This window comes from Anabas testudineus, chromosome 13, assembly GCF_900324465.2.
Source record: "Anabas testudineus chromosome 13, fAnaTes1.2, whole genome shotgun sequence".
Taxonomy (NCBI): Eukaryota; Metazoa; Chordata; class Actinopteri; order Anabantiformes; family Anabantidae; genus Anabas; species Anabas testudineus.
In genome coordinates this window covers 22,538,076-22,599,023 of record NC_046622.1, presented here as the reverse complement: position 1 = coordinate 22,599,023, position 60,948 = coordinate 22,538,076, and the positions used below count along the sequence as shown (strand labels likewise).

The following is a 60,948-nucleotide window of genomic DNA, read 5'->3' as shown; positions in this document are numbered from 1 at the left end:
GTTTCACTTAAATTTTAGGAAGTCTACTTAGTTACTTTCCACATCTGTGCACGCACGCACACGCACACATACATTCAAAGCCCCCGCCCATGAAGACTGCACCACCGCTGCCAAGCATGAGCTCATCCCTTTTAAGGACATACACCGAGAGAGTTACAGAGCAGCACCTGCTCTTTGAAAAGACGTCAGACACTAAAGCAGATAGATATTGATCCCACTAATAATTTATGTTGAAGAGTATCAATTATCTCAGGGCACAATACTTTTACAGATGCAGCACTGAGGCGTACTTTGATATCCAATCGAAGGCTCTTAACAGACAGACTGTAAAGTTTGTAGAGATGCTGGAGATGTTTTTTATGTGGAGTCATAATAATCAGGCCTGATAGTCTAAAATCTTCTACACTGCCTACAGGAAGAGCTCCATATCTCTTTTATATTTCTGAGAACTCCTTCACGCCTGCTTGAGTCTGACAAGGTGTGGGTGGGGGATGGTGCTGCGACTCTCTTCCCTATCCCAGCAGCAAATGTGCAATATGCTTGCAACAACAGAAACTTCACAAATAGAGTAGAACACTGCCTGTGTCCTCCGTTGTCACGACAACCCAAACCTCAGAGTCACACCAAGTGAACTAAGAGGAAGTGGGGGATGGGCGGTGTACTCAAACTGACAAAAGATGTGCTTATGAGAAAAAAAAAGACAGACTGTAGTGCTGTAGACAGGAAAGTAGCAGATCAAACTAATCGGGTTGCAAATGCAGGGATTGAGAAAAACCCTCATTTGCTACAAGGATCCAGACATAAAAACCTTGTTTCTGTCAAATCTCACATGCACGTTCACACTGAGGGTTCTGTAAATGTGTGTTTTAGGTCTTTTTGAAGAAAACAAGGACTGAACCTCTGCAGCAGGCAATCATGACTGTGCATCTTGCAGACTAGCTCAGCACTGTTGCGCTAGAGGCTGTGCATGCATCACACATCTATTCCTGTGCATCATGGGATTATATCCAGAGTGATCTCCTCGAGTACTTAGGGTGATATAGATAGCGTCAGGGTGATAACAACACACAGGCATCTACTGACACCAGTAGGTATTATCCTGCCAGGTTGCTGAATGATAAAGTTTAACCTACGATTATTGAAGTGACAGGAAACTCTTCTTCTTCTGCTGCTGCTGCATGATGAGAGCTCTGGAGCCACAATTACATTGCAATTGTTCAGTTAGAAATAAGCATTAATATGAACCATGTTCGACAGCAGCTGAAGACTCACATATATATGGTGCACCGCAAAAAGGCCCCATTCCTGTTTTTGGACACTCTAAACACATGTCTAGCTTTCTTATTACATCACGACTGTGGCTTTGTTAGGAAGTCAAAATAAGAGCTGAAACTTCCCCTGGACTCCTAAAGATAGAAATAAAAGCTCTAAGGATATCTATACAAAACTACTGTACAGTATTAACAGTTTGCAACTACCTGAACAGTCACTCACCAACTTGTCGGTGCTGCCACGTTGTGGATGTCAGTGGAGGTGACACAGACAAAATCCAGCTATAGCCGGTACGTCAGACGTGGAGAATATTTTCAAAAGCAGTTTGAGCAGAAATACTCTTTTATTTGGATCAACACCAGTTTTCATTAATAATTGTTAATTGTTGTGTGTGGGTTTAAATTTGAATTAAATTTAAAAAACAAATAAAAGCAACATTGATCAATTAACATTCATCAATTTAGTTTGAATCAATCTAATGTTGTAACAATAGTCTTTAGTTCATCACTTACTAGACTATAAGTAGTTATTTTTACAGTGCAGATGGAGACAGTAGATCCAACTCTGACTGATACAGTTAGACCAGTTAGGAAAAGACATCTTTGCAAGTAAAAAACAGGAGGCTGAACAGCTTAAATAGAGAATCTACAGCTTGAATGGAGAATTCATACTCAATACACAGTAAAGACACAAGTTTTCATGTGAAATCACACTGTGCATACAGCAGATTTATACACACACACACACACACACACACACACACACACACACACACACACACACACACACACACACACACACACGTATTTCTTGCACTTAACAATCATCAGTGGACACAGACAGCTGTATTTATTTCTTGTGTAAATAAGACAGAGCTTTCATCCTGTCGTGTGCAGGGTCAATGCACTGGATAGCAGAGTAGACAGGATGAATAACACAGTGCTGACCAGGGCAACATGGCCCCCGGAGTGGTACACCTGCCTTTCATTCACAGGCTGCACTGGTCTGTTCGTTTTGACCATTGGACTTCCATTAGCAAACTGAAGCTGGGAGAACGCAGTTAGCTGTAACAAGAAGATGAAATCACAATGATCAGGTGAAAATGTAGCCGTCACAGGGATAAGATGAAATATTAAAAAAAAAGCATGAATAAATTGCTTTAATTGCATTATATATTATGACAAGGATGAATCAGCAATGTAGCAACTTGCTTCATATGCATTTATGGATTCTGTTGTACGCTGCAGGTTTGGCTGCACCCTTCAACCGGCCTCTCTCAAAGAGAGTCCATGATTCAACACATCATTGTGTCCCTAAACTCAATAGCAGTTTTGTGTTTTATCTCTGCTGAGGATGTGCTTCTTCCTCTCTGTCTCCCTCTCTCTGTACCTTTTAAGCAAGTATCCCCAGCCTGTGAGCTGTATTTCTAATTTCCAGAGTGCAGTTAATGGCTCTTCCCACCTGCCCAGTGTTTTTCCTGCTTGTCGTTGTTGTTGTTTTTTTTGTTACCTGCTGTTCTTTTCTCTCTCCTGGAGGCTGCAGGCTGGAGATTGGAGGTTTCATCCTATAAGGGGAGTTTTCCTCCCCACTGTCTCTGAGTGCTGCTTAAGTGGGGTTGTCGGGATTTCTGTTTAATTCTATATAGTTTTATTCTGTGAGGTGCTGTGAGATGACTTTTGTTGTGATTTGGTTCTTAATTAACTGAATTGAATTCTGTTCTGATGACATTTTAACTGTTTTGAAGTATGTTACCATTTGAAAAATGTGCTGTAAAAGTATAGTGTTTTGCAGGCAATGGTCTCTGACAGGAGACATCTCCCAAATCTACAGACCAAAGAAAAGCCTGTTCATGAGGGCTTGTTTGACTTGACAAAAGGTGAACTTATCCTTTAAAGCTTCTGTAATCTATATATATCTATATGTTTCTAAATTAATGCTAACTTACTCACTGTCTGCTGGGTGTATCTACCGTTTGGTAACACAAAAAACTTTAGAATGTGATAATGTGTCTATGTTGTGTTAACAACATGTAATCTGCCCCTTGATGGTCAAACAGTCAGTAACTATTTCTGCATCTTACATCTAATGTCTTGTTTTTTTCCACTTGGGGGCAGCAGACACAAGTTGTAAATACCTACAACATTGGCATGCCATCACATCTGAGTCTGAAATAGTGAACTATTAGCTATGTGAATGAATATAATGTATTCCCTCTCTTTTTGCTCTGTTTTTGGTCTCTATCTCTTGAGGGGCATTCTGAGCTAGATGCCTCACTGTGTTCTCCAACTAGTCTCTGTGTCTGTTTGCTCTTTGATTCTGATGATCTGGATTATTTTCTATTAATTAATGATAAATAATTTATCATTAAATATTAAACATTTATTAAATAAATAAATTACTAACTTATTCCGCATATGACCTACCACTTCAGGTAGTCTTAATTGTAAACTTAAAATAAATGAGAGCGCCAACATTTACTAATCAAGTTTAATAATCTTCAAGTGTAGCACTGCAGTTGATGTAGGTCTAATTTCCTCCTGTGGCTGTGTGATGGGATATGGTGAAAATAAGTACCTGTTCCCTGCTGAGATGAATACGGTCTTCAAACAGACTCCAGACGACAGCTTCATCACAGTCAGGTGTAGTGAGGGAGCCATCATAGCGATAGTACTTGGTCATATTCTCTTGAGGAAGAATGAACATGTCCAGCGATACACCGCTCACTGTCGTGTTGACGGCTGGTTAAATAAGATATTAATCAGACAATTAAGTATGAAAGACTATTGTTGGACAACAAATAGGTCAAAGGTGACCTGATCATTTATTAATGGTGTGTAGGTGTTTTATGATGCTGTGTTATCTCAGAACAATGAACTTTAACCTATTACTGAACAATAAGCAGCACATTTAGGACTGAACACACAATGTGGCAGAAAGATTAGAAAGATTATCATTATAATTTCCTCTCTCCATGTACCAACAGATATTACTTACGGGCTAGTGTGATATTTTTCAGAGCATTTATGAGGGGATCAAATTTCTTATTTGCAGAATCTGATTCCTGGAATGAAAGAATAAAATGTTATTTATCAAGCTGAAATAACATTTGTGAATAATGTACTTTGAATGGTTTGCCTCATACTGCTGCTGGATGTTCAGACACGGGGGCTGTTTTTCACTGCACTGCTAGGTGAGGAAGAGCGCAGTCCCTGAAACCATTATAACCTACTGAGGCGTCTGAATGATGCATTGTGTGTCGTGACAATGGGACATTGCTTTGAAAAAACTTTCAAACAATAAAGTTTAGTGAAGGGTTTATGTCACTGTCCTAAACCTTCAGTACTTTTATGCAATAAAATACACTGGAATATAGACTTGGTTTCCAACACTAACCTATAAAGGTTTTATTTCTGTAATGCTGGATCTACAAAGATTTTAAGAGGGTTCTTGCCAAATAAAAACATTGTTTTATCAGTTATGACAACATCACAAATGTCTTTTCATAAGGTTACTTATAAACTGATGATTCCAGTAAATGCTTTTATTTTACACTCTTTGTGTTGTTGAACTATTTTTAGTCCAAAAAAATCTATGAATTTACTGAACCAAGTCCAAAACAGCAATTTTCTTATATGTTCTTAACAAGACATTCAAATATATTTTACCTCAAAGAAAAATCCAAGAACAGCCACACCTGCCTGGTCTGTTACAGCCTGAGATAAAGAGCTGTATTCTTCTTTTATGTGAACAATATGCATCTGCAGATGGCATAAAAAGTTGTGTTAGTTTTTGTAACTGTTAATGAATTTACTAAAGGTTTTCACTGAACACACGTCCCTCTCCGTGTTTCATACCTCCATTGGAAACTGTTCTCCATCGATCGTGTGTTCAGAGCCCGGCCCTCCTTCTTTGCCCCAGTGCAGGTGAAGCTGCATCGCCTTGTATGGTCCGGCCAGATTTCCTCCTTCGATCTTTATACTGGAGGGCAAATCCAGTTGAACTAGAAAAGTATATTGAAAAAATATGGTTTAAACAGTGTAGCATGGGACAATTGTATCTGGAGACAGCTCAAACCTGGAAGGTGGGCCCCTGGGCAGAGACATGTAAAAGCACCCCACCACACACACATACTCATTTTTTTGACAGGTCTGAAAGCCATAATTGGCTGTCACTCACAGCCAGCTCCAGGTGTGGTACTGTAAATGTTCCCAGGTTGTAAATATTTCTGAGATCCTTTTACAGGTCAGACGTTTTATCACAGACAGTTCATAAAGTGTGACTCCACCAACAGTGATAAATGCTAGATTGCTTTTGTTCAAGAATTCCGGGGGACCAATATGTACATAATTGATATACTGTACTGTGCTGTTTAACAAAATCTAGTGGCTGCAGTGAACATTTCAGCATTTTACTAATATTTAGTGCCTAAACCTGACCTCTTTGTGCCTAATCCCAACCAAATGGCTTTGTTTAAACAGTTGTCCTGCATTTTTGGACAGTTTAGGGTAAAAATAAATGTTACATTGCTATTTTGATGCCATTGTATGAGATGGCAGCTAACGTTTTGTTGTCTGATGTCAAAAAGGCTGCAGTTTCAAGAGATGTCTGGCTCCGTTCATGGGGGTGCTCTTACAGCAGATGCTCATATAGTTTGTATGAGTGGGTTGGGACAAATGACCTATATGGAGGACTTCTCAAGGTGCTTCTGGTTTGAACCGCTATCATTGCTCCTGTGAGGAGGCCTTCCAGGAGTTAATGACAACACAAAATGCTTGGTATAGACTAAATTCAATGGTCCCATGTGGGACTACTACTGATTTCTTTCTTTCTCAAAGGAGGCTGCATATGTCAAACTGGAATAATGGCCACTTAATGGAAAAGGGGGGCCTAAAGTTCCTCCTCTCAGCCATCTATGATACAATACTGGCATCCCTCCCCAGGCAGTTTAACTGCTGTTCACACTTTGACACATGTGACCCTAACCTAAGCTAACATACTATGGTGATTGTGTGAGACGATGACCTGACATATAACATCAGAGACCCTGAAGACATCAGTGATTTAACAACTCCACAGTGTTAAACAACCAGTAAACTGTCAAAAAGAACTGAAGAACTATTTCAGGTGAACAACATCTGGCAAATCCAGGTAAAGTAAAACATCTGGATTTTGCTGAGTTAAAGGCCTTACAGCCACTTAATGTTAGTCCAGCTCATTTCTGTCACTCAGACACTAGCACATGGACTCATTGTCTTCTTTTGCATTAAAAACACCAGTTATCACAAAGACTCACCAGTGTGCCCGTTGTTTATGAGAGTACCATGAAAAGTCTCTTGATATCCAATGAATTGAAAAGGAGTAAGATGTTCATCTGGCAGGACTTTCTTCGTAACAATATTGATAGGAGACTGAGCTTGGGCATTGCAGTGATGAGAAACATCTCCCCATGCCTCTGGACCTTTGAAGGCAAGAGTATGAAAAAGTAACTGTGATAGTACATGTTGCCTTTTTTTAACTAAATGGTAAATGGCTTGTCTTTAGGTTTACCTTTGCAGGTGTGATTGCACGTAACTTGGGACTGGTAGCACCATTCTACAACAGGTTTAACAATTACATACAATTTAGTAGAAAGTAAAACACAGCTTAAACAAATGCAAGCATGCAGCTGAGAATTATTTCTCTCCAGGGCGAATTATGAGAAACAACCATTTGAAAAGTCTTCTTTTTAAGCCCAAACACTTTTTCCATCAATCAAATCATACTCAAAATTATGCAACTTAATCAGAAACAAAAAAACTTCAGTCTATATGGTTTTCAGAATATATTTTTCAATTTTTAGTTGTTTTTAGTTTTTACCCCTTAGAGATCATACCTGCCCCTGAGGCAATCTTCATGGAGGATGCGAACAAAATCAAAGCAGGTCCCAGTAGCATTGTGATTGTGCCGTATCTATTCAACTCTGCAGCACTGAACGCTTTGGAAGATGATTCCAGTCACAGAGTTTAACCAGGTTCGATGTCCCTGATATAAGACAGGTAGGTCCTCCTTGCAATGCCGCCCACATTGCATGCTTTGGTTTTATGACTTGTGATTTCTGCAACAAAGCAAACATTCATATCTGAAGGAAGATAATGAATGGACCCTTACTCACAATGTTTGTCAGCATCATCCGGTAACTCTAAGCAGAGTTATCTGAAAATGGCAATAATTGAACAGCTAATACTCCTATAACATTCTGCACTCAGGACTGTAGTGGAGTAGTTTTATAGGGTGGTATTGCTGCTTTGACCTTTTAACACATCACTTTAATTTAAAGTCTAAATAATGTATAAACCGTGTAGGAATTATAATCCAACCTTAAAAGTAATTCAACAGTTGGCTGCTCAGCTGTTTCGTGGCCAAGTGTGTTATTCCCTCTTCAGTTCATTTAGAAGTAAGCAGATAAAAGGTCTGGAGTTGATGTCAAGTGGATAATTTGCATTTGGAATCTGTTGTTGTCAGTTCAAAGTCCAAAGAGATGTCTGTGGCCACAAGTGAAGCAAGTCATCATTAGACTGAAAAACTAAATCAAGTCCATTCAGAGACATAGTAAAAACTTTAGGTGTGGCCAAATCCACAAGGAGCTGAGGAATATTTAACAGCACTGGAGCAAAAAAAAAAAAAAAAAAAAAAAAAAAATACTGTGGTGGATGTCATGATCTCATTCTGTCTATTCTCAGTTTTATTGTTTCCTGTCATTTATTACATTCAGTATTTACCCAGCCTCATTTGTCTGCCATGCACTAACAATCTTGTCATTCCAGACTCTGTCCTGTCTTTCTCACGCATCACTGTAACCTTTCCACTAGCTAACCTGACCACTTCTCTCACCTGTGCCCTAAATGTCTTCCTTTGCACACATCTTATACCAGCATATAACTCCTACTGTGCTGCGTGTCCTTGCCATCGCCCTGCAGACGTCCTTATCTGCCTGTTCCACTGTGTATTGATCCTCTGCATACCTTTTTGGATTCTGCTCTTCATCTATTCAGACTTTATTACTGTGTTTGACTGATGTTGACTACTATGCCTATGCTTTCCCACAACTGTTTATTTCACCAAATCGACAGAAAAAGGTAAACCTTAACTATGAATTCCTGGTTAATTAAAAAAACAAAACATTTACAACCATTGTTTAGATTGAGAATGATCTCCAGACGGTGGCTACATCCTGTACATTTGTGTAAAAATCACCAATCAAGAGTAGTACATACAAAACATTAACCACCATTCAGCCTAAAAACAGGAAGGCCAGTATGTCGAAGGTTATAAAAACTTGTACACTTCTGGACAAAGCAATTAGGACAGATGAGACAAAAATGATAATAAGAGTAAAGACTGGAGAACACTATCTGAGCCGGTAATCATGGTGGAAGTGGGTTCCTCAGGGACTATTATCACACGTGTTTTGGATGTTATCAGCCCATTTAAAGGCTATCAGTTAGGGCCCTACTCCACCTACTAATCAGCTCTATAGGTCATGGTTACAGTAACAAACACTGAGCAAAAACATATGCAGTGGAGGGAAAAAGTAAGTGAATTATTTCTGATATTCACCATTCACCAACCATTAAGCATGCAAAGTGATGACGGTGAAAAACTAAGTGGAACAAGGCTGGTTGAACCGCATTTGGCGGCAAGTAAGCACTTCCTGTAGCTGCGGCTTAGACCTGCACAATGTTCAGGAGAGGTTTTGAACCTCACAGCTTCAGCTCTGACAACATTCTCAGTACGTGTGGTGTGAATGTCTCTCTTCGTGTCATTCTACAGCATCTCTGTTGGGTGGAGGTCTGGGCTCTGACTGGGCCATTGCAAAAAGTGGCAAATTTACTTAACTGCTGTTCATGGTCATTATAATACATCGATATACTTGGGATTTCATTTTTCCTTACACCATGACAAACTGTCCAGGTCCACAGGTTTAAGTAGCCCAAAATCAGGATGCTCCCTCCACCATACATGACTGCTGGAATGATGTTTTCATATTGGTTCCCAGTACTCGTTTTAAAATTTGAAAACCTGTGGTTCAAAAACAAGCAAATGATTAAAGTTTGTGTAAAGGATTTGTTAGGGCTGAACTATTTTTATATTTTCAGAATTATGTGGATTTTTTTTAGAATGTTTAACTTCACTTTTTTTTCTGTACAGTGCTTCTGTGATAATGTGAATCCAGAAAGTTGTAATACTGTCCAATTCCTCCAATCATAAATTCACTAGACCCACAAAACTCATTCTTTACTCTTCTGTAAATATGACCTCTTCCTATCAAGCTATTATCACAAATATATTTATGGAGTATGAAGGTAATTTATGATCACAGTTCATATACTGTCCTGATTGAATGAAATGAGCAGATATTATATCACTTTGAATATTGTTTTGTTGACATTTTTAAATGACTTTATGTCAAAGTTATCGTGTTAAGCTGTTGACTGGTGGGAGCAAAGACAGTTTCAACATGTACTTATTATAGTCATATAAAAGCCAATACATCAGCAAAAAAGAACATTACCTAGGGAGGCAATAAGTCATTTTTCTTTGGTGTGTTATAAAACAGTCAAAATACTTCATCTCGTGGTTCAAACATCACTCTCTGGTACACTCATGGTAGCACCTTCTCTACAGTATAATATATATTTTAATATAACAATTTAAAATAATATATATTATTTTAAAAATAGTTTTTTAGGTCAGAGGAAATTGCACATTTTTATCAGTTTCTTCATCTGCATTGTTTGTCTTGAGAGTTATGAACAATACATTCAACCAATACATTCAAGAAGCATGTCTGCAGGCCATGCTGTGGTCTACTTAGTCATATTAATGACTAAGTAGACCACAGCACTTTGCAACTTTACTGTAAATGCAAATGAAGTGAAATGAAATAAAGTTTTTAGGACTGTTTCCTTTTTGGGAATCTGAAAAATATAATATTGTAGTTTTGTGTTCATGACAAAATGCTAACGAAATTCCACTAAGAGTCAGAATCCTGTCCAGCACTGAAGCATTTGAACATTAACTGTAGTGAAAGTATGTGAACCTTTTGGAAATTCATGGTTTTCCACATTCATTTGTCATAAAACGTGATCTGATCTTCATCTAAGTCAAGAGTATTAACAGATATGATGTGTCTAAAGTAATAACACAAAAACATCTGGTCTTTCACGACTTTATTGAGAACAACCATAAAACTTTCACAGTGCGAGTGAAAAAAACATTAAAACTTTTTGAGTTTGCTCCACACAGAAGAATATACTTATGTGAGCTTTTATAAGATCTAAGATCAATAATTAAATCACAATAAAGCTGGAAAAGGTTACAAAGTGATTTCAAAGACTTTCACCAGTCTACAGTGGAGACACTTTAAACCAGTCAGAGGCTGGTCACATTTACTTTAATATCATCATACTGGTACCTGCAGAGCTGGGTGGAGTGTAGACGGGTGTAGTGATGCAGGAAGCAGCAGCTTTATGGCCAAAAGTAGCATATTGTAGTTTTAATTGATACCATTTATATAGATGTTCCTGGGGAGTGTTGCAGCTGTTCCCAAGTATGAGGACTTAATCATAAGGAGGCAAATTTTAATTTTTAAAAAGGCAGACAGATATGGGTTTAGTAGCCCAAAGACTGCTAAAACTGTGCTTCAGGATTTCTTTAAGAACTTAGCCTGTCTCTATTTTACTGCATTCATCCCTCAGCGTGCCTCATCATAAAATGTTACTGAGGAGATCTGCAGAGAGTTGTCTGGACGTCATGTTTTGGTTTCCGTCAGGACAGGGAATGAAAATTGTGAAAATGTTATGCACATGTGTGTGTCTGTCCAATATGTCCAACAGGTCCCCTTTGCCACAGGTGGACACCAGACAAGCAGAATGAGCAGCAGGACCTACCTGTGTGTGTACATTCACACACCAGTATAATTCATGTCCAATCCATTTCATCTAACTTGTCCCAATTTGTACTATCACTGTGAAGTGTGCATTTCCCCGTTGCCGTGAATGCAGCACGACGTAAACGGAAGAGAACCATTCCCATTCTGCTACGTTCACGAGTGTCCGACTTCAGGGCTCCGGCTCGGCTCTGGTGCCAGTGTCGGTGCTGATCTCCCGAAACAGGAACTTCTCGGAGTATTGCCAGATGTAATGGAAACCTGGAGGGACAGAGTGGTGGACTGAGCCAGGGACAGCGACAAATTACAGGTTTGATCTGAAGTTCAAAGGCGGCGTTAGCCAGCGTTTGCTAGTTTCTGTACTTTGGGGAATAAAAACTATAGTTAGCCAAAGCAAAACCAGTTCTAACGGAGAGCTATTCACATTTTAAATATCAGTAGAAGTTTGAGTAGAGATAAATAAGATAAGATAATACAAATCAAATAATTTGGGTGCATTCTGAACAATATTTCAACGCCAGCTGTCAATGGTGGGGGCGACATTTAGTACTTATTTAATCACTAATGTGAAGTAACGTTACAATTACTTCACCTCGAAGTATTTTCTATCCTTGATGTCTCCTTACGTTACTTGTAAATTGCCGTTACTTCGCTAACGTTACTGTTTCGACAGAGCTTTAGTTACATTTGCTCATCAAGAAGCATGAGCAGGTGGACAGGTGGTGGATATTCCCTGTGAAGCTGTCTTTGAACTCATCATCCTGACAGTGATGAGAATAAACCTGCTGCTGAGTGGTTTACAGCTGAAAACCAACCCGTTTATAAATAAAGGAAACATTAACCTTTACGAGAAAAGAAGAAGTGCTATTCCACTGCAAAGATATTTATTTTCACTGTTCCTTGTTTGTTTGTCATAAACCTGTGAAAAATCTCCATCATGTGTTCACACATTAAAAACAAACACACACACACACACATACTGTAGTGGTTTTACCATCACAAGGACAAAGAGAAGAATTAAATCTTTACACAGAAGAAGTTGAAACCAGAACAAAGGCTCAATAATAGTTAATAATTGCCTTAGTGAAAAATACGAATAATAAGATTCTGTTCATGTTCTCTGGCATCAAAGAGCAACACAAAGTGGATGTGTGCATCACAACGCTGGCTTCACTCATCCAGATCAAGAAGTGGCAAAACCAGTGGCTGGAAGAACATGCTGGATGTACATTTACATATAGTCATTTGGCAGACGCTTTTATCCAAAGTGACTTACAAGGGTAGGCGTAAGGAGGTCTTACCTAAGGACCCCTACTGGAGGTGGGCCACAGCTGGGATTCAAACATGAGACTGTGGTTCTTACCCCTACACTAACCAGCCGAGCGTAGAGCTCAGGAGCGTAGTGTTTCTATTGTAGGAATTGTGTTGCATTGAATTGTGCTGTTCATGATCACTGTACATGTCATTTAGCAAATGCTTGAGCAGACTAGAATTTCCTGATCCAGAACAGTCTGCCAATCACTGATCCGTTTTTCTGCACATCCCTGAGATCACAGCGTGTTGGTATTTGTGTGTTTTTATGTGTATGATAACAGAATATCTTGTGTGTTAATGCAGTACTTTTTCATCCAAGATGCAGAGTCCAGGACCATCAAGTCCATTTTTATTACATGGACTTTGTATAGTGTAACAAGCAAATAGTTCCTAATCATACAATCAAAGTGTATATTATACTGTACACTCATTCATGTTGATAAATCAGGCCAACACATTTAAGATTAACTGATGATGAAACAGAGCTAATTAAACAGTTTGAAGTGTTACATATTAGACACAGTAGTAGTAACATAGTTAATATGTGCTGACAATTATGTTCTTGATAGAATAAGAATCTCCCGAAGCTCAAAATAAGGTGTTCAAATGAACCTGTTTCTCATGACAATCTGAAACCTAAAGTCGTTCTGTTAACTAAATAATAATAATAATAAAATAATTGACTAAATATAATTGACAATACTCCCAACCCACATACTTGAACTTGGACTGTTTCAGTCCCTGCATGGGTTTTGTCCAGGTACTCTGGTTTCTCCCCACAATCCAAAGACAGAAGAAATATTTGACAAAAAATAATGTTCCAAGAATAACCTGACAAAAAATGTCAATGTTTTGATTCAATTAACCAAAATAATTAGCAAATGTGGAAATGATTTGTGAAATAGTAAACTTTACAGAAACAAGTCATAAAAACTACTTTTACGATTGATTATTTGATAAATAGAAGTATTGGAGTATTAGACCTAATTGCGTTTTTAATGGGTCCCTGATTGGTCTAATGTGTCTTTCAGTGTACAGACAATTTATTTTGGGGATTTTTCAGACTTCACTTTTTCAGACTTGTAGATTTTACTACTTGGTTATTGTTTGATTGGTGAATGCTGGAGTTGACTTGTTAACAGTTCCTACAACTCCAACTGTTCATCTTTTGTTACAGCATGTCAGGACCTTGTATTGTTCCGTTTCCACTAAGTATGCTGTGACGGAGACAAGAACTGTGTGAAGACTCATGTCAGAGCCACTGTAGGGTTCACTGTTTGTCTGATGCCCTAAAAGCACAGTTTGAACAGTCTTGTTTTTTTGTTTTTTTCCTGAATTTTTTGCTCAATTCCAAAATTAAGCTTCATTTTAGGTCCAGATCAGATTAATTTAATTACTTACATCATTACAGAAGTATAGTTATTGATAATTGGCTACTGTGTTATAATTCTTTAGGCAGTATAAGGTAAACCGTGTGTGGTGAGGCTGCAGAATAATACAAAAAAGAATTACTAAAAGGCAGTGGCTCTATAACATACAGTCTCCAAAACACACTAAATAAACATACAGAGTACCTTTACCTTTGGCAGCAATAACCTCAAACAGGCTGCATTAGACCTGCACAATGTCTAGAAGAGGTTTTGGACCATTTTTCCTCACAGATCTGCTTTAGCTCAGATTTATTCTTAGGACGTGTGGTGTGAACGTCTCTCTTCATGTCATTCCACAGCATCTCTGTTGGGTTGAGATCTGGACTCTCCAAAAGTGTCTCTGTGATAGATTTACTTCATTCAGCTTCTTCTGAGCTTCAGCTTGCAGGCAGACACCCTGACATTATTCTATAGGATGCCTACATCTACATAAACTCAGGACAGCAAAGCAGACCCAAATCATGGTGCCTCCTCCACCATATTTCACTGTCAGGATGATGTTTTCATGTTGGTTTGTGGTTCTTTTTTTACCATCAGTACAGTTTTCTGTGCTGTTTTGTTTGACTAGATTCATCTTTACTTGAGGCAATGGGGTCATTCACATTTGTATTCTTAGCACTATGGTTTTTAATTTCATATGATCCGTTCTTTTTCAGTTCTTTTCCATTTGCCCTTTGTATTTCACATGGCCCAGCTGCTTTACAGGTATGATCCTGAAAAAGCTGCTGCTATAGTCTCTGACATCAAGGTGCATACAGCAAATTATTCGTACATTCATCAGTAGTATTGCTGATGTGATTGCTAGTATACAAATGTAGCTGAACCATAAAAATTCTTCCAGCCTTTGCAAGCAATAGATGTTGCAAATGCAGTTACATACGTCCTGAGTGCAGGTATTTATTTATTTTTTTTACATTCTTATCTGTACTGACTTATCACATGTGTCTTTGACCTTGGCTCGTTCAGCATTGAAATGAGGTGACCTCTTTTTTTTTTCAGATTGGAGACTTTCAAAAGCGACCTGTGGCTCAAGTGTCGTAATACTGCGCCATGTGATGACTGATAATAGAATACTGACACGTGCTTCGTCAGTATCTAATTGATTTATTACATTTGTGAAACCCATTACTTTATGTGATGATGGAATAACTTCCAGCTCAGGAAGTTTGTATTGTAATTTTTCACTATCAGCATGAAATGTCTGTCACATTTGTTCCACATTATTATTTTATTACTATTCTGAAGACAAGTAGCACTATAAATGACAAAATGCACAATTATTAATGGCAAACACCAGGTAATAAATATTTGATTTTACAGGAGGTATATTTATTAATCAGCAAATAGAACAATATCTTTATTGAGTGCAAAGAGTAATTATGTATGCAGAAAACAATACAACATCAAACGCATACAACGTATACAAGAAAGAAAAAATCTAAACATGCAAGTAGTAAAAAGAGTTTATTATTGATATGTCAATAGTTCACATGAAAAAATGCTGATGTGATTTTATCACTTGAAACACACCACCACCTGGCCAGACACATAACATTTATTTTCCAGTTGAGGTGGAATCTGAAACCACATTGAAAAGAAGATTATTTACCACTTAGTGGAGTGACAGGACCTGAAGAGGGAGAGGGGTTACTATGGAATGAAAGCTGAGGAACAACTTAAAGACTGGTCGATAATTATTAAAAGACTGGGTCATCACATGGTTTCTTATTAACAAACCTCTATGTAGGAAATTTTTAAGTAAAGGTTTAGCCATAGTTATTTTAAAGCTTGTCATATTTAAGTAATATATTACCAATATTCAGTTGGTAATATATGTTCATCTCAAGATGATAACTAAAGAATCAGTGATGCTCACAGTAGGTTTAATCACCAACACCATCATAGGTAATGATTCAACTCATATAATCTTCCATTTTAAGACAGGTAAGACTGGTTCCAGTCAGCTGGTCACGCAGAAGAAACAGGAACTGAGGTGATTTTGTTCCCACTATCTATTTTGATGCAAATCCTGCACCATAAAGGTCAAAGAGCAAAGAGATGGTTGCTTTTGAGTGTGTTTTGGCTACAGTGTCAAAAATAAATCTAGGATTACATTAAGTTATGTTATATAGGATTATGTAAGAGTTTCTGTTTCGTTTTGTTTGTTTTTTTGTGAGAGGTTCTAGGTAATTTGGGGGAAACACGGTATTTATAGTTGTAGACAATATCTGCATTAGGATGAAGGCAGTCTGTTTGCAGCAGACATGATGCCCTCTGCACAGCAGTATTACTGCTGCTGCCATGCTTGTACATCATATCTACAAATGTTTACCGCTGCACACAGACAGTTACGTTCTGTGGTTATAAGATTATCTCTCCCGTGGAAAAGGAACTTCCTTCCATGGTGGTACTGTGCAAATGTCAGGTCACACACTGGGTCAAGTGTACTGATTGTTTTTGATTTAGTGCTGTATCTTCTCAGTGCTCTATCTTATCGACATGACAAACTCTTTCTACCAGACCATGCCCATTTTTATGTTTACTGATGTTGATGATACTGGGGGTGCGTCTTGGGCGGGGCCCTCACCTGCTGCCATTCAGGTACTTTATGATTTAGGTTAGGTGAGGTGTGGTCTCTTTTACACTGCACAGCACACTGTCTCCTCATTTGTCCACCTGTCTTTTTTATAGCTTTTGTTTTGAGTATTTTGTCATAAAAATTCCCGAACAAGAAACACGGAATTGAAGCTGGTGGTCTGACAAAACAAGCACAAGCACCGTTGAAAACAGTGATGTGAAGATACATGTCAGAGATTTTATTCATATGTAAAAAGAGTCCTCGGAGAAGGTAATCTCCACACCGTCCCTGTGCCTTTCATCTGGGACATGCAACACAATATTTAGTGACTCTTAGTTGACTCTAGGTGTGAATGTGATCATATATGACTGTCTGTCTCTGCATGTCAGCCCTGTGATAGACCATAATATGTCCAGGGTGTACCTGGCAGTATAGGTAATGGATAGATGGTAATAGTAATTATTTCACATGTAGAGACACGTTGCATATGCAGTGACAAGATAAAAATGGTAGGTATACTTTCAGCTTATTCTTATATTATAAAAGTCTGTTTTCATTTCATGTTGCCATTTATTTCCCAGTGACCTTTTCATAAAGTTGTGTTTGTGATTGTGACGTAAATATTTTAAGCTGGTTACGATATAAATAATCAGATCACATCAACTGGCTCGTTGGTCTAGGGGTATGATTCTCGCTTCGGGTGTGAGAGGTCCCGGGTTCAAATCCCGGACGAGCCCTCGTTTGGTAGCAGCAGCTCAGGTGGTAGAGCAGTCACCTACAAACCCTGAGGTTTGATTCCTGGCTACTTGTTGAAGTGTTCCCTGGACAAGACTCTAAAACCCCATAGTAGCACCACAATTTCTCCAAGTGGGTCAATAATTAAAATATTTTCATTGTCTACATTTATCTAATATTGAACATTTTTAAAGTGCTTCATAGTTGCTTGCTAACAAGCTCATATCTTTAAACACCACTTTGCAATTCAAATTTAAATGGACTTGGAGAAATAGAACTTTAAAACAGAGCAGTGATTAAAAGTAAGTCATGTCGTAAATACATACAGCAGCATATTTCAGGAGCAAACGTTCTCCATATGTTTGTATGCAAAAGTTACCAATTAACAACTGTATCTGACATTGTCATTCTGAAATGCTGTGGAGTAGAAATATTCAGGACATAGCTATTTGCCCAGCTATTTGCATGCAGACGTGGATTAACGCTGGGCACAACAACCTGAGCAGGATTAAATTATGAGGTGGTGGACGCTCATGACAGAGTGTTCAGATGCAGTACTGATGTACAAGGTACTGTAAAAAAGATCCTGCTGTGTAAGTATCACCAGCTTAATGCAGTTTAGGCAAGAAAGTAAAACAACAACAAAAAGCCTCGACTTCAAATGTAGTATGGCCTTAATAGAAAAGTAGAATTGTACTGTTATTTGTCCCTCATGTTTTACTCTGTGGAGACCTTCAGGTTGGAACGTCAGTCTCCCAAACACAAACATGATTTCTAAATTTCTGCTGAACCTATGGGTTCTGTCTGGTTCTGCTGGAGTCAGTTCAGGTATCCACTCTCTGTGCTTATGTGGCCCCTAATCATGTTTCAGGTGTTTTGAGCTGTTATCACTCTCAACACAAAGATATTTTAAAGTACCTATCTGAATATAAAGCCATTAAAATAACAGTTATGCTGCATACACATCAATACATCGGAAGTAACCATCTGTTAATGTTGATAAAACTTATATAGCAACAGCAGTTACAGGAGAGGAAGCCTTATTGCTGAGGCCACACTGTGCTGACAGTAGGTACAGCCTCATGCAGCTGCCAGCATAGATGTAAGCTCCTCTAACCCAAACCCTTTCTAATATTAAAAACAATGGGAATGATATACTAAATTAACAACATGGTTCATTTTCAGTAGCATGGACACAATGATAAATAGGTATATGTTAAATGTAAAATATTATCTAGTCATACTGTATCTAAGCCTACTAGTAGATAAAGCTCAGCAGGGTTAATACAAACAGAAGAACTGGCAGCTGCTATTTTAGTGAGTAACAGAAAACGGATGAGGTCCCACTGAACTGCTTTCGTCTCTTTCTGTCTTTCTGCCTGAAGTTCCTGTTCCATTTCCAGTCCAGAGGAAACCCAACACTGCCAACCACCACCCACCATCCCTCTGATGTTAATGAGCATGATTTTACACAGGCCCTACATTTGCATACCAGAAAGTTGGTAGCACTGTGAAATGAGAAATGCCAGCCTGCAGATCTGTACATCGAAAAAGAACATGCCATAGAAATATAGGTGGATAGATAGAGAAACTTCAGCCTTGTTGTTCTAATAAATACCATATACAAATTTGAATACTTCATCACTCTGTGGAAAGGCTTTAGGATTTAGCTACTGTTGCAGTAATTTACTCCTACTCAGTAAGTTAAAGCACTAGTGAACTTATTACAGTTCTCCTTTGTGCAGGCCACTCAGGATCTTCCACATTAAAGTAGAAAAAACACTACTCTTTATGAATTCACAAACAGTAACAGGCATAAGTAACTGTGTGATACGTGACTACTAATATTTGCAGACTACAGATGTGAAATCATTTAGTCGTTCTCAGGAAGAACAGAAAGAGTAGAAGAAAACAGAAGGCTATACTGTGCAGCAAAGAATATGTCTTTTCTTCTTTCTGATCCTATTCATTATCTCACAACCTTTTCAATTCATCTCACGACCCCGTGGGGAAGTCCCAAAACTACATAAGTGGGTTCACTGGGAAAGTCAAGCCTTTGCTTGTGTGAACCTAAGAAAAGGATATTGTACTTTTTCAATTTTAAGAAGAAATATTAAGCAGCTAGCAGTCGTGATGGTTGCTCCTCATTGTGTTAAATGTACATTGACTATGCATGACAATGTGTATTTACTCAATTTAAAATGTAACTTCTCATGATGAATGTGCACATGGTTCTCCACATGGAGGAACACTGTCTTTCTTTTTATGCTTTTATAAAATCTGATTTGGACAGAATAAAGTAACAAACATGAACTACCAACAAAGACACACTGTTAGTCTTTAATTTCCTACTTCATTGAAAGTTTGTACAGTATGTGGAAGCACCCAACCAATAATAGTAGGTACAATTAGTTGGCATATTCTCACGTCACAAACTTGCAGATGATATGGAAAATTCCTGCCGATTTTCCTTCCTTCGCTGTGAGAAATTGCTCTATCACACATCCAACTGCATTAGCTGCTCTGAGATTTCGGCTTATCATTGTGTCTTAATGCCAAGCTCCTTAGAATGCTTGGGTGTCTTCCAAAAAACCTGGGAACTGGAACTGTAGCGCGAAAGTCGACGTTGTTACATTGTTCCCACCATTCGTCCGACTTAAGGCAATAATCTGATGATGTAAAGTATTAATCTGTCCTGAGCATGCCAGAGTGTGTTTGACATAATCTTAGGTGTGATGGACACTAGGATGTCTCCCTCTTATCAACTGAATTCCTCGTACGTAACAGGCAGTTAACTTGCAGGATTTCAGCCGACGTGAAAGCAGACTGTTATGTGCAGAGTAAGCACCTACAGTAGCTTGTGTGCAGAATGTGACCTTGCTGCAAAACACAGAGGGGGCAACTATAAGACCCTGGTCTTGATATTAGCTTAAGCAGGTTAAGTGTTAAGCCTCTGAGTTTTAGTTTTCCAGTGCTGATTAAATATTTCCAGCTGAGATAAGAAAATGTGCTCACAAAATAATTTAAAAATGAACAATTTCCACCTATCAACAAGGGCGTGTCTAGAAATTTGGTGGCTCGGGGGGGGTGCGGGGTCAAATGCCTTACACTAAAATGGGGGTTTCAAAAAGTTAGAGAGGGTGGTGATAAGAATGGTGGCATTTAGAGTCACGTCTTGGTAGAATTTCAATGCGTTTACTGACGCTGACTGACATGAAAACCAACATGAAGCCGCAGAGCGTCTCTTAAACTCATCTCACAGACTAAATTCATCTTATGCGAGCTTGTGAGAGTCAGCTGACCTGGAGGATTTCAGCCTCTCCTCTGGGTGTTCCAGCCTTCACTGTGTGGGGAATGTGACCCTGCCTTAAACAAGGGCAACACAAAGGGTGGCAAAGTCCCCAGACCACTTAAAATAAAGAACATAGTAGCCCACATAAGCTCAGAGCAGGTTGATGGTCTAGGCATGGTTTCTGTGACAGGTTTGCAAAAAACAGAAATAGTGTTAAGCTGGTTATGTGCGGCCCCTGAGTTTAAGACAACCAGTGTTGACAGCTGAGATAAAGTGCACACATATAGGAGTGGAAATGATAACTTAGTTTGACCTACCTACTGATGTTAGATGTTAATTAATCCCCCACAAACGTCAGTAATGCTAAATATGCTGCCTCAGCTTATCTTATAGTGACTGGAATCAGGCCAAACGGCTATCTTGGGTATGTGGCACCTCTAAAGCTCACTAATGTAATATTTCACATAAGGTTTGTTTCATTTGTGGAAAACCTAAAGCATAAAAAAACGACATATTGTGGCTTTAAGCTGCTGCTGCTGGCTTCATATTGACTGTGCAGCTATGAAAACACTAAATCGACTTCTCTTTGTACAATGGCAAAATGTTACAGTTGTGTATTTTAACAACAGATATAATAAACTGAAGCTCATTATCATTTGGAAATTTTATTGCAGACATGCTGAATCATATATTACAAAACATGATTCTCACATTACAGTATATGATTACTGTCCATATCATACGCAAATGTTGTACCAAAAAAGATCGTCCTTTCTTTATGTTTCTGTTTTTAATTGAGTGTGCAGCTAGTATTGTGCTTTTATGTTTTTAAAGCTACGTTTGAACCACGTAGCTCATTGTTTGATAGTCTCTGCTGCTTTCTTCTTCTTCTTCCTGGTGAATTGCGCCTTTGCTCTTTCAATAGATGGCTGAATTGGGCTCATGCCGGGAGTTGCTGTGGTGCTCATGTCCAGCTTTCCACATCTGTGAAGACTGAGTTGCTCAGCAGTGGCGACCTCAGATGGAATAGTTGCAGATGTTATATGTGAACGTTCAGTGTTTGAAGGACGGGAAACTCCATAGCCATAGCCGAGTGCGGCGGAGTTGACTTTTTGCCTTGGTTTTCTCTTCCGCCTGATTGTGTTTCGCTGATGTTTTGCATTGATAGAAGGGGCTGCTGTGGTGAAAAGTTTCCATTCACTGTGAATTGCTGGCTGTTCTGTAAGCCTGCTCATCACGGCAGCGTTTGCCGGACTGTTCGCTGCACTGCTTGTGGGAATGAGGGGCGGATGTTCAGTGCTGTTGCGAAAATGTGGGACTTCACCTGAAAGAGGCCAAACTGTTTTCCTCCTTCTGTTTCTCAGTCTTCTCTCGTTTGACCTCTGCCTTTTCAAAACACTGAAGGAAGAGTTCAGAGCTGTATGGACGGTCACCTTCCCTCCATAAACTGCTCTAGGCACTGCTGGTACGGTGGGAGCCCCTGTGGGAGGGATCGTGTTCAAATTGTCTGCAGAGGAATTGTCGTGGTCAGCAGCCACAATGGGAGAAACTGAGATGACTTTCCTCCTTTTTTTCCTCTGCTCTCTGTCTTCTCTCTCCTTCGACCTGTGCTTTTTGACTTCGGGGAGCACAATGGGGCCATTCACGGCACTGAGCACAGGTTGCGTCTCAGTGTTGCTCCCTAAGCTTTGTTGCTCGGCCTGTGCTGTCGGGGTTGTAGTAATGATGGCGGGGACAGAAATGACACTTGAGTTATCTGTTGTGTCTGTGTCTTGTGCCTTGCTCTTCTTTCTCCTCAACTTTCTTAGCCTTCTGCTTTTATCTCTATGTGGATTCTCAATTCCTATACTTGTTAACGTTGGCAATGCTTCGCTGTGCGACTCTGCTGGCTTCTTCTGGACTGTCGGTGATGACGTAACAGCGACACTCTCCTTATCCGCCGCCGGTTCATCTTTCATGACTTCATTGGAGGGATCTTCTTGTCTTCCAAGCTCATATTCACTGTCATGGACCTTGTATCTGCTTTTACTCGACTGGTCGTGTTTGTGTGACTCATTAATGAGGTTGCTTAGAGCAATGACTTCTTCTGCTCTGCTGCCAGAGGGTGAAACCGCCCCTCCTTCCTCTCTTCTAACACTCGCCTCTACTTTCTGCTTTCTATTCCTCCTCTTTCCTTTTCCCTTTTGCTTTTTGGTTTTCTTCTTCTTGCCTGTGTTCTTCCTCTTCTTCTTCTCTGAGCTTTGCGTCTCACCTTTGTCAGAGTCTGCTGTGGTGGAGCTTTGAGAGGTGGAGACAGTAGCGAGGAACTTGATGAAGTCCTCCGCGGCTGTAACCACGTTTGTGAGTGAGGGCTCTTCGGGGCCTGACACGGTAGACTGGGTTGTGCTCTCCGGTTTCTCCTCCTCTTTGCTCTTCTTGGAATCTTTCCTTTTGGGAGGAGCCACGGTCAGCTCATCGATGACATCAATACCACCAAAGTCATATGGAACCGCCTCTTTCAGCACAGCAACAGGCAGCTGCTCATATTGCTTACACCTTTGGGAGAGAGGGAGAAAGTGGGAGTGAGAGCAAAGGGGAGGTTTGGTGTGGTGTTTCAGAGAGTAATACAGCTCAGTCTGCTGCAAAGCTGCTTATAAGTTTACCACCAGAGTACGCTGATACTTACAGGCCATACCAGTGCCGCTCTGCACACTGTTCTTCATAGACAAACTCAAAGCAAGGCACACCGATAACATTGAAGAACGCTTGACCAACGACCCTGGAAGATGTGTCATTGACTTTCCTCAGACAATCTTTCAACCTGCAGAGAGTGACAGAGAGAAACCAAATGTCACAGTCAGAAAGACAGATGTTCAGGCATAAACTCTACCTTCACTCCATACAAAACACATGGCACCTCGGGTTCCTGCTGCCCGTTGTGGCCAGGGTTAGGACTAGAAGTGTGGTTGAGATAGTATTTACATTATCACTGTTGATCTGCCTCTAGTTACAACTCATAAGGGTCACTGCGTCCTTTGACGTCAAGCTATGCGACCGTGCAGATTGTAGCAGTGTCTGAAGATAGGACAAATGTAAACTGTTCCTACTGGAATTTGTGTTTTAAAGAAACAAGAGCAGCTATGACCTTGTCCCCAGCAGTACTGGTGTGATTTAAAGACACATCACACACAAGATGAAACTACTAGTACTGCAGCAGCACACAGAAAAAAAAAAACTACTACAACAAGTTCACTACATGTGGTATAATTTCCAAACATCACTGTGCACGTACTGTATGTAAAACATTAATGATGCCAGTTCTGAAGTTCATCAATGCTGAAGGTGAATTTTATGAATTTATTTCAAGCTTTGCAGAAGTTGTTTCCCAAGTTCTGATCTCTGCATTAGTTTTTCTGACGTGTGTGTGCGTCTGGTTTTACTCACGCATTGTCACAGTCGCAATGACAGATGGAGTGCCATTTGAAGTTAGTGTGGCCATAATTTGAGGAGAAGGCGTGGATGACGTGAGGGCAGTGGTCGTGGGTACGGCAGCAGCTGTCGGTCTCTGCAAAGTCTCCTGCAAACAGCAGGTCACCACCAATTAAACTGCGTTATTTAGCACATTCACATGACGCACGCACGAAATGAAATACAAGATACAGAAATATAACCTACCCAACTGGTCATAGTTATCTGCCATGTTACCGGCCCCACACCACAGGGTCCCAGGATAAGTGAAGCCTCTCTTAGCTCTTTTCAAAGGCTTGTGCTGCAGCGCAGATTCATCAGTGCCATCCTCTTTGACCACGCCGCTGCGCTGCGACCTCTTTTTAAACTCGCTGCACATCAGCTTGGCTTCATCCATGCGCGCAAAACGCGTCTCCAGCTGCCGCCCGGCTCTCTTACCTTTCAGCCCTAACCTGCACTCGTGCACAAACGATTTCACTTGCATCTGGTTCACTGTGACAGAGCAGTCCACCAGCCTCCCGGCAGGACTGACCACGGAGCGCACCACCTCGGTACCGTCGGACACCTGGTAAAGGAAATTCTCCCCGACTGTTGACATTTTTGCGCAAAAGGTGCCGTTGATCATGGAGAGCATCTCTTTGTCCTGCCTCTCTGCATCCAAAGCGCGGCTAAGGAAGTCTGCTTTCACGAAGTTTCTGTCCAGATAAGACAGAAAGACAAAGAAGACCGACCACATGATGCGGCGAGCGGCACTTTCAGCACCACGCGTAACGGAGACAGCTCCTCGCGGTTTCCTGGAGCTCTTCGAGTAGCCCTCCCACTTTTAAGGCGAAACTCAGATGGTGTGAAAATTAATACGATAAATGGCAACGCTGGGAGGAGTCAGTCGAATTAACCTCTTTAGATTTCCAGCCGGTGTAGAGTATCTTCATCTATAACACATAGCGCCGCTGCACACACTGAGGCCACACCAGTAGCCTCCATTGCTAAATTATAGAGGAGAGGGTTAATGTGTGGGTGTGAAGCGTGAACCTGCACCGCCGACAGAGATGACCGCAAGTTACCTCCCAGCCCCCTCAGCTCAACGCCCCAGAAAGTGGAGATTTACTTTGGGAACACGCATGGAGGAGGTTCTAGCTTTCCCCGCTTTCCATGGTAACAGGCGTGGGGTGATTGTGCCAACCCAGGAGATTGGACATCTTTCAAATGCCACAAAACAGGCACTGAATTGGTGATGACCTAAATCACAATGTAGGGACAAAAGTCTTTGTCACGGAGGAATGTGGAGAAAAGGTTGGCGCTGTCGCACGCACAGCGCCCTGACTGACTGACTGACTGACTGGGTGACTGACTGACTGACTGACTGGGTGACTGACTGACTGAATAACTGACTGACTGACTGAATAACTGACTGACTGACTGACTGACTGAGTTTCCTCTCAGCAGCTCATTAAGTTGAAAGTGATCCATTAAAATAATGGAGATCAATTATGACACCCTGGGCAGTTAACAGGAGCTGCTTATCAGGAGGCCTCCCAGTTTCTTTTATGTGATGCTGCTATCATGCTCACCCGTGTATAAGCTGTTTTATTTTTGTTTATTGTTCATTATTTAAAATCGTATTTGTCATTGATGGATGTCGTCATGCTGAAGTCTAATCAACTAGCTCAAATGTGTAGTCATTTTGTGTAAATTACTCCAGATGTGATTGTTTCTTCATCACAGAGTACTTAATATTCTGGGAAGCCAGTCATTCTTTTGCATCGTGCTGCCCACACTGTCATATTTAACAGAGTTACATTTGTATTAAAAGTCTCCAAAACTGTGAAACATTCTGGTGCACAGATGGTCAAAGATTGGAAAGTCTGCCATGCTTCAGGCTTTTGACTTCTACCTCAAAAGCCTAGAAAAAGAGAAGGGTAGAGGATAGACAATTTCATCCTTAGGGTTTTTAATCAGTGGATGTTTCTCTAAATGTGAAAATCTCAAAGTGTTCTTTATCTGTGTCATTCTGTTTGACAGTGTACAGTATATGCACCTTGAATATCTGCAGTTTGTTATGAGCACATGAACACTGGGTATAGTGTGTATAATTGCTGTCTAATGTCACATCAGCTGAACTATCACAAAAATCAGATGTGAGCTTAGAAAGTAATGCACAGCAAAGTCGTCTCTATCTGGTTGTTTCTGGAGAATGGAACAGAACAAAGGGGAAAAAAGTCTTGTCAGGTTGGGTTTCTAATAAGCCCATTGTTTTGTCACATGGCTGGTCTTACAGCTCCAGAGGCGGAGATCTGGCATACTCAAGGCACCAAAATCGGATTGTGGGAAGGCGGAGAGAAATGATGTAAAATCAGCAGAGGCAACATTCGACCAGCTCTCGAGGAAGGGGGGAGAAAAAGTTACTCATGAATAAAGTGCCCACTGTGAGGGAGCTGAGTAAAGAGGAAGTTGGAGATGGGAAGCTAACAATCCTGCTGTTCACCAGTGAAGGTGATATATATTATAATATAAAACATAATGATAAAAAATGGATCTTTATAAGATAAATATAGCCTAGTTGTTGAAAAGAAATCCATTAGTAATAATTTCAAAATCCTCTTTTAGCTACAAACAACTATATTATACACTATAATATAGTGGGTTGTGAATTATTAATTAAATGTTTATATATATTAGTTATGCAAGCTGATAGGACTATTGTACATGTATGGAGTGCACATGAATACTGCTGTATATTATAGGAATGGTGGTTATTTTAATCTGGCCTAAATTCAGCATTAAACATTCAGTCCATCCCGATCAGGAAAAAATAAGCAACTAACAGCACAACATATTTCCCTCTCACACTATATCCAGTGGCTTCATTGCCCACTGGACGAAGTTTTCACACCTCTAATTCAGTAAGTTGCCAATCCAGTTTGCAAATGTGGGTCATTCATCTGTCATTCATTCATTTCCTCTTTTAACTGTCACCTTCAGGTCTCTCTGCAGATGTAGAGACTTTCTCTTGGCCACTCAAGGGGAAAGCAAAATGCTTAGAAATGTCCTTTTATTGATTTCTAGATAAATCTAAACACAAGACAATGAGAAAAAAGTTACAGCCCATGAATTTTCACTGTATAAAATAGAACTTGTGGTTTTAACTTAAATTAGCAGTAAAATAATGATCAGTTGTGTAAACTTTTGTTTTAGTTTGGTTTATTGAGATTTGTTAGTGTATAGAATAAGTTAGTAGTTGTAGTAGTTGTGTAAACTTAAAAATATATGTCAACTCCATTAGAGTGACCTTCACTGTAAATCTCAGTCTTCAGTTTCCTCTTTATTTGATTCACTTTGTTTATTTAACATTTTTTGCAGTGCAGTAAATTTAAACATCTTCAAGCTGACATGAAGAAACATTGAACAGAAACACAGATAAAATTGCTCCATTACACCAAGCTGCTCCCAGTGTCCAATGCAGGAAGTCTTAGAGCAGTAGTATTTTTTTTTTTATTAACTGAATTTATTTGAGTTGAGTTGAGTGATTGCTCAAAAACTCATTAATTCAACTCATCATTTTAAGTTAAATGTCAGAACTATTTTGGTTATATGTTATGACTATATAAATTAAACATTTTCATTTAAATGAACTTGTAAATATAAAATTTAGATGATTATGTGAAGCCACAACATTCCTTTATGATAATTAATAGTGTGCAGCTTTGCACAGACTTTAGGCTGCACATGCTGACGATTTGATATACAGTACTGTATGCACGCTGGGATAGTGCTACCACTGCAGTATAATGGAGGCAGAAGGGGTTTTGTCTGTGGTGATCAAAGCTGTAGAAAGTTATGGCATGTTATGTTAGCAAATGAATAACTCCAGTGGAAAACTAACTTGTAAAAATACTGTTGTTAGAATTTCTACTTATAAAACAGTAAAACTTTTACTGGCTGTGTCTGGGACATGTCTTATCTCTATTGGTTTGCTTTTGGGGCTTTTGTGTTTTCTTGCCTTTCCTGCCTCCAGATCACCTGCCATCTTTTCCCAGTTACCTGATTTCACTCACTCAAACCTGGCTCCAGCCTCTCTCACTCACCACCCACGTGTGTTCAGTGAGCAATTAGCCAACTCAGCATATATGTAGTATCAGCTTCCCCTCATTAGCTCCTAGATTCCTTTGTGTTTCGCCTGCTGACGTTTGGACTTGTATTGCACAGTTTTCGGATGCCCTGCCAATATAGTTGGAACCTGCCTTTTTATTCCTGAATTCCCTGGACTTTTTGCACCTGCAATTTTATATTTATTAAACGTTTACCATTGTTGAATCTGCCATCTTGCCTGTCCTGTGTCATGCAATTATGTCCCCTGTCTCTGCTGCATGGTTTTAATACAAAAGCTTGTGACAGAATATTCTTAATGCAAGATTAATTATTTTAGTTTTATGTACCAGTTATTTCAGTGTAGAGTTACATTTCTTCTTGGCTTGTGAGGCTCCATGTTGGTTTCTAGCATATCATCCCTGCAAGGATTTACACAACTTTAACCTAAATACATCTCACACACCTGAAAACACATATTAACTTAGAACAATACATGATGCCTACTTATAACTTCATTTAAAAAGATGTTATTTGTATGTAAAATCAAAGTGAAGGCTAAAAGCAATGTTAGCATTTCTCTCGTAGATGTAAAGGAACTGAACACAGTACACTGTATAGTAGGTACACTAAGTACATGTGACTTGTCCTGTCTGTACAGTACATGAGTAAATGTACTTAGTTAGTATCTAATAACTATCTATTACCAATAGCTCTCTTCTGTGTGTGTTTCGGCTGAACTTTCCATTTAAAGTAGCTATGAACCACATTTTTCTAATAAAATGACAACATGCATTGTGAAAGGGGTTGCACACTGTGAACCACAGAGAACTGGCTCTGTAGACCCTCTTGGTCTGTTTTGGTTTAAGAGGTCATTTTGTTAACCCGACCACCAGACGCTAAAAGTTCAGGTCTGTATTGTGTTGACAGTTTGTTTATGCTTCCCTCAGGTGTGCAGAAATGTTACTGCATTTCTCCATACTTCACATTATGTGTCATTATTATTATTATTCATCTTGCAAAAGGAAAGCAGTGAGACTTGCTGTGTAACTTACTGTGCTGTACAGTTGGTTCATCGGGTTTAAGACACATACAGCCAACTGTGAGAAAGTAGAGATACAGTTGGCAGAAAGGTAAACACTCAGTCATGAGCCCAGCCTGAACCCCGCTGCACAAAACTGGGATGGAATTTCAGATATTGGTTTATTTAATTACAGTAAAAATCTTTCCCAGTCTTAGAGAGACACAGTGAGTACAGTAAGATCCTGGATCTTGTTTCTCTTGCAGTGAACATGATCGCCTTGCTTTGCTTATTTAGACACAGATCCTCTGCTGATGCCAGGCTAGACCTTAAGCCTGCACCTCTGAGCATCATTTGGAATAACAACCTGAGGATTGGATTGGAGAAGAAAATAACATTTATGTAGGATCTTTAGTGACTACAGTGATGGACTTACAGTTTGTGTGGTGCACAGTCCGCACAGATGCAACTAAATGAATGAACATCTGAACCCCATCATCTGAGAATGTGTTGACACAAATCCAAATATCTTTTTTAAAATTAGCATATCATACTGTGTATGCCACATATGAACTTTAGTTGAGGTTTAGTGCTTAACTTTTGATTCTGTACCCCTGTAGGATTGTGCAGGAAAGTATGTAAAAGTGGTCTGTATTAAAAGCATCTTTAACACTTAACTCTCTACAGTTTATGCAGGGCCCATTAAGTACAAATGCCATTCATGTTATAATATAGTTATTTTGTTATAGTGTAGTGAAATGAATGTATGGGTATGAGTGAGGTGTGGAGACTGCAATGCTTGGTGCTGAGCAGCGTTCATCTTCTTTCACTGCTAAGATAACACTGGTTTACTTTTGTGATACTGATGCTGACCGTGATTGACGCTGGTTCTGTCCAGTCAGGAGCAAGCATCAGTGACCCTGCCTTTCTGTAACTTTACATTTTTACTTTTTCTCTCGTTGTTGTTGTTTTTTGTGAAATCTCTGTGTTTTTCACCTACCAATGTGTTTATTGCCAAATTCACACTCTTGATTATCCAGCAAGCGTTAGCAGCCAGAGGTCAGTCTAACTACACAATCACAACACAATCATTTTCTAATCTCATTGTTTTTGTGAATATAATATGAAGTATAAACCAAACTGTGTACTTTAATTTTTATAATTACATTTTATTATCATTTAAATGTTATTGTAATTTAGTTTACTACAGCTAGTTAAGGCTTTACTGAAAGCCTTTCCGACAAAGCTAATGTGCTCTTTTTCCCGTCCTGATTCCTGTTAGCTGAATTTAAAGAGTAAGCTAACACCAAGTAGCATTTGTTGTGCTGGATGTTAACAAGCATCTACAGACGGCGGTGTGGCTGTGGTTAGCTAGCTCCGGTTAGCTCCAGACGGCGCGGACACGGTGAGCTACAACTTGGTGAGAGTTGTTTTGTGCACACTGCCTCTAGCAGCCACGCTCACACTGCAGCTAACACTTGCTTTGTGTTGAAGCCTGACCGACCGGAGCAGCAGCTGACACCGTTTCCAGCTCCCTCCTGTTGACAACACACCTGGACCCGGACGCTCAGCTCTAGTGAGAGTTACCACAAGTCTCGCGAGAATGGAAACTCTCGAACCAAACGAGGACTCCCACAACAGTCACAGTCACATTTGCGCTGTAAAAAAAAAAATCAGACAAGAACCTAATTTGTACAGATTTTATCCATCCGTTCCGTCTGCCATAAATCAGATGGTCACAAACACACTGATCACCATGTTCTGTAGAGAGAGTCCTGCAGTGAGAGCGGACAGAGAGAGAGAGGCCGTTCCCCCCTCACAGTCCCGTCCCACCCACCTCTCTCCCCGCTGGGACCTGGTATGGGACTGTCTCGTTCACAGTCCAGTTCTTTCTAGCAGCGCAGACAACTGTTTGTCAGATGGATGTGTTGACTGTTCCTGCAGACAGGAGACAAGGATGGTACCTGTCCCTGATGGCCCCCAACACAAAAGGACCAACGTTTGCCTGGCTGGACCCGTCGAGACTCTACTGCAACTCCCAGGTATCCTGTGAACAGAGAGGACTGCTGGGTTTCTGTCCTCTCCCACTGAACACAGTACACACAACTCATTACAGCACAAATACACATGTGGCGTGTGAGTGTTGATCATATGCACACTTTGTGCTGTGTGTCAGGCTCTTGCAGACTGTGTTAAAGACCTTCTCAGTCCATTCCACAATGACACAATAGACCTGGTTGCTGGGATAGATGCAATGGGATTCATTCTTGGTAAGAAAACAAGCGCATGCACTGCAACAAAGACAATAAATGAGCAATCGCGCTCGGTGTAACACACTGATTTCACATTAAGAGGCAGTTACTCTGCTACTAAATAGGTCAGGAAACTTAACCCTTGTGGCAAAGATACTAAATTTAGATATGAGATCTTCTGACTCCTCTAAACTCTGCCTCCTAGTATCCAGCATGACAGTGTGAAAGCATTCTTCATCTCTGTTTATGTTAATTTCAAAATGTGTTTTTCAGGGGCGTCTGTTGCCACCACTCTTGGAAAAGGATTCCTGGCTATCCGCAAAGCGGGACACCTGTGTGTCACAACCCAAAACCAAAACTATACAGACTACACAGGCAGAGAAAAGACTATGGAAGTAAGACTGGATGTGCTTAAACCAGGTTAATGTCCTTTGCTTCTCACACTTTAACCACATGACATACTTCTCCTGAGGATGAATGTTTACCCAGCTGCTAATGTTTGACACCTCAGGTCTGACAGAGCTACGCTGCAAAAATGGAAGAGATTTAAATGATCACACTCAATTTTGACTGTTATGGTTTTTTTGGGAGATGATACAAAGGTATCAGTAAGTGTAGGTGGATGCTTTTAGTTTTTGTAAATATTCAGCCATTTAATAAAACATGTATAAAATCATTTTCCACAGAACGAGGCAGTGTATTGGAATTGCTTGTTTCATATAATCAAAAGTGACAAAACACTCAAAAGATATTCAGTTTAGTAGCTATGACATTTCTGCTTCAATTTTCATTTATTCTTATTCTTGAATTTAATTCTCTATTCTAGTTATTAAAAAGGTTGTTGAGTAAGTATCTTACTAATGACACCAGTTGCTTTCCTCACTTCACAACTATTTATTCAGCGTGACACAGCATGCCCTAGTGTTGGTTTAAACAAATGACATCTGAATCTGTACTGATTAGACTCGGTTTGGGATTTAATAATCCTGTACATTGTTCTAAAATTCTATTCAAAATTCTTCTGACCATCAGATAATTTTGAAAGTCAACTTAAAGGTGGCTCTTACCTCTAATCCTCCCCCATATATCTAGATATTATACATAACATCATACTGTCTTCTTTTAATTTCAGAATATATAGTTAGAAATGTTTCTTTTAGCACAGTGGGATCTAATGGCATTTTAATTTACTATATCTCTCTCTGTGCATTTGTACGTATGTACTTTTACTCCAGCCATAGTTAAAATTACATTAAAAAAACTAAAATACGACACAAAGGTAAAGATTAAACCAGAGGTTTCCAACTTTTTGTCACGAGCCCACAGACTTGTCATGCCCCTTTCGAGGAGTCTGACCATTGGACTAAGTAAAACAAGCTCCACCTCGAGCAGCTACTGCAGTAAAATGGTTCTTACACAGCTTAATCAGTTTTAACAGTCTATTAATGTAACACATAATATGTATAAGTCACTGGACATTTTACTACACAATACTTTGGTATGAGGTACTATTGTATGTCTCTTCCTTTTCCAGGTATGAGGGTGCTGTTAGTGGACCAATGGATAGAGACTGGAGGCACTATGAAAGCTGCAATCCAGCTCATAGAGAGGCTGGGAGCCACAGTTGTAGGTCAGTCAACACAACTTACCACAACTTAGCCAAGTCAACTGAATTTTTAGTTGCATTGCCCAATATTAAAAATAACAAAGGGGGTTTGTACATCATACAACAGTATCATGAAATTTCTTTTTACTGTCATTAAATCCATGAAGTGGAGGAGCTTGAGTGATCAGAGGGATGGAGAGATGCAGTGTTTCTTTAAAGGGTCAATGATTTCATCTACTAGCTACTAGGAGATAAAGATTTAAGTTTTAGTTAGTGGATTTACAGGCCCCCACAGAGTCGATGTCTGGAGTTATTCCATATAAGGGGGGCAATAGGCCCTGCAGCCAGTTGACTTCTTTTTTTAACTCTGGCATAGATAAGATTCCTGCAGAGTAGAAAGCACAGGTTGAAATATGGAGCATTCTGCATTCTGCTCAGTTGTTAGAAGCCCCATAAAGTCTGATCTGACATGGACTAGGAGCCAGTGAAGGGAAGCATAAGTACAAGCTAAACACCTCTCTCCGTGTCCGGCAGGAGTAGCAGCTGTGGCCATCGAGAACACAGAAGGCGGAAAGTGGATCAAAGAAAATTACAGATTCTCTCACTGCATCCCAGAAGGGCTGCAGAGCCAAATCGATGGGAAGTACCTTGACTTCTTCAAAAGCTTCACCAGCTGAACAAGTAAACACATTTCTTAAAAGTTCTGTGAAGAAGGACTGAGACGAAACTGTTTAACCTGCGTAGATATGCTGTAAACCGACACGCCTTTATTTTTTAATAACATACTAAAGATTTACACTAAATAACTGTTCCTTCAAAACACAGATATGATTTATATTTCATTTAATAAAACAGAGAATTTAACATTAACACAGACTGTTTGAGTTTTTGATATAAAAATGATCTAAATTCAGTCACTGATTTGATTATAAGCAAAAAGTACCTATAAAGCTCACTTTAACACTGTCAATAAAAATGTTCAACACTGCATCTAAACTTCGACGGATCAAAAGACAACATGTGGGTGGCTGTGACATGGTTATAAAGAAAAGAAAACTGGTCATGTATGCAGTGAAAGTAAGGGCCCACTGAAGATATGAATTAATGTAATCTTGAATGAACTAGAGCAGTGTTAAACGCATCCACAGGCATCTTGGCAGTACCGGAACAGTCATGTTTTGTGTAGTTGCTGCGTCACTCTCGAACTTCAGACAAGTTAAAACCAAGCAGCACCACAAGAATCCACATCCCACAGAGGAAGACTCGTTAGAGGCCAGGAAAAACTGAAACATGTCAGGAAGTGAAACCCCAGCATCCCTCCTCCTGCTTTGACCACAGAAATCCCTCCCATCGGCTGCAGCCACAGTCTCCACTGTGTCCACTGAGAAAAATGCTCATCGTCTCCACCTTCTGACTTCAAACTCCTCTCCTTACTGGCAGCAGTTCGGCTGCTTCTTCTTCGATGTAGTGTACAGGTTGTTTGAATTGCTGTTAATCTCTGAAACAGAAGAACAAACAGGGTGTTAAGCAGTGTTTCAAATGTGATTCCTGACTACAGAGAGGCTGTTCAGGTACTCACTGATGACGTTTCCGATTTGCCTTGATCCACTTTTCTCCAGCTCAGCAAGAACGTTGGTCTCAAATGCCAGCGATGCAACTCGGAAGAAAAACTCTTTGACGTTTTCTCCTACAGCACAGACGAGACAGATCAGCGAGAGTCAGCACCAAAATGACTCGGGTGGGGAAGGAGGGTAAAACCTATGACTCCCCACTGTCATTTTCTCTATAGAAATCCAAACACTTACCTGTCAGTGATGAGACAGCCCAGTACTCGGCTGTGATCTCTTGTGCTAGTTTGATGGCGTCTTGTTCAATCTGAGTGTACTGAGCAGGAGACTGTCAGAGGAATTAAACACAAACTGTTTTATTATGGTGTTGCTTTGTTTTGACTAACCTACAGTCTAAAAGCATGAAAACCCAACATCCCCATTCGAGCAGCATTAGGTGACAGTGGAGAGGAAAAACTCCCTTTAGAGGAAGAAACCTCCAGCAGAATTATGCTCATGGTGGGCGGCCATCTGCCTCGACCGGTTGGGGTGAGTGGAAAGAGAAGAGAGAAAGAGAAAAGCAGGCACTCTGGAGATATGTAGCTCCAGGGCAGAGAATACCTGCAGAGGAGTAGAAAAGTACAGAGAAAGAGAGACAGAGGAGGAAACACAACTATGGGAGAGAGAAGACACAAAGTCAAGACATGTGATGGTGGCATTTGAATGGATAGACGAAAGGAGAGGAGAGAGGAGAGGAGAGGAGCTCAGTATCAGTAGAGGTCCCCCAGCAGACTAATCTATATCAGCATAACTAAGAAATGGTTCAGAGTCACCTGATCCATTTCTAACTATAAGCTTTATAAAAAAGGAACGTTTTAAGTCTAGTCTTAAATGTAGAGAGGGTGTCTGCCTCCAGAACCTGAACTGGGAGCTGGTTCCTTAGGAGAGGAGCTTAATAGCTAAAGGCTCTGCCTCCCATTCTACATTTGGAAACTCTAGGAACCACAAGTAAACCTGCAGTCTGAGAACGGAGAGTTCTGCTTGGAAGATATGGAATTATGAGGTCTTGAAGATGAAATGGAGCCTGATTATTAAGTGATTTATATGTGAGTAGAAGTATTTTAAACTCTATTCTGGATTTTACAGGGAGCCAATGAAGAGAAGTAGACTGTAGGAGAAATATGATCTCTCTTACTAATTCCAGCCAGAACTCTGGCTCTGGCTCTTCATGTCTTTTAAGCAGTTTGATGTTTCATTAATTGATTATTCTGTTTTCATGGATAAATACAGCTGGGTATCATTAACATGCACAAACTGGAATCGATAAGCTTTAACCCACCTAGTGCTGTTCCTTTAACTGCAATGACATGTTCCAGTCTGTGTAATAGAATGTTGTGATCTATAGTGTTGAACGCAGCCTTAACAAGACGAGTATGGAGAGAAGTCTGTTGTCTGACGCTAATAAAAGATCTTTAGTGAACTTTACCAGTGCCATTTCCTTACTATGGACGAAGAGCAACAATTATCAAATTAGTATAATAATGCTGCATCCTGTTACCACTGATCATCCTTCAGATGTTTCTACAACTTGACTGTGGGAAATTCAGTTGACTGGGCATGATTTGGAAAAGCATGGTGATGTCGAATAAATTAAGCACTGCGAATACCTTCTGGATGCTCTACCCACAATGCAACTCAACCATCAACAGTTAAGCAGTGGGTGTGCTGTGCTAGTTGCAGCTAATGCAGCCTCAAACAAAGACAATGAGCAGCCAGGGGTCTTGATTTGATAGCCTATTAATCATTTGTGTATCTTTGTTCCTGCTTCTCAAAAGTCAGATTTGCTGAATCTCTTTAGTATAACGATTTTGAAGAAATTAAGTTTTTGTACTAGCACATCTAACAGGACAGAAATGAGCATGAGTAATGTTCATAGTGTTTTCACAAAATCACCATGAAGAAAAACAATTCCAGAAAACCTAAACTTTACCTCTAACTCTACCTAAATAAAACAGAAAATAGGACAAATAAAGTACAATGGGAAAGCATGCTTGTTTTGTTCCACTCTCTGCATAAATAAGTTAAGTTTGCCTTTCTACATCTATCAGGAATGCTTCTAGGGTCTAGTGAGGGAGGAGAAACTACATTCCTGAGGTTTGAGCCAGGACACCAATGCTTTGTGCTGCTGGCGTCAATCCAAATGATTCTCATTTGACCTCAGCAATGGCTCAGAACTGTTCGGTTGGGTCCACTGTTAAACGTAAGTGAAGTGACGTACGCTCAGATCTTTCTTTGTGCCAACGAGAAACAGCTGAACGCCAGTGGGGTCGTTTTCCTTTAAGGCGTCTTCGAGCCACTGCCTGCAGATGGAACAACACAACTTTACATAAAACCTACAGCTGGTCGGGACAAAAGAAATGCAAACAGCCTGCTCATAAAAACAGAACTTACCTAACGTGTCCCAAAGAGGCGACATCATTGACATCAAACACAATAATCACAACTGGAAGAAAAGGAAATCCATAAATTAAGGTTTTCCTCTCTTGACATTTTACCATTTAATGTGACCATAGGAATAGCAAACTATGTAAAACCTTTACTAGTTCTGCATTAAAATACACAAATCTCTCACCCTGTGCTCCTCTGTAGTACGTAGAAGCAATACACTTAAACCTCTCCTGGCCTGCGGTGTCCCACCTAGAGCAGAAAGAGTGACTGGTTAGTGAAGGTACATCAGACTCAGACATTTCTGCTGGGTTCAGTACAGCTGAGCTTCAATTTGACGCAGTGACCATCTTAAGTGTGAAGGCTGAAGTTAGCATTAGACTTACAGCTGTAGGCTGAAAGGAACACCCAGCACTTCAAACCGCTCCATCTCGAAGTCCACACCGATTGTGGCTTTGTAGTTTTTGTCGAAAGCATCCTTGCAAAATCTAAAACAACAGACAATATAATAATCCTTCACAAAGTGCAAGTGTTGCAAATGGCACAAATGATTACATCTTTCAGCTTTGTTCAGTTTTTTTTGGACAAAGTCCCAGAGTGTAGAGTGTAAAAAGTTTCAATATTGTGCAGATCAGGTTTATTGCAAAATCTGTGTCCAGATTTAGATTTAATATTTGGAGTCTTTTAATCAACAACAAATGCAGATGACTATGCTTCATGTTCCTGCTTTTAGTCATTTATTTCCCAGATGTGTAACTCTGCTTTCACATACTGTACTAAGTGACTGTGTTGGAGCTTACCTATTAATCAGACAGGTTTTCCCCACAGCCAGGTCGCCAACAACAATGACCTTAGAAATTTTGAATCTGCTGACAAGAAGTAGAAAAGAAGCAGCGTTTAATGTAAAGATGGGCCACAGGACACCTTATGAAGTAACCCAGTAACATCTGCTTATTGAATTTTTGTATTATACCTTACAATGTTATGTAAAATGTTAAATTACAATAAATGACTGGCTACTGAGTTGCATTACTTTATTCTACAATAGTATTTTGCTAAATTACAGTAGATGGAAATTGTAGATAGAAATTCTACTGTAAAGTTCAATTCAGTGATTCTAGAGCAGCATACTGTTAAACCACAGCTGTGATTTTACTGCGCTCTACTCCCACAGGAACTTACTGTGAATGTTATGTGACTAGTAGCCAGTAAATCTTTTACAGTGTGTACTTACCCCACAGTGCCGGTACGCTGCTCCTGGCAGGCCGTCTTTACTTTATTGTTGAAATCGTCTTTAGTGTGAAGAGCTGCCTCTTTCCTGAAATACTACAGTAAAGGAAGACGACGTAAGGCTGCATGTTTTAATTTTTTAAGATGTAGAAGACAACAAGGATTCAATAGTGAATGATTTTACCTGAGGGAGCTGAGCAATGACGCGGTCCCTCCGAACAGGAGGAAGAACACTCATGGCTGAAACTCGGGTAGACATGAAGCCTCAAGGTAAATGAGCTGCATACAAAGACAGAAACATATTCTGATTCGCAATTTTCTTCATGATACATAAGGCTGCAAGGAATTATTTTAATTCCAAGGCCAATCATCAGATTGACTTTAAGAGTAACAATAACTGTTAATGTAATTATCAAACTAGTATGAAAACTGTGAAATAATCAAGTATAAAACTAATCTTGAAAGTTGCTTTAACAGAATTTAACTGGTGCCCAAGTCAAAGGCAAACCCTAAACTTTGGTACATTTAATCCGGTACTGTACGTAAGTACAATTTGTACTAAACTTAAGTATTTCACTTTTATGTTCCTTTTGCTCAACTACATTCATTTCAACATTATTAGTTATTGGTTACTTATTGCAGGATTAGAAATGAATTTTCTAAGTGGAACTTAACATACGTTTGTTTTTTACTAAATGTGTCTATAGGAGAAAAGGAAAAAGAAAGACACACACACACCTCCTTTATTTCCCTAGAATAAAGCAGGCAGCAGACAGAGACCTTGTGGAAACACCACAGGACTGGAAGCAGATGCTTGTTGTGCGCTGTGCAGCTACATCAGCTCATCCGGAGCCAGACTAGACAACTGTAATCATTGTAATCACTGTAATCTACTGTAATCTACTTTAATCTACTGTAATCCCACTGTTCCGCGGGCTCCTCGGACACTATACAAGACTTTCAGTCTTTCTTCATGCTAACTCTTTTCCATCCGCCATGAAGCTGAGGCGCAGCGACTTTACCTCGACTGGGTTTCACCTACAGTCCGCAGAGAGACTTTTCCCGTCAGTACAGAACAGAACAGATGCAAACTCTGCGGTTTATGAGTCACTTCAGCTCTTAAACACAACGTGTCCGAGCTGCAGAGATGTTACCTCGACGCGTCAGGATGATCCGCTCCGCTTCGCTCCGAGTCCTCTCGTCTGTCCTCTGCTCTCCTTCACAGATCCTCACTCCCACACAAGCTTTTTCAGGATGACATAAAGCCGCCACAGCTGCTCGATCGGTCTGTTAAAGGTTCAGTTTGTGGTGAGCGGAAGTTGAGGGGACGCAGCAGACTGAGGAGCCGCCGCCGCTCCTGCTGCTCCTGCTGCTCCTGCTGCTGCTGACTCAGAGCCCTGGATTCCTGCTTTCCTCCCACATTTAGTCTGCTCGGTCCCCTGCTGGAGGACACGAGGAGTGATCACATCTATCATCTTCTATCATCTACCTGTATTAAACTAACTACTTTGCACACATAGTATACCAACTACATGTACTGTTTTATTTTACTATACTTTGAGCTGTATAACAGTAGATAAAGTGCAGCACTACTGCAAAAACACTTCTGCATGTCTTTGTTTCACAATAAAAGGGATGATGCCCCTCTCCCTGTCCTTCAACATGTCGACAACAGAGGACGCCATAAACCTTCCTCATCTTCAGCAAATCACTGCATGTTGTATTTAGTGTCATGGGGTGAAAGGTTAATATGCAACACAAGTTATTAAACTAAATATGTAAATACATAGCATATAATGAATCACAGAATAATATATATGTTTGGTATGGCATTTGCTGATTATATACATTTCTTATTACTAATATCATGGCATATTTCAGTGGATAAATAGTTAATTTTGCATTGACTGCACATAATTTTTTGGACATCCTGGGGGTTCAGTGTATTGTCCTGGGACACTTTTTTACATATATGTCCAAGAGGAGTGGGGTCATGCTACTTCCTGTCCAACTGCTGCCCCCTCAAAATACTTGTTTCTAATTCAGATAATGTCATCAGAAGGAATTCTGTAAAAGCACATCAACCAAGAGTCCGAGCTCAGGTATAGTAAGAGCAACCAGATTACTCCTCCAGATGATGAATGAGTATTGAGGGTTTGGTGTGATTGGGGTAGATATTAGAGATATTAGAGGGAAGTTGAATACAATTTAAAGACACGTACTATTTTTACATAGTTGTATTGCTAAACTTTTAGTTAAATATGATAATACAGTCTGCAAGAGACTGATTATAATAACACCAAAACGTCTCTCATCAGTAAAGTACAAATATAAAATACACACACCAACACCCCTGTAATTTTAAATACCGTTTTTTTTATTCATGGCATCACTCAACAATCCAAAATACAGGGCTCCTGAAAAACACTTGTCACTTCAATACAAGACACATTGTACATTATTGTAGTCAAATGAATTTACTGTTACGTTTGTCTCAAAAGTCTCTCTACTGGGCCTGGGTTTTTACAAAACCATATACACGTCATCCTGCACTACATCTATATTTTCCTATTTATACATCACCCCTACCTCCTCTTTGTTCTTACTGTGTTTCTGAAAAGGCACTGTGGTGAAGGCACCGTAGCACAGGTGAGACACATCTCACCTCTGTTGGAATTTCTTGGCGTTGGCTGAAATACAAATTTGAATGTACTGAGAAGTTTTCAAAGACACTGTGAGAAGAGGATTCACGGCATGATCAGGAAATTAGCATTTAAAGTCCACTAAAGGTCGACTGTGTGTACTTTTATTATCCTTTAAAATATGTAAAAAAGGAATGCACAGGAGGAGGAAGAGCACACACATCTTCACATGAAGTCAATGGATGTCTTAAAGACAGGATCTACTCTGTAAAAGTACTATTCTACACACTGTGAGGGTATCCTTCTGTTACTCCACATCAGGTCTAACTACTTGTGATACATTATGAGGAGTGATTGTGCTGCTCACTGCTCATTATGAAGAGTTCCTCATGCCCACTTCCTGATGAGGAAAATCATCACACTGTTAAATGGCAGGAAGATCCAGCTTCAGCTCCGCTTGACTCAAACACCAACACATTTCACATGAGAACCATAAATTGTCATGCAACGCTGCGTGTCGCCACTTCATTTGGTCTGTGACGACAACATGAGTAGCGTATGTACCAGCTCCATCACAGCCCAGCATCTCTTCAGCCACAAATGGCTTCATACAGATGAAAAAGATGTACACTATATATATATATATATATATACACGTATTAATACAAATGTGAGTCTGTAGCTGAGAAAATTCAGAAGTCCAGTGTCAGAAAATCCCAGCTAGTTGGTCGACCCAGGAGAGAAAAATGCATGAGGTTAAACCGTTCTTGACATAAAAACACTGTTCCCCATGCAAATGTTGAAAGCACATAGCTAGGCTGTTAGTTTAGGTTGTTAGCTACTGCTGAATGCAATTTCACATTTCACACACAACACAATTTATGTGTTGAACTATTTATCACACAGGTTCTTTGACATTCGGGAAACTACACATTTGATTTCTTGTCGAGAGTTAAATGAGAAAATTGATCCTGATGTGGCCGTAAGCTGCAATCACCACTGGTAAAGTGGTGTCATGTCAGTTGACATTCAAGGTATCTGAACACTGAAATTCAATAGGTATGTATCTATACTGAACAGACGTTTTTAACCTTCACATGCCAAACTGTGCAGTAAAAAACAGTAAAAACAACACTCCCCATTATTACACGCCTGCTTCCTGTGTTTGACCTTCTTTGACCAATTTAAGATCATATTCTATGTCTGTGTTATTTTCAAAGTGTTTTCTGATCAATACAGTTGTTTGATCTGTACAAAGACAGGTGTCGTTACATTAAGACAGAGCCAGCCCTGCTGTTTCTTAATGTCTTTGTGCTCATTGAAGATAAGCTCACTGATTCACACTCACTGCTAATTCAACCATGATAGTGGTCTGGGCCGTAAGGCAGCAGTCAGCTGTAGCATGAAACTTCCAATCAATCCACCATGACGTCAAATACTGACACTGTGTCAAAACCATACATCCATGATCAAAACCTCTGGCATCTCATAGACCCCTGGGATTCAGATGTGTCCCAGATCACAAGTGGACACTAAACACAGGTGTAAACGGCCACTGAGACAGATTGTTATGGAATCACTAAACCACTGTCCAAGGTGGTTTGGCATGCATTTGACCACGTCTTCAAGTAAACGCTGATGCGTCCTCAAACAAGAAGCATGGAGATAAAAACTGATGTGTATAGTTGCAGTGCCATAGTCTGTGATCTGATCACCTAAACACATCTTAATACCAGGACCAAAGAGTATCTTTATCCAGGCAAGGTATCCTTCTACAGCAGTATGTGACACACAGGGTTTGACCATCTGTGATTGGTCAGAAAAAAAGGAGATACTTCTGTACTGCTGCTGGTAGAGGGGCATATCTACAAAAAAAAAAAAAAAAAAACAGTAACCTTTACCAGACGCAAGCTGAGGAAAAGCAGCCCTGAAAAGAGGGACATAACTGTATCAGCTGACAGTGACATCAATCTTTACATTGAAATCTCAGTAAGAAAGGAAATAAGTCTATTGCCCAGAATGTCTATTGCTTTCATGATGCTGGAATTTAATCTAAAAGCAACAGTACTGATACCACTCTCGTGTTTGTGGGCTCAATATAGGCTACAGTCAGTACCGGTTTGTGTAGCTTAACACAAATATTGGAAACAGGGAGAAACAGCCAGCTCAGCTTTGTCCAAAGGTAACAAAATCCACCTACTAACGCCTATAAAGCTCATTATTAACATTGTGTGTAACTCTTCACAAATATACGTTTAAATACAACAAGGGGTGATTTTATAGAAACAAAATTCAATGATCGACAAAGCAGTCGAACGAGTTTGTCACTGTTTCCAGTCTTCAGGCTAGGCAACTAGATTAACCATACAGAATTTAGGGTGGCGTCAAACGTCCCACCTAGTAACTGTTGATCTCCAAAATAGTCAGTTCCTTCAAGCTTACACAATACTGATTATTTAAGATGCTAGAATAGATCCCATGGGTTTTTAGAAATGTTGCCAGAATTTAGGCTTTAAAGGTGCAGTGTGTAAGATTTAGAGGGATCTACTGGCAGAAATGGATTATAATATTCATAAATATGTTGTCATTAGTGTGTAATGAAAATACCAACAGTCTACAGATGTGGACAAAATTATTGGAACGCCTCTGTAAATGAAAGAAAAACCCATAGAGGTCATTTAAATAACTTGAAACTGACAAAAGTAAAAATAAATAAAAAGTTACTAAAAAATAACCAATGAAAATCAGACCTTGCTTTTGAGTTGTGGCTCAATGGAATAATCTAAAAAAACAAACTAATGAAACAGGCCTGGACAAAAAAGACAGTTTGAAGGGTGCCTTTTCTAGACTGCATGTTTCAGCTCTTCCAGAGATGTTTAATGTGATTTAGATCAGTGCTCATAGAAGACCAATTCAGAACAGACCAATGAATTGTTCTTAGCTATTCTAGGGTGTTTAGGGTTATTATGACCTGTGACAAAAACCAAGCTTTCTGACACTGGGCAGCACGTTTGGCTCAAGAAGGCCATAAAAGTCTTAAGCTTTCATTACACCCTGCATAGATTTAGGAAACCCTGTGCCAGATGGAGCAGCCCCAGAAAATAAATGAGCCTCCTCTGTGTTTCACAGTAGGTACAGCGTACTTTTGTTTGTATGTTTCATTTTTACATCTGTGAACATAGAGTTGATGTGAATTGCCAAAAAGTTCCAGTTTTGTCTCATCTGTCCAAAGGACATTCTCCCAGAAGCTTTGTGGTTTGTCAATATGTGTTTTTTCTTTCTTTATTTTTTTTTTTAATTTGCTTTCATCAGTGGAGTCCTCCTCTGTCGTCTTCTATTAAGTCCACTTTGGCTTAAACAGTGACTGATGTATGATCTGACTCTGATGTAGCTTGACCTTGGAATTTACCTCTAATCTCTATGGAAGTTATTCTGGGTTCTTTAGTTTATGTATTTTCTTTTTATTCAATGTGTCATTACTTTTTCTCAAATGGTCACATCCACATCTGTTCTAGGGGTACCATCATTTTTGTCCAGGCCAGTTTCATTAGTGTTAAAAAACACTTCTGTTAAACCACAACTAAAAAGCTATGTCTTATTTTCATGACATAATTCTTAGTACATTTTTATTTACTATTACGTTTGCCTGTTTCAGGTTATTTCAGTGACCTTTGTGAGTTTTTCTTTAAAAGAGGGGTACCAATAATTTTGTCCACGTGTATACAGGTATATAAGAAGGAGGTCCCCTTTTATTGAGGTTGCCATGTTGTGCTGCCATGTTTTTACAGTAGCCCAGAACGAATAAGCCAAATAAAGTTAACTGAGTTTGGCTTAAATTTGGTAAAATATTTGCTATATGACATTGGAACTATAGTCATATCAACTAAATAGGCCAACTAAATCAGTTTTCTACATATATACTGTAGCTATCTAACCTCATCACTTGACATATTACTAGTTGATGTGGTTGTAAAAGACGACATGACACCTCATGGACACTGTAGGCTTCCTTACGCTTGGAAAAAGTAAAGTTGGGTAGGATGGGGTGCTCAAAAGGTTGCATTCTCACCGCTAGATGTTGCTAAATCTTTTACACTTTACACACTGTGCCTTTTTTAAATATAGTAAAGTAGCGTGGAATTTAAAATTTCCTGTGAATTTTTTTGGCTTTCCAACATTTCTGGAAAGCAGCACCTGAACAAGGTTGCCCCTTGTTCCACTAGTATTTATTATTTTGGGGGTTTGTTCTTTGGCAGTGAGACACAACAAGTGAACCTGTCATCACGAGGAATGGTGCAAGATACAGTTTGAAAAAGACAAAATGTGTAAACTCCCACCCTAAATAAATACCTAACATAGTCTTGTAAACATTCCCAAGTCAATCGTTGAGAAACTTTTTGGAGTTGTTATTGTGCATCCCGTTCTGTCCCACATAGCTCTTACTGCGGGGGAAGAAGTCCGCACGGAGCAGGCGGTAGAAATAAATTAGAATCATAATATTCATCACCATTATACTGACGAGAAAGTAGGGGCTGTGGTTAAGCCATGAGTAGTTGTAGATGATGTACCAGGTGAGGTAGAACTGGGTGCTCAGACGGAACGTGACATAGGTGAAGAGGTTGACGACCTTGTTGACATGGTAAAGGGGGGAGGACTGAGCAACCGCCAGCTTGAGCATCAGCCGCAGGTGCAGGGTGACACTGTTGACCTCCACAAAGAGGGCGACTACAGCGCCGGCTACATACAGCTGAGTGTAGAGGGCGTACAGGAAACACCAGATCACCTGGTGGAGGAGATGGACACAGAGAGAGTCGGAGGTGTTATACAGCAAACATCTGCTCTCATTTATCTACATTTACCCTACTGTTTCTTATATTAATAATAATAATAATTGTGTTAAAGGATAAGGCCTGTGAATTTCTATTATTTAGTTGTTTTTCAAAGCCACTATGACCCTGATTTACCTTACTCCTCTGTTTTATGGCTTTCTGACAGCAGTGGAAGCATGTCGTGTTGTCGACACGCTATAAAACCACATCAGTGAGATTCCACTAAATATGGGAACAGTAGTTTTTGGTCAAACAGCTCCACAGACTACAGTTGGCCGTCACTTTCACAGTCTATGGAGAGTGATACTTGTAGAACAGGCTACTGACCAGTAGCTGTCTTGGTTACACTGCTCTGTTGCATAACGTATCATAAAAGATAAAAAAGACAAATCTGTCAGGGAGAATTTCAAATACAACAATTAACAACCTATTAACAAGAATGAGCTTGTGCAATATGAGAATTTTAGAAAAAAAAAATCTTTTTTGATTGGTGCTAAATACTAAAAAAATCGCAGAAACGTTTCAGCTTAATTTTTAATAAAAGAAGATAATCTGTTTATTTGACATCTATTCTAGTGTAACATGAATTTTCAATCTCAAAGAAACGTACAGGGGAAATGAAGGGAAACTCCATCTCCACAATTGAAATTAGATGGCACAGGTCTGCCAGTTGATCTCATTTGTTACAATTATCTTTTGCTCAGTGGCAGCAAACTGCACTCAGCTCAGTGCAGGTCGTGCAAACAATCAGTGTTATTCCATTGTAATTGCTCACTACCCCTGATATTTGTTTGCTCAGCGGATAACTGACTCATAATTAATTATCCCATAAAAACCAACAACAGCTTCTTTAAACATTCATGTACAACACAGGATGTCACTTGGCCAGTGCTTCTTACATCGTGACAAGCTTTATAACAAGCTGCTACAGTTTTTATTTCCTCTATCTCCTCTTCTGTTTTAGTATTTCACACACACCTATGACGCACACAAGCACACACACACACACACACGAGACAGGCTATCAGTACAGATCACCTTGATATTAACTTTAGTTGAGTTGCTGAGCTTAGCAAAGTGACTATCTTGTCTGAACTAGAAATCCAACCTTCACACACAATCACAGTTAAACATGCAAACATGCTGTCCTACCAGTGAATGGTGAAGTAAGAATTCCCATGATCCTCTTGCGTGCCCTGTCATGATAATGTCAGCTGCGTCTTGCACAAAGTATCCTGAGAGGAAAGACATCAAGATGCTGTCTCTGCCAGTCGTAAAGGTTCATCAGTTCAAACTGCACTTTGGTCCAAATACGTTTGGATAGTCTGGTTACGCTGCTAAAACGTGCACAGATTCAGGTGACGCACACGTGGAAAGATCGTCTGCAGATATTCCACGTGTGCGGGCCACATGGTTTTGGTTGGAGTAGGCTAGGGCCAGTTGAGTTAGTGGGTGAACATGCAAACAAATAGGCAAATAATATTTTATAATGACATATTTTGACGAAATCAGACGTACATTCTGACACTAATGACAATTATATTGATATCTTTCACTATTTATTATAAAAAGAATTTAAGTGGTAGAGATTTTTTTTGAACAAATAGTTAAATGTTAGTGTGCTCACTTGCTTTCCTTTTGTTTTCCTTTGTGTAATGTATGTATCACGTGTTATAGATAATATATGCTCAACATCAAAACCTGTTTTGTCCAAAGGAAAAGTAGCTACTCTTCATTATTATATTTCTACGTTTTTCAAAATACTCTTGGTTAATAAACTGTGAAGGCTTCATTTAGCTGGAGGTATTCAACAGTTCCTCTTGTGTCTTGGTATGACTGGCATGCTGTGTGTCTATTAGCGGCGAGACACACAAACTGGCCCTATGTGAAGGAGCATGACCTCCTCTGTCTGCAGTGGTTAGCCACAGTGGAGCTAATAGCTGTTTGTGGTTGTTAGGGCAGATCATCACAGATTTGTGTCTTGGTAACACAAAGACTACACTAAGTCCTAACCTATACAATACAGTGCTGCTCAATCAGACCACTATTGTAAGCCTTCTTGGGTGGCATTATCTTTCAGCATCTTTAGCTGTCACCCATTTGTCTGTTCCGAGAATCGGGTAAGGTGGGTTAGATCTCGTTCCTGTGAAAAGCAAGAACTGGAAAGGTGGCAGTTTTACACACCCACAGGACAGGAGGGTTTTATCAAAGACTGAAGACATGCCACACCTCTCCTTCATTCCCCTTTTCTTAGTTATAGAAATAAATTTGTGCCTATTTTGATATTTGACATCACATCCTTTACACATGCCGTATACAGTGGCAAGAAAAAGTATGTGAACCTATTTATTGAAATTATTTATTTGTGTTATTATTTTAGGCACATTATATTTGTTAATACTCTTGAACTTAGATGAAGATCAGATCACATTAATGCACTATGAAATTCTTTTTCTTGCCACTGCACCTCTGTGAGCTGGCACTGCTGCTTGGACTAAACAGCAGCTATGTCCAGCTATTTTTAATGAGCACTGGAGGAAAAGTTCACAAATGCAAAGAGTGTTTACTAACCTGTTGAGACACAGACGAGCACGTAGGACAGGGGCGTGTGGTTCGTGTAGATGTTGCTCAGCGTCTCGGGCCAAACCACCGCACTGGAGAGGGACACATGTTATGGATAGGTGGGTCTGTATTCGCTTCACTCAGACATACATGGGCTCACTCCTGGGGAGAAGAGCCTGACTAAGCAGAATCTCAAGCATTATAGTTTATTTACCTGCTGCCAGTTTAATGCTATTTGTTTCTGTCTGTGTCTGTGCATCTGAAAATGTACAATTAAATGAATCTCTAGTTCTAGTATTAGTCTTTGTTGCTTCTTTGTGCTGTTTGAAAAAAGGGGACACACCTCCATAGCCACAGATTTATCATGGGTCCCCTCCTTGCATAAACAAACCATGACAGAACAGTGTTGAACATTGTTAATAAATGACCTGTGGTCCCTATATGAAATGTACTTTTCCATGTGAAAACATACTTTTCACTTCCACAGAAGCTCTCAGCCCTCACTGATTCACTCTTCTTCACACCGTCACATGCTCAGTGCAGCAATAGATGAATATGAGCGCAGACAGTTGAACAACATGACCTTGGTCCCAATACTTGATGTTAAAAAAGATGAGTCACATGCACGGTCCACGCCCCAGAAATAGTTGCTCTTAATGCTTCACAACAATTATTTGGCCAGCAGGTTTTTCCTGTTTTTGTTGATTGAATGAATATGGGACTGAAGCCATGTGCTTTCTAAGAGTGTCATAAGAACAGAGAAAGTAAACAGCAGTAAGAGATTTGTGTACAGTACACTGTACAGTGGCATCCCCCCACTCTCTCTCTCTCTCCTCTCTCTCTCTCTCACACACACACACACACACACACACACACACACACACATTTACTGTAAAAATACCATTGTTCACCACCCCCCACCCCGCCTGAACATGCCCTTCTTCTTCTGTCTGCCACTGACTGTCACTGCTGCGCATTCACCCCCTACACATTACACATCATGCGGACTGTGAATAGACAATGGTGTCCCAGTGTGAGACACTGACTGATGTCTGGATGGATGGACGGATGGATGGAGTCTTACCAGGTCACTGCCCATGTTCCCGTCAGCAGGGAGTGCACCATAGAGACAGAGAGGTTCCTCCACTTCCAGGAGCGGAGGTCATCCTGCTTCACTACCTTGGGCACGGGCAGCCTTTGCAGCAGCTGGTGGACCACTCTGAAGAGCAGGGCGCACACCAGCACTGACGGGCCTGGGTGACTCTTTAGCACAGGAAGCAGGGCCTCCATCCTCTCCTCCCCACGCCCGCTCTCCCCTGTCTTCTCCTACACAGCTCTCTCCCTCGGTCCTTCACGGTTGGCTTTTTCGCACTCCCGTCAACGCGCGCTGCGCCCGGTGATGGACGGAGACTCTCGGTACGTGATGGGAGTGTTCTCCAGGACAGGGGGATCTGCAGAGAGAGAGAGAGGGGGGGACGCTGCAGCTGCAGCTGCAGGAGATAATCCGCTATTTGTAGTTGTTCCTTTCCCTCCAACAGAAATCTGGAGCCTTCGCTCTGCCCACGTTTCCAGCTGAAGAAGAGGGGCGTTGGGAAGAGGCTCCCGCTACAGCTCATACCACCGCGACGCTGTTTTCGTCCTCGCCGCTCACAGCCCGCCTGTCTGTGCAGAAAGAAGAGGGGTGGAGGAGACGGAGCGGGGTGGGTGGCGCTGTTGCTGCTCCCTTTAACCAGAAAAAACAAGGCGGGGCAGAGAGCTGCCATTATGTTAGGCAGGGAATAAAAGAAATCACCGAGCAGAGCTGCACAGAGACCTGGACACATGCACAGCTGCACAGAGACCTGGACACATGCACAGCTGCACAGAGACCTGGACACATGCACAGCTGCACAGAGACCTGGACACATGCACAGCTGCACAGAAACGTCTTCACTGGGGTTTCCTGCAACAAACCCTTCACATGGAAAAGCACTGTGAAGTGCACACAGGCTCCTTCTAGGTTTGGTTTATAAAGCAGCAACAGCAACAGCTGGGATCATTCTTGTAATAATTCATGTGTGTTTCCTTTATTCTCTGTGCACACCAGGTAGTCCAACCTGAATGGTGCTGTTTTGTTTGGCAGATAGCTCATCACAAACAAGAAGGTGTCTGTAAAATTGAAACACACTGAAAATGACAGAGATCAATCACTTCACATTTAAACAGAACGTTCAGCAAATATACCACAAAGCTACTACGTAACAATTTCCTGCTGGCTACTGCATATAGCATTTACTATACTAACTGTACTACTATCATGATAATGAAAATCAGTATCACCACTGCAGTAAGTTTGATCAAGAATTGTTGATTTACATAAAGCTGGAAAGGGTTACAAAGTGATTTCAAAGACAGTTCACCAGTTTTGCAGACTGATGAAACTATTGAACTATTTGGAAAGAACACACAGCACTACATCTGGCACAAAAAGGTCACTGCATATAATAATGATAATATCCCAACTGTAAAGTATGGTGGAGGTATCTTAATACTGAAGATGAGAGAGAGAAGAAAAAAGGTCTGAGATACTGGACTTAAAGTCTTTTCTTCTAATTTTGTTTGTTAAACACTTGAGTGAACTATTTTTACATTATAAAAATAAAAACCTTATTAAATAAAATGTTAACTGGTTTGTCTTTATAGTCATTTAATAAGTTAGTTAAATGCACAAAATTGGTCTATGATGTTTTACAGTGTATCAAATCAAGGCAAATCCATTCAAAGAAGAAGTTACAATAATGAATGTGTCTTTTCTCCATCTTCAGAGAGACAAAATCATAAAGAGCACAGGCTACAGAATAAAAACACACCATGGCAGCAGCAGATGGCAGCAAAACCTCATGTGAAGAGTAAGCATGTCACACAAATGCATTGTTTTTCAGCTGTTGCTCTTATTTCTTCATCAAACCACTTGGTGGCAGCTTCCCCCAAAAACCTGCAGGATCATTTTCAGGGGGTTATAATCGTACAGTTGTGTTATTAATCTTGCTTTCACAAAGTAGCTCTGAGGTACAGTGCTCTCCAGTAATTATTCAAAATGAATTTAATTACAAGTGTATTTGTGAGAAAAGGGCAAAGAGAAAAACTGAATGTGTTATTAGTAATGTGTTGTTGAGTGTATCAGGATCAATCAAATGCTCCTTATACCCTTTGCTAAAGAATTAAAGAATGAAACTTGATCCGAGAAAGATGAACCATGTAATTAATCTACTTATATCCTTTGAGTACAGGGCTCTCTGTAACAAAACACCCTGTGGTTAGAGAGAGAAATGTAACTTAATACCATGCCCAGTATTTCCTGGTTGCCTCACCATGGTTATTTTGTAGAAGTGTGAGAGAATCAGAGCTCACATAGTTTTATCATTGAAACCTATAATTTCTCAGAGCCTCAAGGTTCCAAAGAAGCATCTAAGGATTTCTGACAAAAGGTGCAAAACCCAGGCTGCAGTAAATGACAGGGACTGTTGCGCTCTTGAGAAGATTTCCCAGTGTCGTGTGAAAACTTTTGACTCTTTTTTTTTTTACTTAAGCTGTTTGTCAGAATTTAACACAAAGACAAATATCAATAGACCTTTTCCACAGCAGATATTCTTGTTATAGCAGAAAATCTGCTGGTGTTACTAGTAAAATGTATAATTTTACCAATGCTTGTAATGTTTCATAACAACTTGTGTTATGCCATAATAAGAATTCATTATTTTAAGTATGAGGAAACAAGCGAAAGCATTGCTGTGATTAAACACTCTAACCCACGACTTCCTGTCATATGTCATGAGCAGTGATTCTCAGGAACAGGTTCATACCTGGGGTTTAGCATCAGTTTCACTGGGCTGTACGCTGCATTCCTGGACACTTACTGTCACATCTAGAGACAGAACTGACGATGATAGAAGTCATTACAAGGTCAAGCATGTCACTGAGCTGGTCTGAGCAGTGGTATCTATACTACAAAACTCTTTTAGGTGCTTCTTTGTTGAGATATTATAAGATAGCGAAAGAGCAAACTATTGTCTGTAAAACCACCTACTCACCTACTTTTCTTCCACCAAGCTTCATTTTTCAAAAAGTTAAATGCAAATTTTGTAGAAGAATAAATAATACTTTAGCCATGTACTTCACCACAACAGAGAGCAATTTTTTTCTCACAGCACAAAGCATTTATTATCCCCATCTTGGTGGAGAGGGGAAACAGTGCTCATGCTGTTCCCTCACAGCTTATCTCAGACAAGGGAAAGGCGCTTCATAATCACCAGGCGTCTGGATGTAAGACTCCAGTATCCGAAGTCCAAGCTCAAGACGCTAATCATATCTGTCTCACTGTCTATCTTAACAGCTTCACTGTCTCCATTTCAGTTTTCACTTCACCGGATCTGTACCCTGGCATATAATAATGGGTCTGTCCTTCTGTCCCTGTTTCTGATCCAACTGTTAATGTAGTTGAATATTTTTGAATAGTTCTGGTTACCAGTAGCAAACGGAGAAGTAAGAATATTCAGTTCAGAATTTCAGCTTTTATTTTATGGTATTTACATTTCCATACAGCATAAACAAGAGCACCTTTAGAATCACATGGAGCAAATTGTAAGTGAGCAAAAATGTTAGCACTCACAGGTGTTTCTCGTGAACCAGGTGTGTCCTGTGAGATTTATTGTTCAAATAGAGGCCACGTGAGAGCTGTGAAGGAAAAAAACCCAACAATCATTTATCACCAACAACCTTCATAGAGCAGAAGTCAAGGAATCACAATCCATCATGCAACAGTTCTGGAACAAAGTTTAATGAACTGATGAGGCCGAGATTAATCTCTACCAATGTGATGGGAAGGTTAAAGAGTGGAAATAAAAATGATCACAATCCAAATCGTTCAAGGTTATCTCTGAGGCACAGGGACGGTTGTATCATGACTTGGGCTTTTATGGCAACTTCCAGAACAGGCTTCTTAGTCTTAGTTGACAAAATAATTCATGATAGCAGCAGCAGAATGAATTTAGAGCAGTACAGAAACCTCCTATCTGCTAAATTACTAAGAAATGCATCAAAACTAATTGGGAGTGTCTCATCATGCACCAAGACGATGATCAACGTGTGAGATTTTAGACTGACAGAGTCAATCGGCATCATGAACATGTATTTCACCTTCTTAGGAGGAGACCGAAAGTTACGGGTTTGATGGAGTTACTTGCAAACAAGGAACTAGGGGAACTAAATACTTAGCTTTGTTGTCTTTACTTTTAAATAGTTGAAACATATATCATGTTCATCTTTTGATCTTAAACCCAAATATCCTCAGATTTGAAGCAAATAAACTGGCCTTGTTTTTCCAATACTGCAGTACTTGTACAGTATGGATTGTGCATCAGTGACAGCCATTTATAAAACATACATGATAAAACCAAGTGACAAGTATACCGTATTTGGAAGGCATATAATTATGTTGTATGCTAGTTTTTATGTTTTCGACAAAATTACATTGTGAAAAGGACAAGTATTGATTTGAAACTCTAGTTTTAATTTTATTCTCTAGCAGTTTTCATGTGTTGCTGATTCATTCATGATGTACCAGCAGTTTATCCTTCGCTTTTTTGTCCTTCGCTGTTTGCCGTAGTGCTGGGGTTGCCTGGAGACGACGGAAACGTTTGGGAGCAGCGATGGAGAAATATGAGAAAATCAAGGTTGTTGGAAGAGGAGCTTTCGGGTAATCTCTGCGTTTACTTAACTGCACTTCTTAGCTGACTTGTGTTACACTCGTCTGTCTATTTAGATATGCGTCGTTGTTGTCAGGCGCGAACTAAGTAAGTTAGAAGTTCGTAAGGCCTCAGTTTTTCCCCCACAAATGCAACGGGATGCGTCAAAAGAAAACTGCTCTGGAAGAGGAAGAGTAACGGAGCCCGTTTAACACTTTGAGTATTTTCAAATATGATCTTTAATCCTCGGTATTTAAGCTAGTAATGTAAGTTAACTTTATAGTAATGCTGTCTGCCAACAATTACCGCTATAACTTCTCCCCAGATAACATTTAGTTAACGTTATGTTATGAATTTACAAATGTGTTTACGGAGATGCACCGTAGCGTACACTTAGTATGTCTAACGTTAAATAAGGCAAATAAATGCTGTAAAACGACTTTAAAATAAGGTTTAGGCAGTTTAAAAGCGCTGTCTGCCACTTTGGGGTTGTAATTTCTAATCAATCTTTGTAGTTTATGTTACAGGTTCTGTAACATTTGTCTTTTGCTTCTTTAAAGAAGTATTGTTACATTTTAGCTAGGCTAGTATGTAGCTTACTATAAGGTAACGTTAGTTGCCCTTTATAATAAAACCTTACAAGCTGACATGCTAATAAAATACTGACTAACTCCGACTATTACTTAGTCATACTGTATGTACAGTGGAAATAAACCAATCTGTGTCCAGTACAACATGTCAGTGCTAAGTTTTAAGAGCAGCTAATGTAACTTTGCTGAGGGGACACGCACATCGACTTTTCCCAGATTAAATACAGCATTACAACAGAGTAAAGTAGGTAATACAACATTAATGTGATAGGAACAATTCCTGGTAAGACTCTCATTTAACACTTTCAGCATGTTTGCCTCAGGAATTCAAGCACAGTTAAACAGTTGATTAACTTTTATTGAGAATCTTGTTTGTCATTAACCAAATATCCAAATCCAAAAAAAAAAAAAAAAAAAAGAAATAGCGTGTCTCCATTTGTATTTTCAAACTCAAACATTAACTGTATTAGCTGAACAATGCTTGAGGATTTAGCTTTCATGTGAATCACTGAACTTATATTAAGTTGTATAAACACTGTTTTTGAGAACTGCTTCACATCTGTGTTGCGTGGAGTCGACCAACTTCTGGCACCTGTGAACAGGATTTCCAGTCCAGGACAATGGGACGAGATTCCACAGTTCCTGTGCATTTCTTAGTTGTGCTTCACAAACAGCATTTTTAAGGGTTACCCCACAGGTTTTCTATTGGATTAAGGTCCAGGGATTGGGCTGGCCACTCCATAACATTAATCTTGTTAATCTTGATGCTGCTTACCCACTGGTGTGTTGGGGGTCATTGTCTTTGTCTCACCTCAAGGGCATCCTCTTCACCATAAGGCAGCATGACCTCTTCAAGTATGTTGATGTATTCAAACTGATCTGGTATGCGATAAAGAAATCCGGCACCATACTATGAGAAATATTCCCATATCATGATGTTTGCAACACCATGCTTCACTGTCTTCACAGTGTACTGTGGTTTGAATTCAGTGTTTGAGGGTCGTCTGAGATTTATCCTCACTAATTGAACTCCACACTGCTATTATATTTAACAGAATTATTTATTGAATTTCAGTTAATGATTCAATTACATAGAATGAGCAGCATGCCTGTGAAGACTGTTGGTTTTCTATTACTCTAATGCACCTACTAGTAAATTATTTGCTATGTAGAAATATCATATCTACCAGAAACAGTGATTATTCTGCTTAGTGATGTTGGTATATTATTAACTATGTTATATTAACTGTAGACCTTGATCAAGTTGATCAGAAACCATTCACACTCAGATAAAAACACACCCACACACCCACACACACATCTAAAACACCTACCAACAATCCCTATCACTCTCAACGGATAATTATTGCCGTATCTCCCACCCCTCTGCCCGCCATCAAGAAGCTGCATGCTAATGTGGCTAACTGATAAAGGAATAAATAAATGTTTATAATAATGGTCAGTATCAACTGGACTTGTTTTAAGTTCTTGAAGACGTTTTTCTTTCTATTAGCAAATCTATCATTCATCTATCTGATGAACTGTCCAGTTGATGCTGTACATCAGTTTTGGGATAACCATAACTTGGATGACTGAGAATCTTCACAGACATTTATAATGACTGTGTGTTCACACAAGGGCACCCTCGCCTCCTTTCACATGGGGATCTAGATATTTATATAGTTTGACTTGTCTGATATTGTACGGTAAGAAAACTGTGGCCTCCAGCTGGCCTGACATCTATCACCATTTCTTCAGTTATTATATAACATCACTCATCTAAACCATCACAAATCACTATTGTATCGTTTATGGAATAAATCATATATCAAATTATTCTTCATTTTCCTTCTGTGTCAGGATCGTTCACCTGTGTCGCAGGCGCAGCGACGGGGCCTTTGTCATCCTGAAGGAGATTCCAGTGGAGCAGATGTCACGAGACGAACGCCTCGCAGCTCAGAACGAGTGTCAGGTGCTGAAATTGCTGAACCACCCAAATATCATAGAGTACTATGAGAACTTCCTGGAAGACAAGGCCCTAATGATAGCTATGGAATATGCACCAGGTAAGCTTACTGTAATATCTTATAACAGGACCCCCTTTTGTTCAGTATGTAACAATTCACTTTTCCCATGGTTTATTGCTGTAGGGCTCCATGCTATTTTTTGTTCCTTTGTCCGGCCTGTGAATACCATGATAATTCGTAATATCAGCCTGTAAGGCAGTGATTTGACGAACAATGTGGTTAGATAACTTTTCTGTTACAGTAGAAGTTGCAGTGTGTAAGATGTGTGTTACCATCAGGTCAAAAACCCTGAGGCAAGACCCAGCAATCAGACTGAAATTATTTCACTAAAACATTTGTTTGTTGTTCTCTTCTGGTTAAAGACCAAACCTCTGCTGTGAGGGACGGGCTACATTCAACCAATTCTCTATTATTTGACCTAATTACAGTAACACATACTGTATTTTTTCTAAACATTTCTTTGTTTTTTTTGAAGAGTTAAAGATTTTATTCAGATACAACTGAACCTCGTGCTTCATGCAGGTGGGACTTTGGCTGATTACATACAGAAGCGCTGCAACTCTCTGCTAGATGAGGACACCATCCTTCACTTCTTTGTACAAATCTTACTTGCCTTGTATCATGTCCACAACAAACTCATCCTGCACAGAGACCTCAAGACACAGAATATTCTACTTGACAAGCACCAGATGATTGTCAAAATCGGTGACTTTGGTATTTCCAAAATCCTTGTCAGCAAGAGCAAAGCATACACGGTGAATTAACTCACTTTTGGTTTGGGACTGTAATTACTTCAGCGATCATACATTCTAGATTGTTCTATCAGGAATTAATGATTCTTTTTTTCACTCTGTCTGCAGGTGGTTGGGACTCCATGCTACATCTCCCCAGAGCTTTGTGAAGGAAAACCTTATAATCAGAAGAGTGATATCTGGGCCCTGGGCTGTGTTCTGTATGAGCTAGCCAGCCTTAAGAGAGCATTCGAGGCTGCTGTACTGAAAACATTTCTTTTTCCAAGAAAATCCTGTACTTAACATGCGTTTAGTGATGTAATGTTTATGTGTTTTTACACTTTTATTATTCAGTCTATAATACATCAATTATTGTTGAGTTTCCTTCTTAAAAACCATCAGAGCTACACTGTGTGCACCATGAGAGTTAGATAATTTCCCATGTTTAAGTGAAAAGTAGATTGATGGGGTGTTTTTTGACACAGATTAATAAATCACTGATCTGATTGCCTGAACTCAAATCTGTCTTCACTGCTAATTCCACCTTGGTGTACAAATGTGCACATTTTATTTTTTATTTTTTTTTGGCAAAGATTTAGGGTAGGGGATTTTTCACATATTTATCAATCAATTTGCAATTTTACTATGTAACAATCCATAATTTTGCTTTCAGAATCTACCTGCTCTCGTTCTGAAGATCATGAGTGGAACATTTGCTCCAATTTCAGACCGGTACAGCCCAGAACTCCGACAGCTCATTCTCAACATGCTCAATCTGGATCCATCCAAACGCCCTCAACTCAATGAAATAATGGCTCTTCCCATTTGCATGAGGCCCTTGCTTAATCTCTACACAGATATAGGCAGTGTCAAAATGCGCAGGTGGGTTCTTAATGCCTAAGTGGGGAGAACAAAGACATTTTATAAGACACGGACAATGATATGAGATATAGATCTATGTATATTTTGTACAATTAGTTCATATTTTCTTACACAAGCCCAATTTTTTGGCAGGATTGAGAAACCACTGTCTACTGTGCAAAGTGGTCCAGGAGGTAGACCAGGAGGGAGAGTTCCTACCAACAGGGCCAGAGGTGAGGCACATTACAGAATAGCTGTGAAAAACTGATTACAGTCTTTTAATTACAATTTTTATAATTATAATTTTTTGGCCTGAAACAGATGGATCAGTTGGGTTAGGAAAGGTGCATTCCCTCCCCCTGTCTTCGGTGTATACTTGGGGTAGTGGCATCTGCACACCTCTCCGCCTGCCAATGCTTAATACAGAAGTACTTCAAGTATCTTTGGGCCGCACTCAGAAGATGGGGGTCACTAAGTCAGGCCGTCTGATTACATGGGAGGTCTGTGTAAACCTTAAATGTTTTTAATATCTTTCTTTCTTGTTTACAAAGCTAACTTTCTTATTTCCTGAATTGATGCATTATACAGAGAAAATCCACCTATTAACCACAGGAGTCATCTACTCTACTTTCCTAATGTACCCATGTTAATGTACATTGATAGATTTTTGTGTCAATATACACACCCTGGCTGCTAAAATTGGCATGTATACACAACTTGTCCATTTTCAAAGACTAGAATGCTCTTCTTTGTTGTCACTGTCAGAGAAGTGTTAATATAACTGTATTGTGCATTAGTAGTGTTTCACTGGACAACAATTTATTCAAATGCTTGCTAATATTATCCCCCATGTATGTAAATGGGGTAGGAAAAATGAAACACATTTTAATAAAATACAGTCAAAACCACTGGAAGCTTCATCCTCAGTAATAAACATTTGCAGTAGTTGAATACATGTTGTATTTATTGAACAGTGTTGATCAATACTGTACACGTAGAATTTGTGGCTGAGTCGTTTCGGTAGATTTATTTTGGTGCTAGCTCCTCAGAGACTTTCCCTGTAGACTCTTGGAACCACATTATAGGAAAAATCAGTGTCATACTACAAATGTTTTTGTCTATTTTATGTTTTCTAGGAAATATTGGTTAATGTTAGAAAAACTCCAAGTGAGGCAGAGTTACATGAGGCAGGCTGGTGAATATAGTTACTTAAAATTAACATAACGGCTGAGATTGATGACATGTAATCGTTTCTCAGCTGTATTTTTCCTTTAATATTTGTAGTTGTATTTTTTTTTGTTTCTATCATAAAAACAAAGCATTCTGCTCACCTAGACTAATAACCATTTATTGCCACAGGCTCCTTCAGTGGGGTCTGGTGAGCCCAGTCTGCCTGGTGCGGTGGAGCAGATGCAGCCTCAGTTCATTTCTCGCTTCCTGGAAGGTCAGTCTGGAGTCACCATCAAATCCGTGTCCTGTGGCGATCTCTTCACCACCTGCATGACAGGTTAGTCGGCCATTTCTCTTTGAATAGCCATCACACAGATCCCAGCCATGCCCAGTCAGCCTATCAAGGGGTTTTGCTAAAGGAAATCAATGTTTATTCTCTGCTTTCTGCACCTACATACACTGCACTGCATCACATGGCTGTAAAACACTGAGGCAGCATTTGAGCATATACTGTATATGAAAGTGTATCTACAGTCAGCTCTTTTTCTAGACTTGATCAGATAGTGTGTACCCACATGGAAAATAAACCTTTCCATGCTTGCCAAGCAGTTTGGAACTGCAATTTTTTGAGCCTCAAACTGCGGTGCACAGTCAGTGTGTTTCAGCAGGCTGCTGTCAGTCTGTATAGCTTTGCAAAGCAGATAAAACAGGATTAATGACCCTTCCTCTCAGCTCAGCCGCCTCTCTTTCATCACTTTTTACTGTAGTGATGCAGATTAGCATTTCCTAGATAGGGATTAGACGTATTCTATTGGTCCACATAAAAATACACCTACACTCATTTGCTAATAGTACCTTTAATCCCTTCTTTTTCATTTTAATTTGCAGACAGGGGCATTATCATGACATTTGGAAGTGGGAGCAATGGCTGTCTAGGACATGGTAACTTCAATGATGTAACACAGGTACATGCTCACCTTTCAATGAATATGTAATATTTGAAGGTCGCTTCAATACTTCCCAGTGTCTTTCAAAGATTTGTCTAAGCTTCCTTGAGATGTTTGATAATTCCATAATATGGTATTCATTGATGTGAAATGACCAATTCTGCATAAAGAGTAAAGTAATATTTGGAATGCAGGGCGTTAACAGAATATTTTAACACTGTGAGTACTTCTTCTTCCAATGGTTGTGGGGCAGACAGGAAACAACAGGAGAAAGGGTGTATGGAATTCAGCATCAGTCCCTGGTTTTAATTGGGCCAGTGATATTGTATTTTCTTAGATGATTGTCTGTCCTTACAGATTTTTGATAGTCACAAACCTTACAATGATAACATTTCTATTCCTCTCTGTTGTACTCAGCCCAAGATAGTGGAGGCCCTCCTCGGTTATGAGCTTGTTCAGGTGTCTTGTGGCGCTTCCCACGTTCTTGCTGTCACCAATGAAAGAGAAGTATTTGCTTGGGGAAGAGGAGACAATGGTAAATTAACTAACTAACTCACTCTGTATGTGACAGCATTGTCTCATCAGAGAATGTGATCGTTGGCTCTCTGTCCTTGTTTCTGTGTGGAAGGCCGCCTTGGACTAGGCACCCAAGATACTCATAACTCTCCACAACAGGTTTGTTT

The 60,948-nt window shown here is 39.9% G+C and overlaps 6 protein-coding genes and 1 non-coding gene across 8 annotated transcripts in view; 3 read left to right on the top strand and 4 right to left on the bottom strand.

The window, feature by feature from the left end:
* Positions 1-2,150: 2,150 nt before the first annotated feature.
* ca4b (carbonic anhydrase IV b) lies at positions 2,151-7,205 on the bottom strand. The gene is made up of 8 exons (XM_026364854.1): positions 7,145-7,205; positions 6,820-6,864; positions 6,566-6,730; positions 5,127-5,272; positions 4,938-5,030; positions 4,267-4,333; positions 3,847-4,010; positions 2,151-2,336 (listed from the first exon to the last, which is right to left on the bottom strand). The coding sequence occupies exons 1-8, from the start codon at positions 7,203-7,205 to the stop codon at positions 2,151-2,153; spliced, it is 927 nt and encodes a 308-aa protein (XP_026220639.1).
* Positions 7,206-17,187: 9,982 nt separating this feature from the next.
* trnap-cgg lies at positions 17,188-17,259 on the top strand. The gene has a single exon. It is a non-coding gene; the product is annotated as a tRNA-Pro (tRNA).
* Positions 17,260-21,327: 4,068 nt separating this feature from the next.
* On the bottom strand, positions 21,328-24,631 carry proca1 (protein interacting with cyclin A1). Its single transcript, XM_026377496.1, has 4 exons — positions 24,204-24,631; positions 23,973-24,105; positions 23,215-23,349; positions 21,328-23,084 (listed from the first exon to the last, which is right to left on the bottom strand). Exons 1-4 carry the CDS (start codon positions 24,628-24,630, stop codon positions 21,404-21,406), a joined length of 2,376 nt encoding a protein of 791 aa, XP_026233281.1. The 5' UTR covers position 24,631; the 3' UTR covers positions 21,328-21,403.
* Positions 24,632-30,928: 6,297 nt separating this feature from the next.
* On the top strand, positions 30,929-34,230 carry zgc:174895 (purine phosphoribosyltransferase family protein). Its single transcript, XM_026341593.1, has 5 exons — positions 30,929-31,145; positions 31,280-31,373; positions 31,629-31,775; positions 32,890-32,985; positions 33,496-34,230. Exons 1-5 carry the CDS (start codon positions 31,023-31,025, stop codon positions 33,636-33,638), a joined length of 603 nt encoding a protein of 200 aa, XP_026197378.1. The 5' UTR covers positions 30,929-31,022; the 3' UTR covers positions 33,639-34,230.
* Positions 33,707-39,691, bottom strand: rab34a (RAB34, member RAS oncogene family a). Of its 2 annotated transcripts, none has more exons than XM_026341573.1 (11): positions 39,338-39,691; positions 38,368-38,462; positions 38,188-38,279; positions 37,754-37,822; positions 37,340-37,441; positions 37,141-37,205; positions 36,960-37,011; positions 36,787-36,868; positions 34,767-34,857; positions 34,541-34,648; positions 33,707-34,459 (listed from the first exon to the last, which is right to left on the bottom strand). In XM_026341573.1, exons 2-11 carry the CDS (start codon positions 38,440-38,442, stop codon positions 34,392-34,394), a joined length of 804 nt encoding a protein of 267 aa, XP_026197358.1. In that variant the 5' UTR covers positions 38,443-38,462; positions 39,338-39,691; the 3' UTR covers positions 33,707-34,391. The 2 variants fall into 2 exon arrangements, with proteins under 2 accessions (XP_026197358.1, XP_026197366.1); XM_026341581.1 differs by having other exon boundaries at positions 37,754-37,819.
* Positions 39,692-44,121: 4,430 nt separating this feature from the next.
* tlcd1 (TLC domain containing 1) lies at positions 44,122-49,887 on the bottom strand. Its single transcript, XM_026365746.1, has 4 exons — positions 49,301-49,887; positions 48,226-48,308; positions 46,807-46,889; positions 44,122-45,608 (listed from the first exon to the last, which is right to left on the bottom strand). Exons 1-4 carry the CDS (start codon positions 49,504-49,506, stop codon positions 45,204-45,206), a joined length of 777 nt encoding a protein of 258 aa, XP_026221531.1. The 5' UTR covers positions 49,507-49,887; the 3' UTR covers positions 44,122-45,203.
* A 3,980-nt stretch (positions 49,888-53,867) lies between these two features.
* Positions 53,868-60,948, top strand: part of nek8 (NIMA-related kinase 8) — a 13,660-nt gene continuing 6,579 nt past the window's right edge. The window contains exons 1-11 of the mRNA XM_026340966.1: positions 53,868-53,950; positions 56,390-56,595; positions 57,079-57,311; positions 57,417-57,548; positions 57,961-58,169; positions 58,302-58,381; positions 58,470-58,648; positions 59,508-59,655; positions 60,207-60,283; positions 60,683-60,800; positions 60,894-60,948. The exon at positions 60,894-60,948 is cut by the window's right edge and continues 96 nt beyond it. Coding sequence (XP_026196751.1) covers positions 53,904-53,950; positions 56,390-56,595; positions 57,079-57,311; positions 57,417-57,548; positions 57,961-58,169; positions 58,302-58,381; positions 58,470-58,648; positions 59,508-59,655; positions 60,207-60,283; positions 60,683-60,800; positions 60,894-60,948 — 1,484 coding nt within the window. The 5' untranslated portion in view covers positions 53,868-53,903. The remainder of the gene's footprint in view (positions 53,951-56,389; positions 56,596-57,078; positions 57,312-57,416; positions 57,549-57,960; positions 58,170-58,301; positions 58,382-58,469; positions 58,649-59,507; positions 59,656-60,206; positions 60,284-60,682; positions 60,801-60,893) is intronic.

Excerpts from the sequence above, each read along its gene's own strand:
- ca4b (XM_026364854.1), bottom strand. The coding sequence starts at position 7,205 with ATGCTACTGGGACCTGCTTTGATTTTGTTCGCATCCTCCATGAAGATT. Across the intron at positions 6,865-7,144 it reads GAAGATTGCCTCAGGGGCAG|AATGGTGCTACCAGTCCCAA; the intron begins GTATGATCTCTA and ends AACCTGTTGTAG. Across the intron at positions 2,337-3,846 it reads TTCATCTCAGCAGGGAACAG|CTAACTGCGTTCTCCCAGCT; the intron begins GTACTTATTTTC and ends TTCTTGTTACAG.
- rab34a (XM_026341573.1), bottom strand. The coding sequence starts at position 38,442 with ATGTCTACCCGAGTTTCAGCCATGAGTGTTCTTCCTCCTGTTCGGAGG. Across the intron at positions 37,442-37,753 it reads AAAACCTGTCTGATTAATAG|ATTTTGCAAGGATGCTTTCG; the intron begins GTAAGCTCCAAC and ends CTGTTGTTTTAG. Across the intron at positions 37,012-37,140 it reads GTACTACAGAGGAGCACAGG|TTGTGATTATTGTGTTTGAT; the intron begins GTGAGAGATTTG and ends CTTTTCTTCCAG.
- proca1 (XM_026377496.1), bottom strand. The coding sequence starts at position 24,630 with ATGCTCTCCATGATCAACGGCACCTTTTGCGCAAAAATGTCAACAGTC. Across the intron at positions 23,350-23,972 it reads CATTGCGACTGTGACAATGC|GTTGAAAGATTGTCTGAGGA; the intron begins GTGAGTAAAACC and ends CACTCTCTGCAG. Across the intron at positions 23,085-23,214 it reads GAGCGGCACTGGTATGGCCT|GTGTAAGCAATATGAGCAGC; the intron begins GTAAGTATCAGC and ends TCTCTCCCAAAG.
- zgc:174895 (XM_026341593.1), top strand. The coding sequence starts at position 31,023 with ATGGATGTGTTGACTGTTCCTGCAGACAGGAGACAAGGATGGTACCTG. Across the intron at positions 31,146-31,279 it reads GACTCTACTGCAACTCCCAG|GCTCTTGCAGACTGTGTTAA; the intron begins GTATCCTGTGAA and ends GCTGTGTGTCAG. Across the intron at positions 31,776-32,889 it reads ACTGGATGTGCTTAAACCAG|GTATGAGGGTGCTGTTAGTG; the intron begins GTTAATGTCCTT and ends TTCCTTTTCCAG.
- tlcd1 (XM_026365746.1), bottom strand. The coding sequence starts at position 49,506 with ATGGAGGCCCTGCTTCCTGTGCTAAAGAGTCACCCAGGCCCGTCAGTG. Across the intron at positions 46,890-48,225 it reads GCTCGTCTGTGTCTCAACAG|GATACTTTGTGCAAGACGCA; the intron begins GTTAGTAAACAC and ends CTTTCCTCTCAG. Across the intron at positions 45,609-46,806 it reads TCTTACTTCACCATTCACTG|GTGATCTGGTGTTTCCTGTA; the intron begins GTAGGACAGCAT and ends CTCCTCCACCAG.